Source organism: Eupeodes corollae, chromosome 2 (genome assembly GCF_945859685.1).
Source record: "Eupeodes corollae chromosome 2, idEupCoro1.1, whole genome shotgun sequence".
Classification (NCBI taxonomy): domain Eukaryota; kingdom Metazoa; phylum Arthropoda; class Insecta; order Diptera; family Syrphidae; genus Eupeodes; species Eupeodes corollae.
Window position 1 is genome coordinate 5,149,663 of NC_079148.1, and position 72,089 is coordinate 5,221,751.

The 72,089-nt window shown below is 34.5% G+C and overlaps 2 protein-coding genes across 2 annotated transcripts; one reads left to right on the plus strand and one right to left on the minus strand.

Annotated features, from left to right (window-relative positions):
• The first annotated feature begins 43,059 nt into the window (after positions 1-43,059).
• LOC129947462 (uncharacterized) lies at positions 43,060-44,115 on the plus strand. Its single transcript, XM_056058024.1, has 3 exons — positions 43,060-43,144; positions 43,206-43,341; positions 43,400-44,115. Exons 1-3 carry the CDS (start codon positions 43,134-43,136, stop codon positions 44,093-44,095), a joined length of 843 nt encoding a protein of 280 aa, XP_055913999.1. The 5' UTR covers positions 43,060-43,133; the 3' UTR covers positions 44,096-44,115.
• Positions 44,116-45,067: 952 nt separating this feature from the next.
• Positions 45,068-46,576, minus strand: LOC129947843 (uncharacterized). The gene is made up of 3 exons (XM_056058574.1): positions 46,492-46,576; positions 46,225-46,435; positions 45,068-46,159 (listed from the first exon to the last, which is right to left on the minus strand). The coding sequence occupies exons 1-3, from the start codon at positions 46,510-46,512 to the stop codon at positions 45,240-45,242; spliced, it is 1,152 nt and encodes a 383-aa protein (XP_055914549.1). The 5' UTR covers positions 46,513-46,576; the 3' UTR covers positions 45,068-45,239.
• Positions 46,577-72,089: the final 25,513 nt, after the last annotated feature.

Below are 72,089 nucleotides of genomic sequence, written 5' to 3' on the forward strand. Positions count from 1 at the left end.
TCTCAATATCTTCGACCGCACGCTTCGCCTCTTCTGCTCATAGAGCTCATGAGCAGCTCTCGTCCTTTTATGCAGCGCCGCTTTGCGTGCCTGTTGTTTGGCTACATTTGCCTGCCGACATTCCTCATCAAACCAGGAGTTCCTTGTTGGTGGCTGTTTGAAGCCCAGCACATTAGAGGCAGATTGCATCTTGGCAATGTTGCCACTGGTTTTCGATACATTGTGTTGGCGGCAGAGAAATTCGAGAGAGGTTACTTGTAACTCGGTCAGAAAAGGATTTGGCGATCTCTGGCGATTGTAGCTGTTCGACGTTAAACCTTCTACCAGCACCTCAATGTTTTGCCTTAGGTCTGGAAATCCGAGTCGATGTTAGCTCCTCGGAAAGTTCGTACCTCCATGATGCTGGAACCGTGTCTGGCGTCGATCGCAATATGGTCAATCTGGTTGACGGTAGATTGATCTGGAGAAGTCCAAGTTCCTTTGTGGATGTTGAGGTGTGGAAAACGCGTACTGGCTACCATGCCGTTTCGCCCCACAGCAAAATCTATGAGCCTGAATCCGTTGTCGAAAGTGTTGTTGTGCAGGCTGTTCTTCCCAATTATTCCACCAAAGATTTCCTCCCTTCCTAGCTTGACATTAAAATATTAACTTAAATTTTACTATAGATCTTACACAGCCAAAAATCTTAAGATCATCACCAAATAAGAGATTTGAATAATAAATATAATTTGGCTCATCATTAATAACAAAATAAAAATGAGTGATAAAAGGTTGCTGCCTTGTGGTACACCTGAAAAGTTCTTAATTTCATTTGATAAAACATCACGAATTTTAACATATTGACTACGTCTAACAAAATAATTTTTAATCCAATCAAGGAGAGCCTAAAATCCTTCAAAAAATATCCCAAATTTTTTTTTCACTGAATATCCCGCCAAAAACCGCTAAGACTTTAATTACTTTCAGACGTTTTGTAAATGATAATTTCGCAATAAAGAAATACACCAGAATGAAGCTTTTAGTACATGTCGAATCATAGCTAATTTTTAAACTTAATTTATAACAACAAATATTACTTCTAATGATTATAACTATAAGATGCTTTTAAAACAATTTTTACAATTCTGCAATCCGAATTTTAAAGACATTAAATCATATCATAGACTTTATTATATTCTAAATTTGATCCTTTTCATATTCATTTAAATTTAGAAAAGTAAAGCCTCATGCTTTCTGTTTTGTTGAGTCTCGTTTTACTTAAGCCCTCATTACAAAATATAAAGTTTAATTGGTACTAGACTAGGTTATCTCAAAAAGCGAATTTTTATGTTTTTTAAGCTTCACTTTGACATTACACCCTTTAAATTATATCGTTCTACAGAAATAAAGTGAAAATCCTTGAATTTCTCGAAATTCACAGGGAAAGGTAAATCATTAGCATTCTATCTTAATAAAGGAATTACATTAAAAATACGACAAATAACTGCATGAATAATTCATCAAAAATATGAAAAGAGGAGAAAAAATGGAATGAATTGAGTTCTATACAGAAAAAAGTCATCTTATTCAAGGTTAAAACTGGTTTCATTCGAAAACATCAGCACTCTAAATAAAACAAACAACAAATAAAATATGAAAAATGCAAGGCACAAAGATACCTTTATAAGGGTTTCTATATAATTCTTCCAAAAATACTTTTCCATACCTTATAATATAACTTTCCCCTAAATTAGACTCATAAAAATATAGCCCTAAATCAGACTGAATGACGGGGGTTGGGGGCTGATGGTTAAATCAGCTTTATTCATCGTATACGATCTCAACAGCAACACAGCACAACATCTGCCCTATTATGTATTATTCAAAAGAATCTCAAATAAATTCGTCTGAAATCACAGATAAAAAGAAATCAGGTTTATGTAAATTTATTCCTTAAAATCCATCACACTTTGTATGTATATGAGTACAAGTATGTGCCTATACTGCCTATGCCTTGAGCCTATACCTCTGCCCCTTTTATATGGTTATCATCAACAACTAAGCCCAATTGTATCGTATCACCCTGCTCATTTATTTATGTCACTTCAGTTCTTACCACTCAATAAATTTTCCAAAAATAAGAAGAAAAGAATAACCAGCACATACCCAAATTCAGGCACACAAAAAATATCCTTCAATTTTACAAGGATCCCACAGCACCGCACCGCATTCAGCCTTTGCTGTGCAGCTAGGATAATGCAAAATTAAAGCAAGTGTATCTCTTTCTCAAAAATGAAAAAATAAAAATTTAAAAAAGAAGTTGGTATGTCTCTACCCCTACCCAAACCCGGTTCTCCCTCGAACTCAAATGATGGGTGGTGGTATACAATGCTCATGCAGCCCATTCCGAATAAAAGGAATACCATATGCAGAGAAATGAGAGGCCGACAACGAGCGGCAACGCACAAAAAGGCAGACAGGCTTAAAGAGAAATTTATATCCTTAAAACACCCCTTGACTGATTTATTACACGTACATTTACAAAGCCATTATCATTGCTATTCATGAGCTTTGGGAGGGCATCTCTTAGGGCCAGAAACATAGCGACAGAGAAAGCAGCCCCAAATGCAAAGCAGCGAGAAGCGCCCAAGTAATCCTTTCACACATCACATGAGATGATACATTTCCATCCCCCCACCCCCACACCCGTCCAATCGGCCGCCATCACATTGGGGTCTTGCTCTCTTGCTGAATATTCGTTTTGGGGATGAACTTGAAAATTCCAACCTGCCAACTGGAATCCGTGATGGAATCAAATGAATATTTTATCAGCGAATGTACTTTCCAAAGACCCAACTGAGTACCGACTACCGAAACCATACCATTGCCTTTTTTGCGGGAGGAAATGCCTCGTACAATGACACCGGATCTAGCAATAAGACCGAGCAAAGTGCTATGTGATGCCCACCGCCCGGTCCAGGCCCACACTATACCGCAATGCAACGACCAGATGCTGGGCACGAAAATATCGTCCGAAACCCATAACTCATTTCGCCACATTTCATAGAATGAACTTTTCATTTCGATGAAGGTGGTGCTGGAGCTGATGCTGGTGCTGGTTCTACTTCTGCTGCTGGTGCTAAGAGATGGTGATGGTGCCGGTGATGGTGATGGTTTGGATGGAGCTGATGGTTCTGATGCTGCTGTGGCTATTTCTGGGTGCAATAGAAGCACTCGAGGACATTCATAATGCAAAGGCTTTATTACACCGTGGTGGCGGCGGTAGTGGCGGTGATGGTGTCATTGAGTATGTATGGCTGTCGCGTCTCCCCGAGGCAATCACCTCCCGGGTACATTTGCATTTAATACACTTTGAAAAATAAAAAAGAAATTAAATTGATATTTGTTATTTTTTAAACACCGAATGAACCGAATAAGTAATCGGTGTTTTAAAAATTAATAACTTAATGCACCTTTATAGAAGGTTGTTCATTTTTTGCTAATGCCCAATTTTGAACTTGAAGAAATACTTTGAGATGGCGTAGATAATAATTTCCCCACGAAATTTCTGATCACAAATTTCGGAAAATCATACATTTTTTAAAAAACTTTATCTTATTTACATGTTTCCTTACTTTGGGAAAGGTGCGTTGGAGCGTTCACACCTTACGTACATTTAAAAGGGGCAGTTTAACCCCCCTTACAATTTTAAAGCCAAAATTTACAAATCATTTTTCACTCTGTATTTTATATCTCCAACACGTCTGCTTCTTCTGATGTTGCTACTTCTGTTCATATTTTATTTCTGTGGTTAACCTATGAGACGACAGACCGTGCCAAGATGCTGTAAAATTACTTGCAACAGATGCGAAAGGTCATATAAAGGGAGAAGCAAGTTGAGCTATAGAAGCAAAGTACCTTACATATACGACGACGAACAATTTTCATATTATAGAACAGGAATCTCTCTTTTACACCCAATAAATCCCAGACAAGGCGATAGAACTGGAAGTACATAAATCTCTGTTAAGTGTAGAACTATACACCATGTTGTCTGGACTCTGGACACTCATGCTCACTCACAGTTTTTCGAGTTTAACACCTATAGCAAATTTTGGTTAGTTAGCTACAAGGAACAAAAAATAGTGTCAAAAAAGGTTTTCATCCATCAGGAAAGCGGCAATGAAGGTGGTTAGGTTAGCGACAAAAAAATGTTTCCATTTTTATTTCGGTTGAAACAGCATTTTAAAAATGAACAGATGAAATGGTGAAAGCATCAGCAAAATTATAAAAGGTGGATAAGGACTAGGATGGCAGACAATCACCATTTAAATTTGGCTAAATTTTTCATTGCTTAAAAGGCTTAAAAGTATCGGATAGTTGGAATGTTCAAAGCCTTGTACTAGGGCTCCGTAAGGGAATTTGGCAAGGGTGTTTATTCACTCCCTTATTATCCTGCTGGTTTTTGTCTGCTTCCATACAAGACCCACGAATTTCTTCTAATGGAGCGAGATCTAGAATTTGAAGCTAACAAAATCGGACTAAGGATTAGAATTAAAAAATGAAGATCCTCAGCATTTCTGGAAATCCAGCTCAAGGTGACGTTCCATTGCAAGACAATAGGTTTAAGCGGTAGACGACTTTGTGTACTCAGGAAGTTCAGTTAAGGTTGCACTACAGTCCTGTGTGAACTAGGGCATCACCCAGAAAACTTCTCTATCTAGGTCCCTAGCTAGATGTCGCCAGTTGCATACTAGAAGTTGGGTGAGTTTATTTTAAACTTGTGTGTACCACCTGATTCAAGGACTTCCTCTACTACTTTGTCCTGTGGGCGAAGGTTTAAAGACTTTACGGGCGGAAGCATTGTTTATCATGCGCTCTGTGTGACGCAGCCACCTCAGTGGTTGGATTTTTATCCGTTTGGCTAAGTCTACTTTGCTGTACAGCCCAAAGAGCTAGTCGTTCCATTTTCCTCACCATTCACCTTCTTTATATACGGGACCGTTGATCACGGGAAGAACTTTACGCTTGAAACGATCCAAGGTGCTTTGGTCGCTCAAAAGACGGCTTTGCTATTCAAATGCTTTGTTAGGTCAAAGAAATAGGGGCTAGCAAGAGTAATTCTCCGTTTGATCTCAGCTGGTGTTGTTGTCTGTGTTTAAGGCGGGCTTAGGTAGACAAAGTCCTTAAAAAAAGTCGATATTGACATTTTTACCGAGAACTCGGTTTTGTAATCCCTTGTTTAATGACAGCATGTCCATTTTTTCCCTCTTTAGCCGTTAAACTTTTTTTTGACGCCTCTTACTTGAAGTACTCAAAAGCTCCATCGACATCACGCTGAGTTCTTCCTATTGTGTCAATGTCATCAGCATATGGTATTGGTTGGTGAGACTTTTGAAAAATAGTGCCTTTAGTGTTTACGTGCTCAGGAAGTGTGGTCTCAAAAGACCGGCGTGGTTCTGGTGAAGGTTTTATACGTAAAGCAAAAGCTATTTTCGAAATGCTCTGCAAAATGTAGAAGAGCAGAACTGGTTAAATTCCTGACCACATCGCTACTTGCAAGTGAATAATGTGAGTGAATTGGTCATACCTTGCTATGCGGTAAAAACACTATCTCAAGACACGCAAGGAATCTCAGAAGCTTAGAAAAAGTTGTCAAGAGCTGAAACTTTTTTTAAAGACACAAGGTAAAAGAGGGAAGTAATTATGTTCAATAAATCAACAGTTTTTAGGAGCGTGTTGGCTTAACTGAGTAGTCGTCATCGTCCTACATTAGTGACCCTCGACGTGAAAATTTCTGAAATTTCTGGAACCAACAACCAATCACCCCCTGTGAATGCTTAAGCTGATGGTCCCACAGACAATTCAATATAAGCATTGAAAGCGCAATTTCAAGAACACCAGCAACAAGTACTTTCAAAGCAGGCACTAGCACAAGCACAAGCGAAAGGTACGGAGGTTGAATTTAGCCGTGCTCAAGTGCGACCACCAACTTTTTGGCGGGAGAATGTATATCTATGGTTCGCTCAACTTGAAACACAGTTTAAATTGGTCAATTTGCGATCTGATGCTCGAAAGTTTAACCCCGTCATTGCTCATCTTGATCGGACCACAGCCACAGAAGTACAAGACGTCATCATCGATCCACCACAAGCTAATGCATATGTTCGATTAAAAGAATAACTCATTTCCCGTTTGGCCCCATCTAGAGACACACAGATTAAGCAAATGCTAGATCGAGAACAGCTAGGTGACAAAAACCGTCTCGGTTTTTTCAACGATTGAAAGATTTACCTGGCGGTAAAATGACTGACGATGCTTTAAAGGCAATTTGGATTGATACATTGCCAGTCCAAACACAGTCTACGCTTGCTGCACATCCTCCTGGTACAGCTGAAAATCCAACAAATCTCGATAACCTTGGTCTCATCGTAAACAGAATCAACGACGTCATTCCACTGCAACAAGTTGCCAGCACATCTAGCCAACCAAATCCTTCATTTTTAAATCTCTCACACAAAGTGGAAGAAGCTACCTAAGCAAGTTGAAGCCATTTACATGAACCGAGGAGACCTAAATCGCAAGCTGACAAGATCGAGGTCACGTTCTCGTGCTAGGCAATACAGAAATCCAAGACCAACTTCGAACGAGAAGAAAAACAGCAACTATTTCCATCGTAACTGGGGATCTAAAGCAAGAAATTGAAGACCACCATCTAATTTCAACCAGCAAGCGGGAAACGAAAACGGATGTCATTGTTGACGGTTTTCGCACTTTGCACTCTCACTGGAAGTTGCACCTGACGGACATATGCTTAAATGACGTCAAAATCACATCACAACTGTCATTGTTTTAGGATGAGGAACTTCCTCATTAAATCTGTCCTCAAACTCCCACTTCAAAGAAAATAAAACAAAACAAAACAAATCATAAAATGAAACCATTTCCAATTCGAAACTACAATTTAGGTTAGGTACTGAGTATTCTGGAGAGTACATCCGTTTTTACATCAAAAACCAAAACATCTAAAAATAACATAAAATACATATATTTCCATTACATCCATTATTATTTTTGTTTTATAATATTTTTGTTGTTTTCAATTATTCTTGTGTAGTATTGCGTGTGTTTTTTTAAACAAGTCCTAAATATCAGTTCGCACCGCAGGACATACACGATATACAACGTCCTGTTATTTTAGGACATTTCCACTCTCGCCTCTTCGGGCTTCAGTTCTTCTGTTCGTTTGTTTCTATACATAAATTGTAAAGAAAGGAACAAAACATTCATATTTCAAATGCGTTGTGTTATTATTTTCATTTCTCATTTTGCTCAACAGCATCTAAATAAACATGAAAGAAAAAGAGAACAAAAATAGAAACTAAGCAAAAAGCCAAAAAAAAACAGGATACGGAACACACAGGACATCACCCTGTTTTATAGAGTATAAGAGAGTAAAGTAGTGTAGTGTCATTTTGACAATTGTTCTTTTACCAAAAAACCACTGACTGCGAATGGTGTTTGAATTTTGTATTCACGCAATTTGCGTTGTACTAAGTGAAGTGATGTCGGAAGAAGCGGCAACGGTGGTCGTTGGTGTTAGAAGCGCCCCATGTGGCGACAATTACATAGCTGAGCAAACAATGTCATGTTTTGGGACGGGAGTTGCTTTTTTGTTGCTGTCGCTTCTCCAAGCTTTGAAGCCATGGAAGTGAACGGCGCTTTTCTGGGAATCCCCAAGTCTGCGGCAACCGATGTCAGACACTAGGACAATATATATTTGCAACATTATTTGGGGTGCAAATTGTTTTACTAATCACATGAAATGAGGGTTCCATCACACCACACCATCACACCGACCAAAAACCGACCAATATGCCCGTTCCTGCCACCGACCGACCGAACGACGACGGACCAACCGACTGAAGTTGGTCGAATCCTCCCCGTGATGTTGTCTTTGTTAAAACTAATGAGGCCCATTGTTATGTTCGACGCCCGCCCGGGGACTTGTCTTGAAATAATTTGGAATATGTAATTGATTTGGGACTAATGGACGCGGGAATGTAATTTTTTATAGTGGCTACAGGAATAAGGACGATCGATCTAAAGCCGATGGTGGAGGATAGTGATGGCAATGGTAAATGGTAATGGCGGTGGTGCGGCAGCGTGGTGTGGTATGGTGTAATGTCAGCCACAAATGGAAATTTATTTTATTTAAATTTAATGCTAGAACATGTTTATGGTTGAAAATGTTATAGGAAAAAACAATAAGGGTTGCGGGATGTAATTGGAATTGTGTGACAATGACGATGCATAGTTGGAGGGTGTGTGCACTGATTAGAAACTCATTTTTCGTAATTATTTTCGAGGAAAAACCTTTTAAGAAAGTTCATTCCAATTTAATCACGTTGAGGGTATGGGCACATTTTTTGTTTACTTTTGTACATTTTCTAAGGAAAAATAAATTCTGAGTTGTCATTTGGCATTAAAAACAACTTAGGAAGTTGCAAGTTACTGCAATTACTCCGATTTTTCAAATTAAAAAATGCAGTTTGGACTGAATTGAACTTAAAGGCAAGGAAAGGCACAGGGGCGGATTCAAGGGTGGATCCAGACTTTTAATCAGGGGGAGGCGGTGACACACTTGGAAGAGTTATCACTCACCGCTTAAAAATGTTCTTAATGTTTTGTAGAGGAAGCTAACAAAACTACAATAATATAATTAACCTTACATTTACCGGATTTGTAGGATCAACTTTTGTAGACTTCTCTACCATTGCAGTGTCATATTTTCAAAATCTCGAGATCGAAATTTTGTTAGGATACAATAATTGCCATACAGTTCCGAAAGGGTATTTAAATAGGGAAAAGTTGCTTTTAAAAGGTCATTTCTTTTACTTTCTGTCAAAATGTCTACTTTATTTTCAAAACGGGTGTTGTCTTGTAGCAACGATGCGTGCGCTGTATCAATTTTATAAAGCATATTGTCGTCCTTCAAAGTTGACTAGTTTAGTTTTAGATTTTTAAGTTTTATTGGCTTCATAAATACATACAAATTTACATTTCAGTGTTTTGAAATAACTAAGTCTTTTATGCTTTGTCCGAAGGCTGTCTACCAGAGTGTCATTTTAATTTAATTTGTACAAAATTGTGTTAAAATAAAAAGCTTAAAACATTAAATTATTATAATTATAATTATTTTTTTTTAAATACATCTATCATTTCGTTACATCTGTAACGAAAAGCTTTCGTAATATACCCAACAAGAGGGTCCCAACCGCTCTCTCCATTCAAAATTTTGATTACTTTGTACAGACCAAGAGACTATACTGCAAAGAAACGCCTTCGAAATTCCTTGAGTTTTGGACAGATTCCCACAAAGTGGAGAACATCTTCGCGCACTTTCAAACTGCATATATCGCACAATAATGGTAGTTCTGGAATATAATTCAAACCAATGACTTCACTTCTTATTTTAAATAACATACTGATTTGTTGTGTTGTGTTTTGTGGCAAGAAATATGTGTTTGTAGTTAAAAAATGATTCAGCTTGCTGTAGCAGGTACTGTATTGCGACGACTCTGCTGCCTTAGTGAATTTATCATAAATCATATTTCTAACTTTCCTTAACAAATCTTTGAATTTAAACTTCATGGCTTCAATACTATCGGTGGTTGATATTGTAAAATCTACTCAGTGACGCAAGTTCCCCCAGAATGTATCAGCTGCATGAGAACCAGTCTTGGAATCCTTTCTTCTCCCATCGCCATTACTCTTGTCACATAATCGAAATGTATTTTTAGCGTATCCAAAAATAGCGGTGCTATACCTGTTTCTAAGCATAACATGTAATTTGATGAACTACCAGGCAACTTAAAAGTATTCCGTATAAAAAAACGAAGACATTTTTCGACAGCATAAAATGAAATATATCCCCAAACTTGGGCTCCGTAGAACAGAATTGATAATGGAGCTGTACGAAAGATTTGATACTTTGCTCCATGTGATATCTTTTTCCTTTCCATACAACTTCTCCACACAGAATACATAGCTCGTTTAGCTTCAGATAGTTTGTATTGAAGATGCTTACTTAAGTTTAGATTAGAAGCATTTAAGACTCCTAGATACTTGTACTCTTTCACAATCTCAATTTGTTCCTCCTCAAACGTCCACTTTTCAATCCCAGAAAACCTGTCACTCCACCTTCTCATTATCATAATTTTCGACTTGGCCAGATTAACCGATAAATTCCATGTTTTGCAGTAGCGTTCGAGTCGGTTTATCATTAGCTGCATACCTTTTATAGTCTCCGATAGGTCGATAATGTCGTTTATGTACAAAACAAAAAATAGAGTACTAAGAACACAACATTGGTTAATGCCCATTGACGTTTCAAATTCGTCTAAGAGGAATTTACCATTCCATACCCTTGCAACATTTTCTTTGTTGATTGATTTTTGTAGAGATTCCGTATCCGTAGAGTTTGTAGAAAAGTGCTTTTCTGGGAATTGAGTCGAAAGCTGCCCGGAAGTCTACCAAAAAGGCATACAGCTTTTTCTCTTTAGCTTTTTTTTATATAGATGTCGACAATATTTACCAAAGAGAAAATTAGGTCTATCGTTCAATAGTTTTTCCTGAAACCCGCTTGAAATTCATGCAAAATCTGCTTGTTTTCGACTTATTCGCTTAACTGGTTAAACAATATTGCTCCAAATAACTTTGCCATTGCGTTGAGAAGTGAAATGCCTCTGTAATTAGTCGGATCTTCAGGGTCTCCTTTTTTGTGTAGTGGAAAATAATTGCTCTTCGATAACTTCCCGGAACATCATCTGTCTCAAAAATTCTGTTGTACTCCACGATTAGAAAGTTTAAAAATTCTTGTTTAGATGTTTGTCATGTTTTTTTCCACTTACAAGCCTAACTGCTTTCCAAAACTTCGCTGAAGATTTTGTCTCAATATTTATCCGATCTATTTCACTTTTTTTTCTTACCGATCATTTTTTAATATTTAATTGCCTGTGCGTATTGCAATTTGAAGTAACAGTTGTTTGTCGTTCTCACTAGTTTCAAAAAAGCAAAAGCCGCATTTCTAGCTCTCAAACATTCACTTCTGTTCTTAAACTTTTCTTCTTGATGTTGTTTGTGGTATTGCTTTTTTGATTATATTAATTAGGGTTTCTACGTCTGGACTCCTTAAACTGCTGTCGGTTAACTGGTAATGAAACTTTTTTTCCAAATTTTGCTGAAATATCGGTCGGAAGTCGTCTCTCCATATAAATTTTGTTAGAAGCTCAGGCACAGGCACTACAGCTTTACTTGAAGATGATCTTATATTGAATGTTACCTCTAATGGCATATGCCCTGAAAACCCTTTAACTGCTTATCCTAAATCGTTAAAACACGACTACCGATTTCCAGAAATAAAACAATAATCTATTACTGAGCATGCTGAACCACGAATAAAAGTAAATTCTCCTCTACGATCACCTTCACAGCTGCCATTTAATACACCACCAGTCAAAAGCATCTATTAATTCAAGAATTTTGTCTCCCTTTGAATCACATACCTCATCCTTTGACTTTCGATGGTAAGCAATTTTTTCATGTGTCGATTCCACTATTGAAATTATTTTGTGAAAAGCCTATTCTTTCATTGAAGTCTCCTATCAGCACCAAATTTGTTGGTTCTAATGCATTTAAGAGGTCTTACAGTTTTTCGAAGTCGCGTTGCCAATGACTACAGTTCAGATAAATTGGAATGATTTGGTCAATTTTTACTTCTAATTTGATTTCTATTATTCGAACTTCGTTTATTCTTCTCAACTTCATTACAGCGTCTTTGAAATGCTTCCTATACCCGAAGAGCTCTCCACTACTTCCTCTCCCAAATATGCTGGTCTTAAAAGGTGGTATAAATAAAGGGTGATTTTTTTGAGGTTAGGATTTTCATGCATTAGTATTTGACAGATCACGCGGGATTTCAGACATGGTGTCAAAGAGAAAGATGCTCAGTATGCTTTGACATTTCATCATGAATAGACTTACTAACGAGCAACGCTTGCAAATCATTGAATTTTATTACCAAAATCAGTGTTCGGTTTGAAATGTGTTTCGCGCTTTACGTCCGATTTATGGTCTACATAATCGACCAAGTGAGCAAACAATTAATGCGATTGTGACCAAGTTTCGCACTCAGTTTACTTTATTGGACATTAAACCAACCACACGAATGCGTACAGTGAAATGTCGATTCGTCGCCGTTAGCAGCAATTGGGTTTGTGTTATTCGACCACATGAAAGATTTTACGCAAAGATCTTGGTGAAAAACCGTATAAAATACAGCTTGTGCAAGAACTGAAGCCGAACGATCTGCCACAACGTCGAATTTTCAGTGAATGGGCCCTAGAAAAGTTGGCAGAAAATCCGCTTTTTTATCGACAAATTTTGTTCAGCGATGAGGCTCATTTCTGGTTGAATGGCTACGTAAATAAGCAAAATTGCCGCATTTGGAGTGAAGAGCAATCAGAAGCCGTTCAAGAACTGCCCATGCATCCCGAAAAATGCACTGTTTGGTGTGGTTTGTACGCTGGTGGAATCATTGGACCGTATTTTTTCAAAGATGCTGTTGTACGCAACGTTACGGTGAATGGCGATCGCTATCGTTCAATGCTAACAAACTTTTTGTTGCCAAAAATGGAAGAACTGAACTTGGTTGACATGTGGTTTCAACAAGATGGCGCTACATGCCACACAGCTCGCGATTCTATGGCCATTTTGAGAGAAAACTTCGGAGAACAATTCATCTCAAGGAATGGACCGGTAAGTTGGCCACCAAGATCATGCGATTTGACACCTTTAGACTATTTTTTGTTTGGCTTCGTCAAGTCTTAAGTCTACACAAATAAGCCAGCAACTATTCCAGCTTTGGAAGACAACATTTCCGAAGAAATTCGGGCTATTCCGGCCGAAATGCTCGAAAAAGTTACCCAAAATTGGACTTTCCGAATGGACCACCTAAGACTCAGCTGCGGTCAACATTTAAATGAAATTATCTTCAAAAAGTAAATGTCATGGACCAATCTAACGTTTCAAATAAAGAATCGATGAGATTTTACAAATTTTATGCGTTTTTTTTTTTTTAAAGTTCTCAAGCTCTTAAAAAATCACCGTTTTCTAATTCGTAATTTATGAAAATATTCTTATAACTAGTTTCATCACAATCTACAATATGTGTTTCAAATAAAATAAAAATATCAAATTCTTTAATATAATTGAAAAAAATCTGCAAATATATTTTTTTTTTAAGCCCGGCGACTATTTAACATTTGTTAGACAAATTTTATTCCACCGGGTAAGTGAACAATCAGACAACTCCAACAAGTCACCCAAAATATCGCCGCCCTTCGCCAAAGTCGTGCAACAGAATCCGAGGCATTCAATTCCTCTTCGCTTACAAAAACTTATTCAATTTTTTTTTAAAAACAAAGTGAACTCACTCGTATTCAATAAGCCAAAGGGGGCAAAGGGGTAGTTTAAGAATGAACAAAAGTAAAAAAGAAAATAGCATTTTAAAAAAATCAAAATCCAGCCAAAAAAATCCATCTCAAAAGCTTTATATTAATAAATAACCAAAAGGTTTTACGTTAAATTAAAAGTTAAACATATTAAATTGAAAAGTTCAATTTTTTTCTTTTTTCTTGTTGTAATACCTTGATCCTTTCTTCGTTTATATCGAAATTTTATGTTTTGCTCTTAATAAAATAACATTCAATTCTAATTTATGTTTTAACTTTAAAAGAACCACAACACGCTCCGTTAATTCAAAAGTTTTCTAAATCAATAACCTTAAATCTTCTGTAAATCCCTCGATAATTCTATTTCCCATTCCTATCCTGGATCCCTTACAGGATCCTATATACAAGCTTGTATTATACCTCAAATATACTAAGGTATGTATGTAGATACGATACTTTCAATCAACTCTCTAAGCTTCATCCCACCGCCACCGCTTACAGGAGGAGAAAAAAAAATTAAATAAAAGTTATTCCCCAAGAAATTATGTCATGTCTTTTTTTTTTACGGGAACGACACACAAAATTGAGTATAGGTACGCACCTTCTTACGTAGGTATACTCTCAAGAAGCCTCCCCCAGTTTAACCCCCCAACGAAATTACTTCCAATAAAATAAACCCAATCAAATTGAATATCCTTTTTACCCTTAAAATATATGACTTTGGATGTGCGTTGCGTACGTACTTCATCGCTCTTATACTAAACTCAGCCCACGTTAAGTTCCATATAGCTCACCTGCAGATTATGATGACAAAGTTATGCCAATGAAAATAACCAAACGACAAAGACATCACATCCTTAAAAGTACGAGCCGAGTCGAGCAAACCTATAAATTCCCTGACACTTGACTTAAGATCCTTCATAAACTTCTTCCAGCCATTGAAAGACGCACAATAATTGGAATGATGGAAGCATATATTTAGAGGTTCTTAAGAAAAGGCATGGTTACACATTCTAAAATATACGAAACAAGACGCTTCCTTATACATATATTCGAGTACGATACGCGTCTACCTAATAGAAAATAAATTTCCAAAATTCGTAACATAAATTTTGAATGTATCCTTATGGCCTTGTGATCAGATTAAACAACAAAATACTATAATTTGTGGCGTAGTACTTTTTATTCGGTGATATGTGGGGATGTTTGAGTTCATTGCATAACTGTCAGAAGGTTATTACTTTGAGGTCTCAAATTGAAGATGAAGAATTGTTAAGGCGGATAAATAGGCAGTAACCTATATAATTTTATATGCCTCACCTTTGAAATCAGCATAAGACTCCGCGCCATAAACAATAAGAGAGCATACATTTTCTAAAGCTATATTTACAGTGGAAAGGATGTCTAGGATAAAGTGTCTAATTTTATGGCTCTAAAATAAAATAAAATAAAATAAATAGGATAAACAAATTAATGAACAGACATTTTTATTTATTTTACTTTCCCATAAGAAAATATTTCTTGAAAATGTATATAATTGTTAAAAAAATCATAGAACCACTTGAAGTCATCGTCAAAGTTTAGATTAAGAAGTTTAACCGTAGTACTCGCGTTTCTATAGGAATGCCCATCACTTTACCCTTCAGCCCAACTTCGTGCATAGGTACTATTAAGTAAAGAGATTTGTTCTTTGACCGTACTACACGAATGGGAAACGCATTTTCACTTTCTGTTTTTCAGTGTCATTGCAATGTTTAAGAATTCAAAACCAATGTACTATACTAAAGGTATTGCAATATTTTTAACAAGAGAAATGTTGAAGTGTCCGCAATAAGTACTAACTTTTTCAAAACATTAAACACAAGTCTGCTTTTGAACCTCCAAAAGATCCAAGCAAAATATGTTATTCTTAAAAATACGAAGAGAAAGGATATTCAATATTAGTATGTCCAAATACATTTCGACTGAAAAGGCAAATTTAAACCCATGCTTATGTATTTTTGGGAGAGCAAAACAATATTTTCAAGAAGCTTACAAAACAATTGTAGAACATACTTACTTACTTAAGGTGGCGCGTAGAACATACTTACTAACTTAAGGTGGCGCTACAGTCCTGTGTGACCTAGGGCTTCTCCATTTAGCTCGATCAATAGATAGATGTCTCCAGTTTCACGCTTCAAGTTGGGTGAGGTCACTTTTCACTTGTGCGCGCCACCTGATCTGCGGTCTTACTCTACTGCACTGTCCTGTGGGTGTGGATTCGAAGACTTTCCGGGGCGGAGCATTGGTTTCCATGCGCTCTACGGGACCCACCCATCTTAGTTGTTGGACTGATACCTTTCTGGCTAAGTCTGCGTCACTGTACAGCCATCGTTCCATCTTCTCCTCCCCTCCCCTTCAATGCATATCACACGAAGAACTTTTCTCTCGAAACGACCCAAGGTGCTTTAATCCACTTTTGTCATAGTCCCTGCTTCTGCACCGTATAGCAGGACGGGGATGATAAGGGTCTTATATAGCGACACTTTGGTCCTTCGAGAGAGGACTTTACCACTCAATTGCTTTTTAGCCCAAAGAAACAGCGGTTAGCAAGAGTTATTCTTCGTTTGTTCTCAGCGCTGGTGTTGTTTTCTACGTTTACAGCGGAGCCTAGGTAGACGAAGTCCTTGGCTACCTCAAAGTTTCGTCTGTCCACGGTGACGTTTTGAACAAGACGTCGGTGTTTTAGGTCTTTTCTTGACGACAGCATGTACTTTGTTTTTCCCTCATTAACCGTTAAACCCATATTTGCCGCCTCTGCCTCAATACTCACAAAAGCCCCATTCACATCATGCTGACTTCTTCCGATTATGTCAATGTCATCAGCACATGCTAGTAATTTAACAGACTTTTGAAAGATAGTGTATCTAGTATTGACGTGTGAGCTCTGCACTTTTTACTTGCGACATATAGGAACTATATGGCAAGTTTTGCATTCGTGCAAAATTTCAAACTCGAGATTTTAATCAAACATGATATTACGATGGTAGACAAGTCGAAAAAAGTGGGTCCCGCGACCCACGCGCCTACAGCCTAAACCATTGGGTCGATTGAGTTCAAACTTTGAAGTTAAGGTTTTGAGCAGATTTGCGTTAGGCGTTTTTTTCATTTTTTTTAAGATCAAAACTAACAGTGGCCACCATACAATATTTTTGGTCCAAAAACGAAAATTCGAATTTTCTCAAAAACAAACCGATAGATTTTCTTTAAATTTTCTCTAAAATTTTATTTTTTAACTTGGCTTCTTTTAATAAGAAAAACAAATTTTTGTATTGCTCAGGAAAGGTACCGCTCATAGAACCATTATTTTGTTTTTTAATTTTCTCAGCAAGTTATAAACCGATTTCAATAATTTTTTTTCTGAATAAGCTCTTATATTGCTTTAACAATATTTGATTATCAAAAGTGCAATTTTTTATTGTTTGAATTTTTAAAAAAATATTGAATTTTATTTTTTCAAAATTCGATATCTCGAAAACGTTTCAACGAAATTCAAACGTATAGCGTATATTAACAATCTCTAAACAACTGCGTACCAAAAATATTTTTAGAACAAAATTGAAAAATTTTATATATAAAAAATTAATTAAAAAAAAAACCGCTCTAACGATTTTCATAAAAAAAATTTGAAAAATGAAATGTTTTTTTATTTATAAAATGGCATTTAAATTTTTGAAGGCAAACTTATTTTACAGGTAATATTTTGAATCTTAAAATAGTTTTTTTTTACTATTTTAACTTTGCATGAGCCCTAAACAAAATTGTAATTGAAAGAATAGAATCACTTTTTCAACGTATGTATACGTACGTCGTACAACCTCTACAACTTACGTGTCACTTCATAACTAAAATCCAAAACGCATAAGCGCCTGACTGTAAACAACACATGAATAGCAATATCTTGTACTTGTTCGTATGCTTGTTTTTAAGGAAAAAAATAAACTGAACGTAATAACTCCATGTTTACGCTGAAAACTTGTAGGAAAGAAGGAATGTGATTGGATTGTAGTAATTACCTTCTACCCACTAATAACATTCCTTCATTATTATTAGAAACATTGCTGAGCACGCGAATGAACTAATCTTTATTCGTTTTAGACACCTGCCTAACTACACAACCAATAGGCGATTGCTTTACAATTTAAACACACATGTTCTTCCTCTTTCTTATCTTCAGATAATTTACTTTCCATCCTGGTCCTTCTTATGTAAATTAAAATAAAGCTATCCAAAGGAAAAAGCTTTAACCGAACTAGTTGAATACACAAACAATAATTGTTTTCGTTAAGTTCAGCTTAGAAGTATTTTTCATTTCCGGGATAAGTTATCCTAGGATGAGTTGTGTCTTGCGATGAATCACAGGTTTTTTGACTAATCAAATGGCATTTATATCTTTGAAGACAAACTTATTTTACAGGTATATTTAAATCTTATATAGGTACTTTTTTAAACAAACTCTTTGCATACAGGAGCAAGTTCGTGCGACCCAGTCGTGCATTTTATTTTTTTAAGCGCGATGTTAAAAAAATCACAAAACAGCGCATCACCTTGTCTAAAATTTTTTTTGACATCGAAAGGTTCTGTTAAGTTGTTTCCAACCTTTGTGGAGCAGCGTGAATTCTCCTTGGTCATCCTGTACAAACGGACGAGTTTGGCAGGGATGCCAAAACAAGACACGGCTCTATACAGCTCGTCCCTGTAGATGCTGTCATATGCGGCCTTGAAATTGATGAAAAGATGGTGATTGTCGATTTGGTGTTCTTGGGTATTTTCCAGGATCTGCCGTAATGTGAATATTTGATCGACTGTGGACTTTTCTGGTCTAAAACCACACTGATAAGGACCTATCAGGTGAGAAGATTTTATAGGCAATTTTAAGTAAACTGATTCCTCTATAGTTGGTGCCGTTTAGAGAGTCTGCTTTTTTCAAGATCGGGCAAACAATACTGAGGTTCCATTCATCGGGCATTCTTTCTGCCGACCATATCTTACAGATAAGTTGGTGCATGCTCCTAACCAACTTATCTCCAGCTGCTTTAAAGAGCTCGGCATTCAAGCCATCCGCTCCAGCGCTTTTATTAGACTTCAGCTTAGATATGGAAATCTATACTTTGTCTTAGTCGGGAGGACGGGATTGTTGGCTTTCGTCGTCTATGTCGAATGAATTATCCTAGCGAAATTCGGTTCATCGTCGACGTTATACAGTCTGCAGAAGTATTCCTTCTATATCTTCAGCATTGACTGCGGTTCCACTTTGATGTTTTCACTTTGCAGCCTTGGGTTCTAGGCCTATGCATGTACCTGTGAATTTCGTTTTACCTGCTCATTGAACTTTCAAAAATCATTCCTACGTTTAAACCTCTCAACATCTTCGACCGCACGTTTCTCATGCCCTCTCTTTTTCTTCTGAAAAGTCGGTGTTCCTCTTGCGTGTTCTGCTCGTAGAGCTCATGAGCAGTCCTTTGTTTTTAGAACATAGACTTCTAAAAATATCTTTCCTTTTCTGTGTTGATATTTAAAAACAAACAAAAAACCTTAAACTCAAAATTAATATCGGTTTCGCAAATTTCCGGAGGGATAACAAAATTTACTTGTTCCAAAAGTTTGAATTAAATTTAATTTTGCGAAAATTGAACACCCTGCTTTTCAAATGTTCAGTTTCGAATCGTTTTGTGCTGTAAAATTTGTAAAACATTTTTGTAAAGAAAAAATTGGTTTTGGTATTCATATATAGAAAAACTGTGCTACATTGTTCAGAACCAATCATAAAAATATTGATTACTTTCATCACGTTGATGAACGAATATGTGAACAAATATTTCACCGATATTCCCAACTTTAATAAATTTGAAGATTTTTTAATTTGAATCATGAATGCTTTTAATACTTATTATAAATTTGTTCATTAAAATTTAGAGTTCCCTCAATAATATGATGAATAATTGTCAAAATTTCCCCTTTAAGTATTTGGCAGGCTCATTTAAGAATGCAATCTTTTGGGAATGCATTCCTTTACGACTTCAATATAAATTTCACCTGAAGAGTTTGACTCACAATTCTCCAATCATTTCATATTAAAATGACTGCAATTATTTATTTCTCCAATCACTAGCCTCTGATGATCGCAACTATTTGAATGAAGTCATTTGAGATTTCGTGCATTCTTTGATTTCGTCTGAAGTCTTTATGTTCTTTTGAAGTCCATGCATTTTCTTGAAGTCGTAATTTTGAGGAAATTGTTAACTAAATGTTTAAAGTGATGCAAATGTTCTCAAGAAATAGTGGTTTCTATTAAATGATTACTGAAAATATTTTCATTTTTTTTTAGTTTGAAATGGGGAATGATTGAAGTCACGATTGCGAAGTAAATAGAATCTTTCAATTCAAAAGATTGCATTCTTTTTCAACCTTTCTCCATTCTCGAGCTAGAAACATGTAAGCCAAACGTATAGGGGCACCCAGATTACACTTCAAATCAACAACGATTTATTTTTCTTTAATTAAATCAATTCACTTACACCACTGTTTCTCACCGCTTTACCGTATGTTAAATAGGTATATGAAAATTTGTGTCATTATTCATTCTGTTGTTTTTATTAAGCCGCATTGTTTTGCGTGTTTATTAAATGAAATGCCCTTAAGTAGAAGGCGTTTGTATGATGAAATGATTTTTATTTCACACCCGCCGCAGTGAAAGGATGTAAACCATCACCATATGATGCCTAAGACACTTGATAGAAACCAATAAAAATGAGGAACAAAAAGAAAATAAAAAAAAAACGACAAGTCCTTATGGGGATTTTCCACATACCTTCACTCATCATATGAGTGAACTTGTACTTTGTGAAATAATAACATTGTGAAAATGGTTGATGTGGGGGGTTCACATCACTCCACGCAAAAGACACTTAACAGCTCAAAGTCAAAAAGACTTGCAAAGTGGATAAATAAAACGAGCTTGCTTTTGCCTCCCTCTGGTGGCATAACATTTAACTTAAGCCCTTGTTTTCCAATTGAAAAGAAAAAACAGAAGAAAGAAAGGAAAAGGAAATAATAAAACACCCACGAAGAAACAAAAGCTGATGTGGAAGCAGAGAAGAAGGAAAAAGCAAAGAGTTCATCTCTGATGTGCTATGCGTGGCGTGCGTAAATCACGCAAATCGAAAGGCAGGTGGTGCTGGTTCTGGTGCTGTTATAGGATATGACAAGCATCACATTCACATCAGGAAGGATACATCAGGAGCCAATTTTATATTTTTCACCCCCCATCACCACATTTCAACCTCCATGGCACTTAAGTCATCAAATGTCGCTCTCTTGATGCTTATTCGAGTCCTTGAAGGATTCGTGATGCGTTTGTTTTTCACAATATGTTGTGTGTACCATCATCGTATATTATACACAATAGAAATAAACACACTTGAAGTGAACTTTCTCGAATGATATCCTTTTGGTTCGATGATATAAACGGTAACAGCTGTTATTGTTGCTTTTCAAGCTCTTGAAGATATACCCGCCACGCGGGTTGGGTTGGGTTGAGCTGAGCTATGTGGTGAGGTTGAATAAAGGTTGTGAGTATGTCAAACGACACGACACAATAACAACCAACAACGACGAACGACTACAACGCATGGTTTTCATGGAGACGAGAGGTGGTGATGAGAATAGGAAAATAAGGAAGAAAAAACAAAAGAATTTTATGTCCTTTTCGTGATAGCATGATGGGATTTAGGGTGAAAGAGGGTTAAATAGTGATAAGTAGGCACCAATTAAGGAACTGGTGGATCAAAAGGATTTGATTTTATTTTATTTTGTTTTTGTTTTGAAATGGCCCTTTCTTTCTCTTAATCTTTTATCTAAACGAACTGGTGAAAATAATAGCTCGATGAGGATCTCAAGTAGCTGCCAAGAACGTATAAGGAAGCTCTTTAAAAAAAAAAAAACAAAAACATATTTGTGTGTGGTTAGAAATCGTATAATCGTAGGTATAGCCAGTGGCAGTGGTTGAATATGGTAAGTTGTGCGTGGGACCTTTTCCCATCAGACTGTCACAAGTAAAAATAAAAGTGATTCTCAAAACTAATGAACATCTTCCCAAAAACTAGGTTTACTATATTTTATCAATTTTAAGTTTGTTTTTAAGTTATTCGCTTGGTTTTGGCTTAAAATTGAAGTTCTCTAACACTTTTTAACAGCTTTAAAAGGTTTTTCAATAAGAAGTTTAATTTTGAATTATATGGAGCTGGGCACTTTGAAGCTGTCATTATTTGATATTTGACAAGTAAAACCTACGCTATTACTAGAAATGGACTGAATTGTCACAGTTTTCAAAAGCAAAGCGCAATGCGCATAATCAATTTGGTCTCAAGGCTTTTAAAATTCAGTTAAAAGGAAGAGCTCAAGTCGTTTTATTAACAAAACTTCGTATTTCAGCTTAGACCCTGCGTATGTTGTTTGGTTTCAGCTCCTGAGTGTATTGAATTTTCGAGTGCAGTCCCAAACCACGACCCAAAATTCGCCATGTTGTGGTTTGCAATAGGGGACAAGCCAAGTTCTTGTGAGCGACGTGGAATTGACTGCCTCAGACTTTGCTGTACACTTTCACGAACAGCAGCGGTGTTTTCGCCAAATTATTTGTGTCGTAGATGGTAATGTCTGATTGTTTACCGAGCCGGTGGACTCAAGTTTTTTCACCAAACTCTGAATATATTACTTGGAACGACGACCGTGTACCCCATAAAAAGGGAGCAATACCCATTTTGATAATAAAGTTTTATCTTTTGCACTTGTTGTTTGACGCTTTAACTCACTATGAGGACTTGTTTTAAATTATTGATTGAAAAAGAATTAATTTTGACAGAAAGTAAAGGAAACAATATAGTTTCCAAGCTGTTAAAATTAACCCATCCCTATTGGAAAACGCTTAAAAATTGAAAATTTCTGTTCAATAGGCATGGTTTGGCAACAAATAATGAATCGTTTAATGCCAGAGCGACGCTTACGAATTCTTTAAGTTTTGGTGCTCCAAAATAAAATAAGTTCAAGAAGTTAATAAAAAACCGTTAGGGGCATCATCAGCCCCTTAATTGAATTGCGAGAGTTATCGAATTCTGGCCTTACGAATTATTTTATTTCAAAATCAATCCTTAAGGAAGTATACCCAATGAACTGCGCCAATTAGAGAGACACCAGCCTCCTAAACATATAGCATCCGCACTAACGTATTATGTGAAAGTCTAAGCCCGTTCGTCAATAACCTGATAGGTCGACGTCAGTGTGTCTTCAGGCGAGTAAAGCTCACCATTGACCAATTATTCATTTTATGACGACCTTGAAAAACCGCAAATCAATATCCACCAATGTCTTGTTTTGCCATTCCTGTCAAAATTTTACCTTACTGAATGATGATTAAGAATGCACATTGCTCTATCAAGTTCGGATAAGACCTCACATATGCCTTAGATGTTAAGAAAGTATTAAACAAAGGGATGCATTATCATGTGACTTCTTCAACATCGTCTTGGAAAGAATACTGCAGAATTCCATACTATATGGAAACAGTGCCGGCGACTCGTCAGGACATTAAACGTTTGTGGGCGACCAAGGGACATCAGTGGTGGATTATGCTATCAATCGAGAAGATTGGGAGCCGTTCGTGAAGAGATTTTGAGATTAGTGCATTATCATATTCAGACCACCTTCCTGTTGTTGTGACAATACAACTTCAACCTAAGAATGATGAGGAAATAATCTTTATGCGGCTCCTGCCCAAACTTAAATGAAAAGAGGCTAAGGCTTAGGAGTATCGACGATATCTAGACTCCAACTCCAATCACTTCAAATCGAGGACTTTTCCCTCCTAGAACGGATTGTGAAAGCCTCATACCCACAGAAAGGACTCAAGCAAAAGATAGTTAATAAAAAAAAAGAACCCTAGTTTGACGAAGAATGTCTAAAAGCTCGTAAAACATCATTTGCGTATTTGAGGATTATTTAAGTGTTTTTATATAGAGGTCAATAAGAAGTTTAAAGAGCTTTGTAAGACTAAAAAAGTTATATGCTGAAAAGTAAGCAGACCGATTAGCATCTTGTAGAAACTCCGCTGATTTTTGGGAACTGGCTAGGGAAATGTCTTCAAATGTAATGCTTTCCCATTTCAAGGATCTTGTAATTCGCAGCACCTGGATTCGTAGTCGACTCTCTGGGCTATGCATTTACATTTAGCGAGTTAAAAGAAACTCGCTAAACTCGCAGCTAACTACAGAGGCAATAGATAATGTTTTATATTTAGGAGCTTGGCAGAGAATTTCTTGAAAAAAATTATCGATTTTAAAGCAGCTTTTGATACAATCGATAGAGATGCACTATTCTAAAAGCTGTATAGTCTTGGGATATCATTGAAGGTTGGTAGCGTTCTTGAGCACCTACATAGAGGAACACGGGCGGCTGTAAGGACAGATAAATAACTCTCAGACTGGTTTGAAACCTCATCGCGAGTGAGAGAAAGTTGTATGTTAAGCCTTACCTTGTTTAAATTATTCATTGATGATCTTTTAGACTACCTGCCGGTTGGAGTGGACTTCGCATGTATGCGGATTAAGACACTTCTGTTCGCAGGTGATATAGTCATCATGAAATTGTGCAGCTCATGATTAACCGGGTAAACCAGTATTGCCAGCTATGAAATTTAATAGTAAATAAAGATAAATCGAAGGTTATGGTTATTAAAAGTGGTGGTGGACGTAATGCATCAAATGAATAATATTGATTGTGTGCGAAAATACAAAAACCTTGGCATTATTAATAAATAAATTTGGTGGCGCAACAGTCCATTTGAGAACTAGGGCATAGTGATTTACAACTCTCAACCATTCCTGTGTGCGAGTACTGTTGTCTGGCATGGAAGGGACCTACAATTTTAAGCCAAATCTGAACGGAAAATTTGAGAAAGCACTTTTCATGACAAGAATTACATTGGCATTGGCAGGGATCGAATCCAACACCTCTCGCATGACGGGCCATTGCACTCATGCTAGTACCTTGGCATTACTGTTACAAATAATTTAAATGTGGACAAACACTTAAGGGAGAAATTGGTTAAGGCGAAAACTGCTATTAATATGACCTGGAAACAATGCTTTATGAATAAGTGTATGGCACATAGTAGCCATTTGAAAGTATTTGAAGCATTAGCTGAAAGCATATTTTTATACGGATCGCAGTTATGGGGATGTAAAAAGTACAAATCGGTTGAAAAACTCTTAGTGCATTTTATAAAAAGAATATTTGCCGAAAAATACGCCAAACTACGTAATAATGTTGGAAACGGGTCTCTCTCCTTTGTTTATAAAAACATTGAAGTTGCAAGCGTACTTCTGGCTTAACGTTTTTAAAATGAATAAATCACGGGTCGTGAAAAAAGTGGCCAAAAAGCCATAAAAGATCAAACCAGTTTATATAGAGAGTGGCAAAGACTTGCTGGGAAACGTCAAAATAATTTTAGTTTACCTATCGAGGATTTGAAAACCTATAAAAACAACTTGTATAAAGTCATTTTAAAGGTTGGTGAGAAGTGTAGAGCTCAATATATTGCTGATGTGTCTTATTCCTTGTACAGAATAACTTACAGCAGATTAAATCATAACCTTGCAGAGAAAAACTTTTTTAAGGATTCCAATAATGTCCGTGTGGTTTTTTTGATGGTCAGACTACATAGTGAACTAATAGATTCAAATTTCATTCCACTTAGGCCTTATTTACGCCTAGAGTGAAATATGTGAAACATATTATCACTGTCCACTTCTTGGGAAAATGCCTTATTCTCAAAAATTCTCAGTATTCAGAAAAGACTTTTTATCGGAAGATCAAGTGATAAGTTTATTGAATGAAATGAATGTTGTCAATCTTTACGAATTTTGCAAAACTGCGCTTAGATAAAAAAGTGCTACGAGTATAATGAACGAACATTTCTGATTGTGTTTCTATTCACTAACTATCCATAAATCGTCAACCTTATAGGCACAATCTTCAAAAGGTCTGTTTGGTTTGGATTCGACAAAGAATTGCGATAGTTTTAAGATCAAAGTCTGATATCGGTGGTAAGTTTTCGAGTATTGTGTTGGAAACAGTGAAGATGGGTTTAGTGTTTAATGAGGGCAAGGCCAAGTAGCAGTTGAGTGTTAAAATCCTGTCTTGAGCAACTGAAGTCACCCTATATTAGACACACATCATCCCAGTTGTCATTTATGGCGATGAGGCTTAGACCTTGTCAAAGAAAATGAGAGAGTCTTTGAGTGCTTCATAGAGACTATAGAGACGCATATTGCTCGAGGCTTAAAGTAAATTTGTAAAAATTAATCAGCTTACATATAAAGCATTCATTCCAACAGGACTCTGCAACTTTAAAAATAGCGACCTTATAGCCATCAATTTATTGAAAAATCAATTCGTGACAAATTCATATCCAGAAATGGCCATGTTAACATCGGAAGCCAATATTCAAGGAACCATTGACGCCAATAGTTGCTGTCGAGGACATATTATACTGGAAATAATAGTACAAAATTAAATCTGTTCTATTTTATTTTTAAAGGTTTTCAAGCTCTTAAAAAGATTCTCGATACTTATACTCGTAATCGTAATCAATATCCACAAGAATTTCCAAAAATGGATTCAATGAAATTCGTTCGTACAAGAACAAAATCAAATTAAACCTTTAGTATTTCGTCTGAATTTTGAGTGATTACTCAAGTTGAAGTCATGGCAGAAAAATATGCCACTGCCAAGTATAAATATTTCTCAAGATGCATTTATGCTCGACCGAAAACCATTTAACTTTTTTTGATTTTGAAATCATAGACCAACCCCTTTCTTCCCAAAAAAAAAAAACAACGAAGTAATATAACTTCAAAAATATTTTAAAAAGGGTTCGTGAAGGTGAAGCTGTAGCCCCTTCCGTCAAAAATCAAGATTCTATGAGCCTTGACTCAAATCTATACGAGTATCATTTCTCCCCCGGCCCGGTTTATTTTCTTATTTTCAATTGAAAATTTTTGATTGAAATCGGACATTCACTTGGTGTGTGTGTGTTTCTGTTGTACCCATGTACACATATATACCTATTCCCGTTAGATTCAAGTATTCGTTTATACATATGTAGATGTAGATAATATAGCAGCACTTCAGTATTTTAGAGTACTTTATATATTTTTCAATTCATTGACTCGGTTGATTGTCTTTTAAGACCAAAAAAAGGGTGCGAATTTCAACGTTCATTTGAAATTTTGCAATAAGGAGTCGGACCAAAGCGTTATAGTATAGTATGGAAGGCAGAGCGGCCAAGCGAGACAAGTCGGGGTTCGGGATTCGGGTTTCCAGGAGGAATGTTCTTTAAAACATGAAATTTCATTTTGGTATTGTTTTGTGTTCTCGTTGGGAGATTGGACGGACATATTCAGCACTTTTAATCCCATCTGATTCTTGATTCATGTGCGGTACTTGCTGCCTCTGATATGGTGCTGCAGCTATTGAAGCTGATGCTGTTGCCGTTCGACGTTGTTGTTGTTGCATTCCCATTTTCTAAGCTCTCCCCTAGGAAAAGCGTTGCAATTTTACGGATTTCATCTTGAGTTCTGATATTTTTTATTTTATTTTTTGACAAGGACATACATATATAGGTTTGGGGCTTTGATGATGATGATGCTGCTGAAACAAGGATAAATAATTACGAAACTTACGCTCCTTTAGCATGTGTTAGTACGTTGTTTGTGTGTGTGTGTGGGTTTCAGGATTCTTCTGCTTCTATGAATGACTCAAAATTATTATACTTCTTTTGAAAAGAATTGGGATTCGAGGAGCAAATCCTTCTTTTTTTGCAGAAACGAAACGAAAAATAAACCAAGAATTCCGTTTTTTCGCTACCGAATACAAATGTTTTTAGGGTGCGCTAGCGGAGGTGATGCTTTAAACGCCGGTTATGGAAGATGAAATTTTGTTGATTTTCTTTTAGCTCGCCTTGTGTTTTGAAATGATTCCCGTCGCCGCCGTCACGTACCAACAACGTTTTTGAGAAGAAAAAAAGATATGCATATATAAAAAAAAAATCATCCTCAAGGAGACGTCGAACCCGAAAATTATCCTTCCTGAGTGCTTAGTAATTCCCATCGCAAAATGAATGCATCAGTCGTCGACAAAGAGACTGAGGTATGACAGAGTTTAGAGTAAACGAATAAGGACCTGGGATTCCTGGGGTGCAAAACGCTGTGTGACTCACAGAAAAAAGAAAAAAGAAAGGACGAAAAACAACGACTAGGAATTAGAAAAACACTTAATGAGGAAAGTTATGTAATGAGTTTGACTTTTTTCATTCGCAAAAGCAGCTTGATGCATATAAGCGGAGAAAGATGATGTTAAAATAGCAGCGACAACAACGACAACAACGACGACGACGTATGTGGAAGGTGAAGTACACCAGGTAAGGTATAAGGTACCTAAATGGATTTCATCTTTGACATCGGTTAAAGGAATTTCTACTCCTTGTTTTTTTTTTCTTCTAAGAGTTAAATTTATGTTATGTGTGGATCTGGAGGACTTTCAATTTGGGAGATTTGTTTTATATGCTGCATTTACGTAGATTGAGAAGAAAAAGATGAATACGAATTGGGTCAAAAGGATTTAATGCATATGAGGCAAGGATAAAGTCTTAGGGTTTGGTGTGGAAGAAATGTCTCAAAGAAATGATTTGATAAATTGAAATGCAAAAAAATCTGGTTTGTGAGAGAATAATGGAAAATATTCAATTTTTGTGTATTTAAGTGAAACATTTTAAATGCTCAAATAGATTTTTAAATTGACAATCTCTCTTATTTGAAGCAAGGCCAATTAGATAAAGTAAGGAATAAGACGATGTATAAGTTGATGGAATTCACAAGATTATAAATAGATGTAGCGAAAATACTCTTACATGACTGGAAGTTTAAGTTTCAAACTAGCAGTTCTTAAAAAACTTAGAAACAGAAGTGTTGGGAACTTTGAAATGACCACGGAACTATTAAACAATGATTTTGAGCACTAGTTACCACTTTTTTTGGTGTTTTCAAAATCATGCCAACTTTAAATAATAACACAAAACAGAAATATTGGTTGAAGGCATTTTTTATTATTTTAATTACTGAAAAGTTCTATAGTCTATTTGTAAGTCCAATTTTTGATCACCTATTCTCAAAAATGACAACAATTTTTAAGTCTTGCCAAACGTAGTAGAATGACTGTTGAATCATAGACAAGAAACGACAAATATTTGTATGCACTTCAAAAAAAAATACCCTTGATAAAAGTATTTCAGATTAAATAATTTCTTGGATGTATTTTTAACAATTTTTTTGAAGTAATTTTTACTATTACTAATGTACTGGAAAAACTGAGAATATTTCGGAAACAATCATCAATATCCTTCAAGTATTGACTTTTCATAATGAAACCAACTATCACGATTTGTTTAAGGAAGATTTTTAGTGGAGTTTTGAAATTTGGTTAGGCAAGGCATACCAATATTATTCATGTTACTGATAAAATGATAAGTGATGTACTGCTTCATCAAGATTGGAAAAATTCAGTATTCTCATCAATTTCAACTCAAATATCTGGGCTACACAGAAGACGTAGGCTTAGCTTCTTAAAGAATCATGGATCTCCTTTTAATGACAACATTGGTGCAGAGATATGTCGAAATTGTGGGGTAGAGATAAACATGGAAAGACTAAAGGATCAGTCTTCTAACTTTCTCATCAAACCAAGTAAATGTTTTTGGACAACCGTTAGAGATGGTAAAAGATTTTTAATATCTTGAGAGTATTGTCTCTATTGGTGATAGAAACTGAAGTAGTACCGAATCAGGAAAACTCAATATCACACGATGGCCTTGAAGCGGAATGTCATGTTCCGATTATTGAAGCCAGCAAGTACAAAATGTTTGACTAACACAGAATTAGCAATTAGGTTGTTAAAACGGTTTTCATTTTTTATCAATTTTAACTTTAAGCACTCAAAGACTTATTCAGGCAGATCCACCATTAGTCTCAGAAGTGTTATAAATAGCATCATAACCTATCAATTCTTGTGCAAGTACTCTTCAGAAAGAATGCTTATTTTTCGAGCGCTTTGCTTATATTATCACATTCGACAAATCAAAGCTTTCAAAAGCTAGGTTTCTAACTATTTTCCTGCAGATTTCTGAGAATTGTGGTCTTTAAACTGTTTTAAAATAAATAAATTACATGGCGTAAGAGTCTTTAGAGAACTAGGGAGTAATTTAACGGATGGAGGGTACCTACAGTTTGTATGCCGAATCCGAAGGGCTGATTTGTGAAAGCGCTTTTCATGACAAGAATTACTCTTCGAGTATTTGTGAAAAAAACTTAAGGCAAGGAATAAACCCTAGACCTCAAACATGCCAAGTTTAAGAAATCCAACGATTTGAATGACGAACTCGAATTTTGTAAGCTTCGTAAAAAATTCATTGTTCTCAGTAAATTCTCGCACAGAAATTATGTCATGAACGCTGAAGTGAACTTAAAATGCGACCCAAAGCGATTCTGGTCTTTTGTCTTTTATTAATTCTAAACGGAAGTTAATTGGGATCCCCAACTCTATTAATTTCAAAGGTGAAGGATCTACTGAGGTTAGTAAGAGACTTGAACATTTTGCTCAGTTTTTTGAATCCGTATACTCTAACGCTCATTGATATGCTTTCATTCCTTCTTATGATCAGCCCAAAGTGGATATTGGGTCCATACAGCTTAATTCTGCTGATATTTTAGAATAATTTCAAAGTCTCAAACCCAACGCAGCGATTGTCTTAAAACAATGCTCTAATTCTCTTTGCTTACCTCTGCTAATTATTTGTAATCGTTATTTGTCTTCCGGAACATTTCTTGACGAATGGAAATCATCTTTCTCGACTCCAATTTTTACATCGGGCTATAAATACAACGTTTAAAACTATAGAGAAATTTGGAAGTTATCTGCTATTTCTAAACTTTTAGAAAGTTTAATTAAAATAAAACTGGATTTTCTTGTGAAGGAACATGTTAGTATTGCCCAACATGGATTTATTTCTGAAAGATTGGCCGTTACTAATTAAGCATGTTATACTTCTTTCGTGGTTGAATCTATTGAAACCCAAAGCCAAGTTGATGCTATTTATACTGACTTCAACAAATCCTTCGATTCTGTATGCCACAATATATTGCTTTGTAAGCTTGAAGTATTCGGCATACACTCAAGTCTACTTCAGTGGATCGGCTCATTTCTAATTTGTAGAGTGCAAGAAGTAAAAATAGAGGAATATACTTCAAGGCCTATTAGATGTACATCAGGTGTTCCTCAAGGTAGTCATCTAGGTCCTTTGCTGTTTATAATATTTGTTGATGATATTGTCAACAATATTAATTTTAGATAGTGTTTAATATATGCTGATGACTTCAAACTATTTTTGAAAGTAAGAAGCTACTATACGACTGCATTAAACTTCAAATGGATTTAGATAACTTATCCTGTTGGTGTAAGTCAAGCAGCCTTAACCCTAACGTTAAGAAATGCTTTGTTATTTCTATTTCCAAGAAACATTTTATTTAAGAGATGCCTTATTCTTCAAAGAACTTTTAAAGTTATAGATCTAGGGGTTATATTCGATCACAAATCCCCTAAACCTTTGTTTCGCTCATCTTTGGTAAGATCTATTTTGGAATATGATGATGTCATCTGGAATCCTCACCAACAACTATTCTCCGATAGAATTCAAAAGATCCAAAATCTTTTTTCAAGGTACGTTTCTTATAAAATGGACATCTTGATCTTTCCATCTCCAGATCAAATTCAAAAATGATTTATTGTACTTATTATTAAGAATGTAATTTCATTATTGTTTATTGCTAACTTTATTTACCTTAATAATTCTAAAGTAATCTGTGGCGCTTGTTACTCGTAGGTGAAATGAGTAAATAAATAAATAAATGATAGCCTTATTCACTAATCATCACGCAGCTTTAAAATGTTAGGATATAGAATACAGATTACTTGATTAGGTTTTCAAAAATGTGATTATAACAAAAGTAGTTTAAACAATTATTAAATATCTTCCAACTTTTTCTATCGGAAAACCTTACTAAAAGATTTTCTACTTTCGATGAAAAGGGTCGTAACAGGGGAAGCTTTAAATATTGCTCTTTCCTTTTATTGCTCTATCTATAACTTTACTTTTGCCCCTTCAAGTTCTAGATTGTAATATTTTTTGTATACCTTCATACAAACCTAATCAAAACTCTTTGACATAAATTATAAAGGTTTCAGCGGGACTTTTATTGCCTACCTCCCCCACATACATATTATGATGATAGCACCTACATCCTAAACATTTTTATATCAACGAAACCCTTCCTCAAGTCGTCGTCGTCGTTGGTCGGCGTTGTTGTCGTTGGTAGGTTGTTTTATATATAAAACGATAGACTCATCAACTTCGTTAATTAGTCCAATAAAAAAGTCGAATCGACCAAAACACATTTCAACTGATTACTATCAGCTTTTTATATTCGTTTGTGCCATAGGAATAGCCGTAGCCTTAGACATAGCCCCCTTATAAAATTGTTATATTTCAGGAAATGTCTCTTTTTGTGTTGCCAACCATCATCATCATCATGTGAAGTAAAGTAAAGTGAATTCCGAACATAGGTGTTTGGCGGACCCATGAGGAAGTTTCAGTATATCTATACCTAACCTATAGTAAAAATGTCAGTTTGGAGTGACTTTTATGGCCCGAAACATAAAACATTTTTTTGGTAAACAAACTATTTAGGGAGCCACTTATCCTCATTACGATTACGGGCTATGCCAACAAACGAGTGAAAAATGAACGCATCCCATCGGCCATCGCAGCGCGCAGTCGAAGAACTGACATAGACCAAAGGTGTTTTTTATGCCCAGAGTCCCAATGTCTATGTTTAATTCTAAAGTTGTATAAAAAGGTATTAAAACTATAAACAACACCAAAAAAACTAGCAATTCCGCCGAGCCTCCGAGCTGCCAAGCGGCCGTCCGCTGTCCTGCTTTTGTTTTGCTTTGAAAAGTCATAAAAATCCTTGTCGTTAGCGAATGATGTAGCGAAGAGCCAAAGCCAACACTACCAAGAGACCTTTTCAAATCAGCGACTGATACCGATGATTATGGAAAGGCGGCCGGCAGCGGCTATAAGGTTTTCAATATGTGGGTGCGATAGCTATTGTCAGTCGAGAATCGAGAATTATATAGTTTGAATCTATTTTTTCGTTAATTTTGTTATTTTATTATTTTTTTACGAGCAGTCTCGTTAAACAATCAACGGTTATTGTAGTGGCGTCTTGTTGAGCGTATATTGTGAAAATGTTACAATACAATTAGGGATCAATGGAATATTATGTAGAGTTTTGGTACAACAAAACTTACACCATCTGGTGTTGGAAACACCAGCAGCAGCAAAAGAAGCCAGCGTCCTGCGAACGAGGGTTGTTTGTCGTCGTCATCGTCGCTTTTACAAACGTTCCGAAGACATAACAATTACGAACACATTGCTTGTTTTGGCAATTAAATTAAATTTCATTATTGTTCTACAGGGGATTTTTTATTATTTCCTTTTTAATGGGAATATGTAGGACCTTTTGGGTATTGTTTGTTTAAAATATTCAAATATAGAGGGACAATTAATGAAATAAAAAAAAAGAAGACAAATACAAATTAGGAAAAGGATATAAACATGCAACAGTAGGATATCATTTTTATGTTTAAAATTGAGGAAAAGCTCAAGGATCCTTTTTTTGGAAGGAAATGGAAAGCCGAAATAACAATTGAAAGTGGTTTGTATAATTTTATTTGGCAGCAATATTGTTAACCCCAAAAGAGTAGTTTTGTAAACAAATGATTAAGTCATTTTTTATAGCATTTCAAGTGTTAAAATTTGTTGGTGTTTTTGTTTGCTGATGTTCCGAAAGCTTAGCTTGTTTACGATTTTAAGTGTTTCATAACCTAGGCTATGAAAAACTTTAACGCTATTTGCATCTGTTATATTAACAGAGAGACGGTTTGAAAAAAGGTGTCCGTTCGCATTGGTTTAAAGTTCCTGAATAATGGAACGACTGGGAAAGACAGGACATGGCAGAGATTTCAAATTCACGACGATTATATCATCACTAATCAATCCTCTACGTTCACTACTTTCCAAGAAAGTAAGTTGCAGAAGCACCAGTTCAGAGATTGGAGTTATATACTCAAACTTTGGACGTTTATAAGACTTCCAGATAACAGACAGATGATTGGAAGCACACAATTTCTCGCGGCATTTTTGATGACATTGCGTATGCGATCCTTCCACAAGAGATTGTTGCAGATGCACATACCAAAAGTTTCAGGGTTTTCGGTCTCCTTGATGCAAGTGCCACTCATGAAAAGTGGCAAAAGTTTAAATTATTTCTTAACTACAATATAAAGCTTTGAATTTTGGACGCATTAAATTGATTCCTCATTTAACAATGATGTCTTGAGTTCAGAATTTAATGAGCTTATTATAGTAGGTATGATAAGCTCATTGCCATAGAAGATCTTAAAACGAATATGAAAAGGTTAGGGTACTTTCGAATTTGAAACAGGAAATCATTAATAAACAAAGGCTGGATGCCACACACACTGATAACTACCCATCTCATCTGTCGAATTGTCTTGCTCAAAAAGTTTATAGGTTTTCGTGTTTTGTTAAACAAGGTGTCAGTTGAATTATTAAAAAAATTAATTACCAACAACATTTTGCATATAATGAAATAGTTTCCAAAACCAATTTTAACCAATTTTAGTAGAATTTCTTACAAGTTCTATTTAATATATAAACAAACAAAAATTGGATGAATAAAATTAATAAGAAGTCAATGTCTTCAATTATTCACAAGATATCGAGAACCGAACACCAATTTTTACACCTTTGTGTAATATTACTTGCAGGTTTTATTTTTTTTACAAAAAACCGACTGTTGGATTTTATTAAAAAATTCACTGAACGTCGAACACAATATTTTCTGTAAGAAAGTTAAATTTGGAGCCAATATTCTTAAATTTTGAAAAGATATTTAAGTCAAAAGCAAATTTTTACCAAGATTTAGTGTTGTTTTTTTTTAAGGTCTTTATATTTTGTAAAACTGTCAATTCAATTTTTTTTTAATTTTACCGAATGTTAAAAAAATTATTGTTTCTTATTAAATAAAATTATTTTGAAGCCATAATCTTAAGGTTTTGAAAAGATATTTGAATCAAAATCAATAATTACCTTCCTTAAGATATGTTTTCTTATGTTTTTATTTTTATAAAAAAAACTGTCAATGTGATGTTTATCAGATGTCAAAAACGTTATTTATCGTTGCAAGAAACTATTTTGGAGATAAAACCATTTTTTGTTCGTAAAATTTTAAAGGTGAGAAAGTTTTTGTTTCAGTTTTTTTTTATTTATAAAAAAAATAGGCTGGGATGTGACCCACACTCATAACTTCACATCCCGTCTATCGATTTGTCTTGCTTGAAATTTTGTCTATATGTTTCAATTTTTACCAAATTTGCATACTATTTCTTGTAGATTTTATTTTATTGAATATCGAAAATAATGTTTTCTGTGAAACAAAAAAAAAGTTTGAAGACAATATTTGTAATTTTTGAAAAGCTATTTGAGTAAAAAGTAAATTTTTACCAAGTTTTAGTATTGATTTTTTTTTGTTGAAAACAATATATTTTAAAAGAAAAAGGTAGTATTAAGACAATATCTCAAAGATATTTTAGTCAAAAATCAATTTTTACCAACTTTTGTTAAATTTCTTTTTAAGTTTTTAATTTTTGGTAAAAAAAACCGTTAATACGATTTTTTTCAAAATTTTCACCAATGTTGACAACAATATTTATTTAAAAGACAAAGGTAGTTTAAAGCTAATATCTCAAAGTTTTGAAAAGATATTTGAGTCGAAAATCAATTTTTACCAACTTTTGTTTAATTTTCTATTAAGTTTTTATTTTTTGTAAAAAAACTGTTAATAATTAATTTTAATTAATTTTTCTTAAAAGTGAATGTTGAAAACAATATTTCTTATATGATAAAATTAATTGGAAGCCAAAATCTCAAATTTTTGAAAAGATATTTTTGAGTTGAAATTCAAATTTATGCCAAATTTGAGTTATGTTTTTTTTAGGTTTCTATTTTTTATAAAAAAACGGTCAATTTGATTTTTCTCAAAATTTAACCAGTTGTTGAAAACGTTATTTTTCGTTGCACAAAATCGTTTTGGAGAAAAAATCATTTTTCATTCGTAAAATTTTCAAGGTGACAACATTTCAGTTTCAGTTTTTTTGAATTATAAACAAAACCTTGGATGGATTTTTTCCAAAACCATATTTGGTATCACGTTACAGTATATAGTATAAAATTTAATTCAAGTCTCTAGCATCATTGATTCGTCAGATATTTAGAGTAAACAAAATGTTCACCTTATTTTTAAATTACTATATTAAAAAACACCCACTCAATTTTCTTGATAGCCCTTTTTGCATCTTTGTGCACAATTATTTGTATAACAACAATTATTTGAATTCAATATCTCTTCTGGTTTCTAAGATTTGGACGTCGCAAACGTACGAACACACGCACGCAAAGACATCTTTCTATTTAAAAATATTTTATTTTGACTCTAGGGACATTGAAACGTTACCCGATTACAGTAACCTTCTATGGGAAGTTAAGAATGAAAAAGAGTGTCGGAGACAGAACACAGCCTTGGGGCACACCCTCTTGTTTTTCAGAATATCCATTTAATTCGACTTGAATTGAACGTCTTCAACGGAAATTTCTAATGCAACGAAGGAGAAAGTTGTCAAAACCAAAGGAACGCATTTTCGATAAGAGATGTTAGATCAAATGTTTTTGAAATATCAAGTGCTAAAACCTTACTTTCTACAAAACGATGTTAAGATTTGTTTTACTGATCAATGAAATAAACCCTGAAATCACAGGGGGACTTATTGCTATGAAAACCATACTGCCAGCCATATAGGAAGCCTTCGGTCTTGGAGATATTTCTGGAGTTGATAGTTAATTGTTAAATTAAATGACCGTGGTGTATGGTTAGTTGGTTAGTGCATAGGTCTTAGGTTCCATCCCTGACTGTGCCAATATAAGTTTTTTCATGGATACTGCCTTTTACGAGAAATTGACAAATCCTCCAATAATAATTCTTGTCTAGAAAAGTTCTTCCCAAATTAGCCGTTCATATTCGGCTCAAAACTGTAGTTTCGCCTTCATTTCTGACAACATTACTCAGGAGCTGTTTAGAGTTGTAAGTCACTAGGCCCTAGTTCTCAACGGTCTGTTGCAACAAATATTTATCTTTTAAACTTAATTTTTTGACACAATGGAAGAAAATTTGTATGTCATTTCATTTCATATCAAAACTCATGCCTTCTAAAAATATTATTTAATTTATATAACAAAGTTCAAAGACCCTCATAAAATGTTCCTCTACCATCAACAATGATTTCTTATGTATGGAATCTTATAGTGAATACAAAGCATACATTATTCTAATAAATCATGATGAAACTTTATTCAAGTTCTCAGCAGTCAAGGCGAACCTACATCAACCGCAAAAGAAAATCAAATAAATTTCCATACCATTTTCATGTGTGTGCACATCTCATCTCCCAAAGCAATATTTACCCTTGTCTCACTCATTTCAATCCCCAAAAGTAATTGCATGGCCAACAAAGATTTATATTTAAAATGAACTGAGAAAATGTGAATATGAAGTCAAAAAGGACGAACTGGACGAGAACTATACGACGACGAAAACGACTATGACGTTTTACGATGGAAAGGACATCATGTCCTCTGTCGTATCCTGTTGTCAAATCATCCAATAGACAGCTACGTCAATTTTAATTGGGCATCATATACTCGAATACGATCTCTCCAAAAAACGAGATGTTATATTATTCCCCTTGACATTATACAACAAGGGATCAAGGACCTTATTGCCACCCCTATATTTGGGGTCACAGAGATGTCAAGTGGCAGACGCCCACCACCGCACCATCCAAAAAAGGATACATCGAATAAACGAATCCTATTCCCCCCAATTTGACATTGCCACAGCAAATAAATAAATAAAAAAAAAACATAACCAAGTAAAGAAACAAGAAACGAAAACACTCTCAATAATAATTTACATGTCCTTCCAACGACAGCCAAAAATGGACGACAATGAACGAGGACGAACGAGAACAAACGACGGACGTCGAACAACAAACGACAATGACGACAAACGATGGAAAATCTAATCCTTTGTGTGTATCGGACTGACATCAATGTCACAAATTAACCAGACAAAAGCAAAAGGACAATCCATTTTGCCGTAATGTGTGGTAAAGGATTTTTATTGTGTGATAAATTTTACTTTTCCATCTCTTCTCTTTGTAAACAAACAAGGATATGTGTGCGCCCGGGGCCCAGCCCCCATGGTTCCATTGGAGTTTCAACGGTGGCGGCGGTACACAATATCGTATGGAGAGAGATGGTTTTTATTGTTGTTGTTTCTTTTTTTTCAAATAAGGCGAAAATTGGGGACAGGGACATACTCTCGTATACGCACATGAAAATTCAGTAAGGATTAGAAGTCGTTTTGTGTTAATATACCGTCCTTGATGGGTAAATCTGAGTTTGTGTTTTATTCTTTTTAAGCAAATTGGACACACAAAGTATTATCGTAATTTTTGTTCTATTACCAGATCCAATTATCCTTTATAGCTGACATAGCCAGGACTAAAATTCAATGCGGACTCAAAGTACAACATAATTTGTTTCGCTGTCGTTGCTATAAAAGCTCATTTGAGTTTATTCGAATGCACTCAGAGAAAAAGAAATAGAAGAAAAATGCTACATTACCGACACCTTATAAGATGTTGAACAATAATTGAAATATTGACATGTGTAGGTCCTCATTTAAAATTCATAAAATTTCGTTATGTTTCGAATTAATTGGATCCTTAGAAAATATGTAAATTTGCATACAATTGTGGTGAGTTTAAAAAATATTGGTTCGTTGGAAAATGTGTCAATTTTCTCACAAAAATTTGGCACCTTTGGGAAAACGGACTCATGAAAGATATTTTTAAAAAATGGCACACTTGTGATAAAATTTAAAAAAGCCATGTCCCGAATATAATTTCAATTTTATTTAATTAAATTGATATTTTTTGTTCAGTGTAGGTATCCTTTGATAGATACTGATGCTAATACAAAAGCTATGCCAATTAAAAGGCATCTAATCATTAGGTTGGGACACTTCTCCAGACGCGTTCATCGACTGTAACGCCTTTGTCGACACTCCGTCGCTGTATACGATGTAATGTTGTCCCTGCTGCAAAGACAAAGGACCTCATTCTGATAACGAATTCTTTATAGTATAGTTCGCCTTTGCCTTTTGCCATTGCCATCACTGTGCTGGGCAATAACACACTGTCTGATGATGTTGTCCGAAAATGGCTAATTACACGCTTCGCATCGACATTAAATACAACAACTTCTTAACACAACACAGGCATCAGCATCAGAATCGGAAACACTAACATGCATTTAGAATATAATTTCGTCCTTTTTGTCCTTTTCCTACGCTACAAGTCAAGTTTATATGAACGAGTATATAACAACTTTCTCTGCCTGATGGCCGGGCTTGGCCTGGCTGGTGCCTTACAGAAGCGAGAACTGGCATAACAATTAGCTGCATCATTAGTCCCAATTCAAAAACAAAAGTCACAAGAAGAAAAGTCAAAGAGATGGAACGAGCAATAATAAGGAGCAAACGAAGGAACAGCCAGGACAGCCCCTCTTGTATTTTATTTCGAAAAGGAGGCGAGAAACTGGACGACAAATTCAATAGGAGAAACTTTCTTCTTATGGTCTTCATTTTCAGAGCACTCAGATTATTATATCCTTTATTGTGGAGCACAGATTTTTCGGAACTAACTGCCACAATGATACCATTAAAAGATTGGTATATAGGGTGGGCCAAAAATAAAATAAAACATAACCAAAATAGAAAAGAAAATATAATAAACAAACAAAAACGAAAAAAATAAACGAATAAACGAATAAAGCCAAAAATCCAACAAAACTAAGAAACATTTCTTCTTCTTTCAACAGAACGTGACTAATTAATGTTTTCATTTTGTCGTCTTCGTCCTTTAGTCCTGGTGTTTCTTGAGTCTGGGGCTTGTGCCTTAATGTCCGGCCAAAGCCAAGTATAAGACAAGAGATAACAATCACCATCGCATATCGAAGATGAAGAACAGAGCAGATGCAACTTTTTTTGACATATTTTTTGGAAAACATTAAAGTAGCAAAGTTTGTGTTTTAATACAACAAAGAAGGATATTTCAAATGAGAACATTTAGAGCAGCAATTTGGAAAAGTTTTCCTAACCAAAAAAATAAAGAAGGGTTGGTCTCACTTAAAGGGTATAGAAATGGATGATGGGAGATGGTATTAAGCTAATGTGATGGTGGACTTTTAAGGACATAGAAATGAGTGGCATAGAGGTCATTATCACATCAAGCTGAAGAAAGTAGGATTAAAAAGTTTGTGAGATAAGGGAATTCCCTGGAGACGTCGTAACGTACATGAATTGAATGACAAAATTTTGAAATTAAATATTTTGAATTGGATTTTTTAGGAGCTTGTGACAAACTCACATTAGAGTTTAAAAAACTTAGAACAATTCGATTCAGAGAGAGAAAAAAAGCATTCGTCAAAAATAATCTTTATTGATATTGTTGACCATTAGTAGTTTAAAGGAGGCAAAAATATACCACCCACCACTTTGATAACTTCAAATTGGTGGCCTTAAAAAATGCCCGAGACTTTAAAAAATATACAGCAAAACTTTGAATTTTAAGCCTCGTTTTTACTACAAACTTACCTTTCAAAGTTCTCTAAATGATAATGTTGGCTTACTGCAAACGCTTACCAAGTATCACGTAAAATAAATAAAGGGTGATTTTTTTGAGGTTAGGATTTTCATGCGTTAGTATTTGACAGATCACGCTAGATTTCAGACATGGTGTCAAAGAGAAAGATGCTCAGTATGCTTTGACATTTCATCATGAATAGACTTACTAACGAGCAACGCTTGCAAATCATTGAATTTTATTACCAAAATCAGTGTTCGGTTCGAAATGTGTTTCGCGCTTTACGTCCGATTTATGGTCTACATAATAGACCAAGTGAGCAAACAATTAATGCGATTGTGACCAAGTTTCGCACTCAGTTTACTTTATTGGACATTAAGCCAACCACACGAATGCGTACAGTGCGTACAGAAGAGAATATTGCGTCTGTTTCTGAGAGTGTTGCTGAAGACCGTGAAATGTCGATTCGTCGCCGTTCGCAGCAATTGGGTTTGTGTTATTCGACCACATGGAAGATTTTACGCAAAGATCTTGGTGTAAAACCGTATAAAATACAGCTCGTGCAAGAACTGAAGCCGAACGATCTGCCACAACGTCGAATTTTCAGTGAATGGGCCCTAGAAAAGTTGGCTGAAAAAGCCGCTTTTTTATCGAAAAATTTTGTTCAGCGATGAGGCTCATTTCTGGTTGAATGGCTACGTAAATAAGCAAAATTGCCGCATTTGGAGTGAAGAGCAATCAGAAGCCGTTCAAGAACTGCCCATGCATCCCGAAAAATGCACTGTTTGGTGTGGTTTGTACGCTGGTGGAATCATTGGACCGTATTTTTTCAAAGATGCTGTTGGACGCAACGTTACGGTGAATGGCGATCGCTATCGTTCAATGCTAACAAACTTTGTGTTGCCAAAAATGGAAGAACTGAACTTGGTTGACATGTGGTTTCAACAAGATGGCGCTACATGCCACACAGCTCGCGATTCTATGGCCATTTTGAGGGAAAACTTCGGAGAACAATTCATCTCAAGGAATGGACCGGTAAGTTGGCCACCAAGATCATGCGATTTGACGCCTTTAGACTATTTTTTGTGGGGCTACGTCAAGTCTAAAGTATACACAAATAAGCCAGCAACTATTCCAGCTTTGGAAGACAACATTTCCGAAGAAATTCGGGCTATTCCGGCCGAAATGCTCGAAAAAGTTACCCAAAATTGGACTTTCCGAATGGACCACCTAAGACGCAGCCGCGGTCAACATTTAAGCAAGCAAAATTATCACACTTGCATTCGGTATAGTTTAGGATGAGGTTCTCTTATTGAAAACGTTTTCCTTCGGTGGATTAGAAATCTACTTTCGGACCATTTAATATGAATTTGAATGCTGGTGTGCCGCAAGGCTCTGTTCTATCTCCAACATTTTTTCTCGTTTTATAAACCTCCTTATTCAGACAGCTTCATTGATGATAGTACCCTAAGCTTCTCATTTTGAACTTCTCATAGGAAGTTATTGTAATGGGTCCGATTTGTCAAATTGAAAATTTTGACATTTCTCGACGTTTCAAGGTCCCTAGAGTCGAAATAAAAGATTTTTAGAAAGATGTCTGTGCGTGCGTGTGTACGTACCGTCGTACGTTCGCGACGTTTTTTTCGTCGTCGATAGCTCAAGAACCAGAAGAGATATGGACTTCAAATAAATTTTGTTATACAGATAATAAGGAAGAAAGAACTCTCAAGAAAATTGCGTGGGTTGTTTTTTAGCATAGCAGTTTGAAAAAGGTGCAAATTTTAGTTAACCGCCTAAATATCTTACGAACCAAAAACGCTAGAGACTTGAATTAAATTTTATATAATATATTGTTACATGATAGGCGTTTTTTATTGGGAAATTTATAGATAGCGCAGCAAAATTTAACGTAGTAAACAACAACAAATTAATGCTGCCAATAAATTGGCTAGTAAAAATAGTGGATATAATAGTGCAGATAATGTGAATGGAATGTTTGGAATAGAACACTGACAAGGAAAACATTTACTACGTGAAGGTTGGCAGCTTTGATTATTCAGGAGTGCGTTCATAGATATTTTATTTATGTAATGCTTTGTTTTCACTCGAGCGAAAATGTGGTGGTTTGAAAAATTAAGCTTCGATTATTTAATCAACGTTAATAAATATCTAATGCGCGGCTTCAACAAATTGCGTGAAGAAAAAGTAGGTTATCAAAACACACACATTACGTAAAAGCATCTCTATTCGGTTCTAAAATGAGGCGCTCACCGCCAAAACGGCCTAACCCACATTCGGAAAAGTGAAGAACAGATCGAACCGAAATTCGAAAATCTATTCTCTTTTTTTATTCAACTCGCACTTCAATCTAATCCAATTCAATCTCCATATAAATTCTTGTTTCAACCGTAACTGAACTTGGCATACAAAAAACAATACTTTTTCAACACATCCCTAAGCGTATTCAAACATTCAAATAAAAAAATTATTCGGTTTGTTTTTGTCTGTTGTTGGTTTGGTTTGGTCTACCGCTGTGCTTTTTCTAATTGGAAAGTAAAAATTGGGAAAAAAGAAACTCTGAGCATCCAAATGGGAAAAAGGTAAACAAAAATTAAATACCAACAAGCGGATTTGATTAAAAATAAATATTTTTAACTGTAGAACCAAGCGCTGGACAAAGGAGGAGACCAAAGTGTTCTTGCATTTTTATGCAGGACGCAAAGAAGAGTTCACTAAAAACAGAAAAAAAAGATTTGCGTATGCGAACATTCTAGAGGACATGATTTCGGCAGGTTTTGTAAGTATTTTGAAATTTCTTGTAAGTAAACAAATAAAAAATATAAAATATATTACAGGACTCGGGTTTTACACCTCGCAACCTTGAAGTAAAGATGCAGACGTTGCTGAGGGCTTACAATGACGCTAAGGACAACTCGTCGAAAACTGGCGCATCTCCGTGCACCGTACCTTTTTGGGAAGAAATGGAGAATTTATTCGGAGATAAGCCCATTCATTCAAAAGCCGAAACTATCAACTTTGGGTCTGAACATTTTACAAATGCACCAGTTTTAATTCCAACCTCACCGGATATGCCCTCAACGACAAGCAGGTTCCCAGAAACACATGCTGAGGCATCTCCTACATTGGAATATTTTGCGGCCGATACAGATTCAAATACAGCTTCTGCTTCAAATGCTGCTGCCTTAGAAACAGAAACCAATAACGTAATTGGTGGATCAGCAGCTTCTGCTGGAGTTGCTGCAGCTTTTGTTGGATTTTCTGCCACAGCATCTTTTCCTGGAGCTGCCCCAGTAGCTTCTGTTGGAGTTGCTGCACTGCCATCAACAAGACCTGCCAAAATTAAAACTAGGAGAACTGCAATGTCGAGATCTGACTATTATAAGGAAAAGTTGAAGCAGAGGCAGCGCGAAATGAAAGCAGCCGAAGAACGCTTTCAGCAGCGTCAACGTGACAAAGCGCAGCTTGAATTGCAAAAAGCAGAGTCAAGGAAAACAAAATTCGAATTGATCGAAAAATTTTTAAACAAATAAACTATTGTGTTTTGCTTTAATTTCTAGTTGATTTTATTTTGGAAGTGAAGTTTAAGTGTTTTGTTCTGTTCTGATTGCTTTTGATTTGAGCTCCAGCTTCTAGGTACATAATGGTATTAACGGTATTACGATAGTCACTTCTCTAAAACGACAGTAAAACGACTCGGCTCAAAATCAAATCAAATGGGGTGGCGCAACAGTCCGTTGTGAACCAGGGCCTAGTGACTTACAACTCTCAACCATTCCTGTGTGCGAGTACTGTTGTCAGGAATGGAAGGGACCTACAATTTAAGGCCGAATCCGAACGGCTAGTTTTGAGAAAGCACTTTTTCATGACAAGAATTACTCTTGAAGGAATTGTCAATTCCTCGCAAGAGGCAGTACCCGCGAAAATTATTTTTTATTTTTAAATTATGGTGGCACAGGCAGGGATTGAACCCAAGACCTCTTTGCATGACAGTCCAACGCACTAACCATCATGCTACGGGTACAAAACGACTCGGCTAAAGAAGCGAAAATTGGTGTTTCAGGAAAGCGAATTGCTTATGTTCGTAAGAGGAGTGTAGAGCAGAGGGAATGCTTAAGTAATTGTTTTGTTTTATTTCAACCTAAATTGTGATTTTACAACTAACTTATTTTAGTTAAATGACTATCGTAATATGGGTGATTTTCTGAATTGTGTGATGAAGATCATGAAGCCGGAGATCAAACAATATAGAGCTTTGGGCATTTTCATAGACATTTTTATTGAAGCTGTTGCAAGACTAAACTGGAGTTTACCTGCTAAAGTTTTAATAAGATAAGCTCCAGTTTTGTTTTACCTATCAAAAGCTTAAACAATCTATGAATATACCTTCATTAGTTTAATAAATCAATGCACAATGCTAATATTACGATGATGGAAAGATTCAATCCGTCCGTCGGTTTGTTTATCTATGCGTTTTTTGTCTATGCGTTCTGATGTACATATATCGAGCTAGATCATAAGCGGTTGGATCGATTTGCTTCAAATTTGTATAGAGTATGTAGCTAGGTACTTTTTGAGATTCCCTAGAGGAGAATTTCGATTTTTTGTTTTAGCTCATCTAGATAAGGTAATTTAATGAAAAAGAAAACAAATGCCATAGTTAAAACGCAATTTTAATTAAAGAATATTTTGTTGACACCGATATGAGAATAATGCTTCACGACGGTTTCGAGATGCACTGTTTTCAAGATTCGAGTTTTGTTCTAAATGTCTTTCCTCGGGTGTTGCTTCTTGGTCCAGTACAATGGTATCAGCGTTGATAATACACAAATTATGTAAAATGCAAGCGCTTACAACAATTCTTTTGACTGAATTAAGATTTCGTTGTTCAGTGAACTTATTAATTCTTCTGAACCGTCCTTTTAGCAAACCAAAAGCATTTTCAATCACCATCCTGGTTGATGAGTGAATGAAATTAAACGCTTTTTGCTGGTCACTTAATTGGCCATAGTCCTTAAATGGAGGCACTATCCAGTGTGAAGAAGCATACGCCGAGTCACCTAATAGAAAAGTGTTCGATGGAAATAGCTGAGTATAATTGGTTTGCACTCGATTGTATAATGTTGATCTTTTGAGCACTCTACTATCATGTAACGAACCAGGTTCTCCACAACATATGTCGATGAATTTCTTGTCTGCATCAACAACAGCCTGCAACACAATAGTAAAGTTTTGTTTACGGTCGTAATAGCACTTTTTATTGCTTTTGGGAGCAGAAATTACGATGTGGGTGCAATCTATCGCTCCAATTACACTCGGTATTCTTTTCTTGGCCTCAAATTTTCGGCAGTTTTGCTCAACGGCATCACCTTGAGGCCACTTTATAAACTCTCTACCTTTGGAAACTAGCCAGCTGCTAACACGTCCAACTATAGACCACGCTGTAGATGTTGCAACTCCAAACAGGTTTCCCAACTGCCTGAATGTCAAAGTGTTACTGACGTACCATACATAAAAATAAATTTCTTCTCTGGCTTCAATTTTCATTTTACCCCCATGATTAGAAGTTGCGAAGAAATCAGTTTGTGAATAGCTTTCTGAAAAGTGGTTAAAAAGACTGTTATAATAGGAAACAGATAAATGTATGGATGCGATTGCCTACCTATTAATTGCTCTGCAGTTGAGCGATCTAATCTAAAGTGAGATTTAAAATCAGTTTCACTGTATTTTTCAATGGTTTCCATAAAATTGGCAACCTTTTCATGCGTATCCTCATCAGAAGAGGAGTCATTGGAGCTTATTCTGTCCTCCAATTCTGATGCAGATGTACTTTCTTCACTTGAAGATGAATCTAATAAGTACTCTAATACAGCCTGTAATTGAATATATGAATTGGAATAAGAATTTTAAAGTTAATTTTAACTTTTACCTGTCTTATTTCGTTATCCATTTTTTATTTCACAACAAATTTTTTGACTGACAGCTGATTTTGACGTATATGCTGACACGGATACCAACTTTGAAATTTAAACTGCGAGTGTATATAAAAGTGTTTATAATGTTTTATTCGGACTACTATAACTGCGCTAGCTATAGGTTCCCAATAAAAACGCCTGATATTAAATAAGCACATTTTTTGAAAAAAAAAAACATTTAACGTTTTTTATAAATCAAATAAACTGAAAAAAAAATGTGTCACCTCCAAAATTTTAGGACTGTAATATGATTTGATCTCTTAAACAATTTTGAGCAACGAAGAATAATAATAAATTTAATTGACAGTTTTTTTTATGAAAAATAAAAATCTAAAAAAACATTACTCAAAGCTGATAAAAATTGAGTATCGATTCAAATATCTGTTCAAAAACTTGAAATGTAGGTTTCAAGCTTATATTATCTTAAGAGAAATATTGTCTTCAACATGTTGAAAAATGTTGAGAAAAATCGAATTTAGTTTTTTACAAAAAATAAAAACCTAAAAAAATTTAACAAACGTTGTTAAAAAATTATTTTCGACTCAAATATCCTTTCAACAATTTTAAATATTGGCTTCAAACTTTTTTATTTTATAAGAAATATATCGAAATTTTTTTTACAAAAAATAAAACTCTAAAAAAAACAATACTAAAACTTAGTAAAAATTTACTTTACTCAAATAGCTTTTAAAAATTAAAAATATTGTCATCAAACGCTTTTCATTTTACAGAAAATATTGTTTGCGATATTCAGTAATTTTTATATAAAAATCCAACAATCTGTTTTTTCATAAAAAAATAAAATCTACAAAAAATGGTACGCAAATTTGGTAAAAATTGATACGAGTACATATAGACAAACTTTTAAGCAAGACAAATCGACAGACGGGATGGGAAGTTATCAGTGTGGGTCGCATCCCAGCCTCTTTTTTGAAATCGATATCTATTCTAGTTCTTGAGCTTATACGACAAAAAAACGTCGCGAACGTACGGACGTACGGACGAACGGACGAACGGACGAACGGACGAACGGACAAACGGACGCACGGACGCACGGACGTACGGACGCACGGACGTACGAAAGTACGTGCACACGCACTCACAGACATCTTTCTAAAAATCTTTTGTTTTGACTCTAGGAACCTTGAGACGTCGAGAAATGTCAAAATTTTCAATTTGACAAATCTACCATATTACAATAACTTCCTATGGGAAGTAAAAAAGAAAAAATTGTACTTATTTTTTGTGCATTTGACACAATATCGCGAGAAGAAGAAGGGTTGTATACTAAGTGCCCTATTCTTCATGATGTATCTTAATGATGAAACCGATTCTGTTAAAGGTGGTATAAACTTCAACGGGGTAACAATTTCAGCTTTAATGAAAGCGGACGACATCGTATTTCTGTCTGATTCTGTGGACTTCAGCGAATGATTAACAGACTCAACATATATTGTAAAACTTGGAATTTAACAGTCAACCTGAAGAAATCCAAAATTATGGTGTTCAGAGAAGGTGGTGGACGATATGCTTGCTTGGAAAGTAAAAGTTCAATGGAGAAGATGTGAAGATAGTACGCAAATACAAATATCTTGGTATGACGATATCGGCGAACTTAAACGTAAATATACATCTTGATGAAAAACTATTTTGTATACCCTAGAAGTGCATTTTAATTATGTTATCAAAGTTTAAGAGATGGAAGAAACTAGAATACCAAACATAGTAATGAGAAATATTATTCGAACGGGTGGAAGTATTTGCAATATGTGGATAGAAATTGCATCAGAGTGTCGAGTAGAGTTAGATACCGAGACAAAAGAACAACCTTCCTATCTAAGAGAGAAATGCAACTTGTTGTTAGATTAATTCAGTTGTATCTTATATGAAAGATACACTGAAGATGCTGGAGCTTCACTATATAGGAATTAAACCATTATCTTAGTGAAAACACAAACTTTCTTGATTGCTACTCTGTTGAAAAACTTTGTAATGTTTTCAAAATAAGAGGTGAAATAATAAGTTTAAATTTTATACCCCATCGAACGTACCACCAATTATTTGCAAACTTTTCAACATGAACACCAGGGAGGACGTTTTCCATTTTCTTGCAGTTTGTCCAATTTTAGAAGAACTTCGTATTATGGTATTTCGTAAAAACACCCTTGAAGAAGGAGAGACAATAAGCATCTTAAACGGTGAAAAACTATGGGATGTTTTATACAACTATACAGTAGCTGCAATCCAAAACAGAAACGAATTTTAGAGGGAGGTTTTTAATTTTTAATATTTTTTAAATTCTTTTTTTTTTAATTTGTTTATATTTGTTTGTAAAATAACTTACGATATTTATTTATTTATTGCCAACCTGGTAGAAGGCTTTGAGGCACACCAAATAGACTAAGATAACTAAGGCATCGTAAATTATTTATTTGAAATAAAAAGTCATTAGAACTAACTAAACTGCTGTGCGAATGTGAAACATTTGTTTTTTTTATATATAAGACTTCTATCTATTTGTTTTTGCTCGTGGTTTAAAAATCTTAAAAACTTGTTAATTTGAAAGACAAATTATTTTTTCTGAACTCTTGAGGCCAACTTCGATCATAATTCTTAGTACAGAGATGCGTTCTTTAGCCGTACTGTGCGAATGTTGAACATTTGTATTTTTTTATAAGACTTCTGTCTTTTTTGTTTGAAATAGGTTAAAAAATGTTAATAACTTATTAATTTAAAAGAAAAATTATTAAGTTTTATCATTTAAAGGTAAAAACATGTCATTCAAAAAATATGAACCCTTAAAAACCCATTTTCCTCTTTATGCGAACCAAAAAACAAAAAATCCTTATCCCAAAATTCAACTGTCCAGCTTCTGAAATATAAATCCTTTTTTCAAACAAAACAGTAGCATCTACCATACCGACTTTTCCTTTTTCTAACTCTAAATATAGAATCAACATCCTTCGATTGACACATTCTAGTTAAAATCGCAGAGCCATGACGACTTACGGTTCGTTGCTTTCATCCAATTCGATGAACTCACTTTCACCAATCAACAAGGATGAAAATTTACGAAGCATACTTGTACCAATTTCTATTGCCATTGCTCCTTTGTGTCTTCTTCCTTGCATATACCTCTGTAGTACCTATATACCTTCAATTTGTTGCCTTTTCCATAAAAGTTTTTCCTTAAATCCTACAACTATATACTTATGTAACGTAGCTGTTTTTTTTATGAAACTGGTGTCGTTAAAATGTCTGAGTAAGCAAAAATCAAAAAGGATTCCTTAACTCAATTCGTCGACCAAACCCTCTCTAGTTTTCTTTTCTTTTCCTGATAAGTATATTTTCTTTTCCTTTTGACTGCGTTTTAAGTCATACACACCATACTCCTTGAAATCACCCACAGATTTATTGTCAACAAAATTTAACCACACGCACTCACACATCATCCCAATTCAACCTCCTTTCTGCAAAAAGTAAAAAAAATCAACAAAATTCTTCCACTCATTTGACACCAAATAGGATCAAAGGACGAACGAGCAACGAGCAAAAAAAAAGACTTTGGTCTAATTTTCAAGGCTAATAAGATTTTTCGTTTTCGTCCTTTGCGATGCTGACCATCATCATCATCACCATCACATCGACTCCTTTATAAATGTAACTACTGAAGCGGGAAAAAGGTTAAAGAACGTCTTTCGTCAATTACCACTTTCAGGATATGATAACAATTCGTTTTGTAAAGGTATAAAGACAGACACTCCCTGCGAATATAGTGCCACGTACCTATACCTATACCTATACCGATATGAGAGGAAATAAATTGCCTTTTGCTGATCCTTTTGATGTTTCTTTTTATAAAATATTTTTGATACCAACAACAACAGCATTAAGACCGAAGTGTTAAGCCAAAAATGAAAAAAAAAACTAAAAAGAGGACAAACAAAAATAATTTCTAAGGATCAAAGTGTCGAAAAAAAGGATAATTTTCTAATTTAATTAGGGCTTTTTTCAATTTAACCTTTCTCACAACCCCAACTTTGGTACCTAAGTATGTTAACCTTCCCCCTTCCACCTTCTAAACAAAGAACAATTTCTATTGTTAACCTTTTGAAGACTTGTTTCTGTGTATTTTTTGTCATTACTTGATTGAGGTAGGAAAAAAAATTCCAACGAAAGGGAATTAAAAGCACTTGAGCCCGTTAAATAGGATACCCACCTTCCCACTGCATCATCAACAGGACCTTTTAGCGATAAATTCACGTACATCCACGCCTTTGTAAGAGTGTTAACCTAACATTCAGCGAAATTGCCTCATCGTCAATAAACATGTGTATTACCAGGACTCTGATCCATCCTCGACCCTCCATCCCATTCAATATGCCGCACCCAATCTCCATTTATGCATATATAAGAGCGAGAGTCTCGTTTATTATTATATCCTTGAAAGCTAATGGCCAGTCGTAATGTGCATAAAATCACAACAGTTTCTTCTTCGTTGTTATCTCAGAGGGAGCAGTTTGTTTGGTAGCCCTATAGCCCCTCTATGCCTCTCTTATACATAGCAAACTCAACTCCGTAACCCTAAGTGTATCCTTTAGACACGAAAAAGTACCTAGCAAGTGGCAAGGATATGTGTGTTCAAGGCGAAAATATTGTAACTGCTGTTGTTAATGATAATTGCTCTTCTGGCAGCCTTTTGCGCTTACTTACTGCTCTCTGCTCTCCTCCTGTTGCTATTTTGTTGCTGATATTTATATCTACCTTAAAAGAGAAACAAGCCAAGCCAAGCTATATAAGGCATACTATAAGATTCTATTGGCGCTGCGTTCCGTTTAATGTCCTGCGAAAACGTTTTGCACCGACGTTAAATAAAATGGAACTTTGCGAAAGTTCAAATGTTCTACATATACTTATCGCACCATGTACCACCCATCGCACCGCTTAGCTACCCACAACATAAAAGCCTATTGCAGCTGCTCGCTTCGACTTTATTGTGCGCTCATTACCTTCGTCCGAAAATGGAATTCAAATAAACAGCATCCAAAACACAAACACACCCATTCACGTACCTACTTTATAAGGACTCGTAGAACGTACAACGTACACGAACAGAACATATTGGCAGGCATATTCACGGACCAGAAGCAGAAGCAACCAAGGCTTGAGCCAAAGTACCGTAAAAAGACATAGTTTTCTTTTGGTGCCGAGGTAAGCATTAATTTAACTTGCCTCATAAAAATCCGACAAGAGGGCTCCAAGGAGCAAGGAAACAAAAACAAGAAGAAAAATCAGGTCAAATAGATGACTATAACTACAGAGAGTGGGGATGACGATGACGACGACGTAGGAGAAAAGGACACCCTCAACTCATGGGTTAGTATATATAAAGGATATGTTTGTTTCACTTCATGCACAATGCACATATGCAAGGAATATCCTTTCTGATAAATGTTGAAATGGATGGTGTTCGAGGGCCTTCTAGGGAAGGGAGATAGTGACGACGAAGAGACTCCTTAAAGGATTTTGCGAAAGATAATTATACCGCACACAGTATAAGCAAATCACAGTATGATTGGATTTATGAATCTGCAGAAGCTCTCAACTCTCCATTTTGTTGCTGCAACCTACAACAACAAACAAAACGATAAACTATGCAAGTCCGTGAACTTGTCTATTTCGAACTTTCGAATAAATGGCATATGCCGTATAGAATATAGTTTCTTTATACTAAATATATTTATGGTTTGAAATTGTTAAGTTTATGGAGTTGAAGCTCTACAATGAAGAGTAATTTAAATGGAAAACTATTTTTGCAAGCAAAATGAATGTTGTAAATAAAATGTCCTTTTCTTGTTTGAAGACTTAAAATATACGACTTAAAAGATGCTAATAAACAAAACGTCCCTGATGCTTTACAGTGGGGCCATATGAGATTAAGTGAAGAACATTTTTAAAGAATTAATTTGAGATTCTTCATTTTTATTTAGGAAAATCTAAATATTTTAAGTATTCAAGAAAAGTTACAAAAAATATAAATGAAAAATTTAATAAATCTGATTTATATTTCGAAAAAGAAAAATGATAAATAAATTAACTTTCTTATGCGAAAAATTGAAAGAAGGTAATTTTGAAACATCAGATCAAAAGTCAACATGGGTTAGTTAAAGATGTAAAATTGCATAAATAACTTGTAACCAACTCAGGGGCCAAAATGTCAAGAAAAAAGTATGGGTCTAAATTCAAAATTGCCTTTATTTTTCTTGTCTAAAACATCAAATTAAAAAAAATAAGTTTTGTTCAAAATTACAGCGATAAAGGAAATGTACAGAATCATCAAATACGAAAAGTTAAGATAAAAAATTTGTTTAGCAAAATTTCAAAAACAGAAAATTGAAATACTAAGATCTTCAAGATTAAAGAGGAGATATCGGTGAGTATTGAAATTGTAATTTATTTGGTTTTAATATTTTGAATATAAAATTAATAAGGGAAAACCGATTTGGTTAAGCATTCCATATTCTCGAAGTGCGGTTAAAAAAGAATCTCTATACTTGATTGTACGTTCAAAATTGAGCAGAAGGTTAAACTGATGAGCATTCCTAAAAGTGAGAGTATTATGGCTGATTTGTTTGAGGGGGACAGAATTGAACAGAACACATCCAGATCAGAAGGGGTTAAAAATGTATTCCACCGTCGAGTCAGAGCAATCCTAAGCACCTAGCAGCATCTTTGGAAATATCAAATATGTGATCATTCCATATGAGGTGATCTGTAATAAACATACCGAGTACTGGAAGTTGATTGGTTTCCTGGATGCAAGTGCCACTCATGGATATTGGTATCAGGGCATCAGGGGTCACGCTTTAACGACAGGAGAAAGCCTCGAATTTTTGAAGCATTAAATTCTACACGGTTCATAACTCACCCTTGCCATTGCAGTCCTACATACGTAGGAGAAGGACGTGAAGCTAGAAACGAACATGAAAAGCTAAGCAGTCCAAAACTGTACTAGATTTTCCTTTAATTTTTTTTCCAATAAAAACAAAACTGTATCTAACAGGTTTTTAATAAAAAAAAAACTGTATCTAACAGGTTTCAAATATTTTGAAATATGTTTCCGAAAAAAAAAATTTTAATTTGATCTTTAAAAACTGGGATGATGGAGTATTACAGTTTGTATGCCTTTTCCGAACGGCTCCTTTTAGAAAACACTTTTCATGACAAGAATTTGTACATTCCTTACATTTCCAGTGAATAAAACTTTAAGTGGCACAGGCAAGAGTTGAACTTAAGGCCTCTAACGCTAGGAGTGTCTGTAATATGCGCTAACCATTACGCCACGGATCCTACTGGATATCTTCTGCAAGGCCTTCATTATTCTGTTCAGGACTTTTCTGTTAAAATGACCAACCATCGACATAAAAAGTCTTAGTTGAAATATGTTAAAATGCTCGGTTGGGTCCCACGTTTTCCTTTCTCATAGATATTTAAATATTCAAAATTTAACCCGCAAACTAGTTTGTCTTAAAAATTTAAATTTCATTAGTCATTTGCTCTCGAAAATCGTTCGAGATTTTTTTTAAATTAATTTGTATGTATTATTTTTTTCAAAATTCATTTTGGCAATATTTTTCGTATAAAGGTATTAAATGTCTATAAAAATACCTTTGAACTTTGATTTGGTTAAAAAATGTTGACCCGTTTTTGAGCTATCGAATTTTGAAAAAATAAAATGTTTTTGAAAAATTTAAAAAACTATCATTTTTGATAATAAACTAAGACAGTATACAAAAATTTTCCGAAAAATATAGTTTTGATTTCTGACCAAAAAAATAATTGATAAGTATTTGAAATCAATCGATGTATAATTTTTGAAAAGATATCTCCCTAAAATCTGCATGAAAAGGGGCGTTCAATCGCCCCAAACCTATATGTAACCTTTTTTTGTAGTTTCAGTTCCTTCCATTGTAATTTATTAACTTCCCATAGAAAGTTATTGGAATGGGTCCAATTTGTTGAATTGAAAATTTTGACATTTCTTGACGTTTCAAGGTCCCTAGAGTGGAGATGAAAGATTTTTAGACAGATTTCTGTGCGTGCGTGTGTATGTACGTTCGTACGTCTGTACGTTCGCAATGTCTTATCGTCGTCCATTGCTCAAAAACCAGAAGAGATATTGACTTCAAATTTATTTTCTTATACAGATAATAAGGCAGAAAGGGCTCTCAAGAAAATTGCGTGCGAGTTACTTTTTACCATATAAAAGATAAAAAGATGAAATAAGGCTGGGATCCGACCCACACTGATAACTTCCTGTCTGTCTGTCGATTTGTCTTGTTTAGAAGTTTGTCTATATGTACTCGTATCAATTTTTACCAAATTTGCGTACTATTTTTTGTAGATTTTATTTTTTATGAAAAAAACGGATATTTTTATATAAAATATACTGAATATCGAAAACAATATTTTCTGTGAAATAAAATTAGTCTGAAGCCAATATTTCAATTTTTGAAAAGATATTTTTACCAACTTTTGTTGATTTTTTTAGGTTTTTAATTTTTTGTACAAAAACAGTCCATTCGATTTTTTCAAAATCTCACTAAATGTTAGTAACAATATTTTTTGAAAGATGACAGTAGCTTAAAGCCAATATCTACAATTTTTGAAAAGATATTTGAGTCGAAAATCAACTCAACTTTTGTTAATTTTTTTTTTAGGTTTTTAATTTTTTGTACAAAAGCAGTCAATTCTATTTTCTTTTAAATTTTACTGAATATTAATAACAATATTTTTTGAAAGATAAAAGTATTTTTAAGCCAATATCTTAAAGTTTTTAAAAGATATTTGAGTAGAAAATCAATTTTTACCAACTTTTATTAATTTTTGTTTAGGTTTTCATTTTTTGTAAAAAACTGTCAATTCGATTTTTCTTAAAATTTGTCCTAATGTTAAAAACAATATTTCTTATAAGATAAAATTAATTGGAAGCCAAAATCTCAAATTTTTGAAAAGAAATTTGAATCGATATTCAATTTTAACCAACTTTGAGTAATGTTTTTTTTAGATTTTTATAAAAAAACCGTCAATTCGATTTTTCTCAAAATTTTATCAAATGTCAAAAACATTATTCTTCTTTGCACACAACTGTTTTGGAGATGAAATCATATTTAAGTCGTTAAATTTTGGAGGAGACAATTTTTTTTTCATTGTTTTTGATTTATAAAAAAACTGTTATTTGGATTTTTTTTCAAAAAATATGCTTCTTTGATATCGCGTTACAATATATTATATAAAATTTAATCCAAGTCTCTTGAAAACGTCGCGAACGTACGGACGTACGAACGTACGTACACACGCACGCACAGACATCTTTCTAAAAATCTTTTATTGCTACTCTAGGGACTTTGAAACGTCGAGAAATGTAAAAAATTTCAATTTTACATATCGGACCCATTACAATAACTTCCTATAGAAAGTTTATAAACCATTAGGTCGCACGTACTTGTTTCTTATAAAAAGTTTTCCAATTAGGGTAGGCAGATGTTGAAATGGAATAAAACAAGCTGTAGTTGGCTCTTCCGCATAGATCCGGCTGAATTTGAGCGATAATCCATTTAAGGGCATCCGTCGATTGTGGTTTATTTGCATAGACCAACCTAAGGCTTTAAAAAACCCAACAGAAAAAAGTCTAGCTGAGTGAAATCGCATGACCTTGGTGACCAATTCATATGAAATGAGTTATCATTGTTATATAGCGCTCGCTGTTGACAATGACCGCCTCGCTAAAGTCGTTTTTAAAAAGTACGCTGCCGCGCTCGCCCGCCCAGCCCAAAATCCACACTAACTAGTAACTTTTTGACGATGCATTATCAACGTGCGTTGGTGTAGTCTCATATACGACAATTTTGCTTGCTAACAAAGCCATTACTCCAAAAAAGCGCTTCGTCAGTAAGCATGATTTTTCAGCAAAAATTTGGGTCCTTTGTTAAACGATTCGAAGCCCAGTCAGCGAACAAACGGCCAGCGTTATCTATGGTCATGAACTTTGAGCTTCTAGGTCAGTTGGCTCTTATTCGGCTGTAGGCCCAAGTCAAGACGCAAAATTCGTCAAGTTGAAGTCTGCGAAAGACAAAATTCTCGAACACGGCCTTGGGTCCTTTTGCACACTTTCACAGACCGCGGATATGTTCACCGTTTGCGTTAACTCATTTTGATAACAAAGAACTAAATCGTGTAACTTGGCATGGTAATTTGGCACAAATAACTGAATAATAAACAAATTATTAGACCAAAGTCACTAAAACAAAATGGCTTCCACGGGGCAACAAAATCTACCCGCACCAATTGAAAACCCTTTAAATATGTCAACATCGAAAAATATAGCCGCAAAACTAGACTGCCTTAAAAATTTAAGTGCCATTTAATCATATTTCAAAGGTGATAAAGTCTGGCATCTTGCTCTCCTATCGAAATGCGTGCTTTCTGTATCGACGAATCTCTTCTTCGTTAGATTAGAAATATTCTTTTGAACGGTTCAATACAAGTTGTTTTGGACGGATTCAAGTCTGACACTCATAAAATAAATGCTGGTGTGCCCCTGGCCTCCGTTTTGTGTCCGAACCTCTTTCTCATTTCTATAAATGATCTCCTCTCTGCTACTTCTAATCTAAGAATTTTGCCTTCAAAACCCAATTTTATCATTGTCAAGTAATAAATAAAATAAGGTTTTTTTTAAACAACCTTTTTTACATAATTATAGCCCAGTTGCATGCCGAATTTTAATAATTATAAGAATTGAAACGAATCTTCGATCCCAAACTGGTGGAATACAAATTTTCGGTGCTCAGATCTCGTATGCGACTACAAAAACACCTTTTAAAACAAAAGCGCTTCCTCCCCGAATGAATCTGGGTTTTCCCCGAATAGAACCATTTTCAATATCCTCCGATAGCTTAATATAATCGTCAAACAAGCAGTCCTTGAAATAAAATTCACCATGTACACTTAGAACCAAAAAGAAAAAGAACAGCAAAACATGAAATTTAATGAAAATTTACAATGTCCCTATTAATTTGGCAGCCCACTTTAGTATGCATATAAAAAAATGTTTGAGAGTTTTTATGATTGAAACATTTGACATGTTTAAAGCAATTTCACTCGAGAAATTTCCCATTCTTTAAAGTTGTCAACCTTAAAAAAATTGAATTTCGACCTCTCCCGTTAATTGTAGGCCCCTCTGTTTGTAAATCAGACAAAAAGGAAAACCAAGTCGAATAAATGAGCATTGAATGAATTGAAATTCATTTAATGTCCTCAGACTCCATCACAACAAGATATATAAACAGATGTGTTGTGTATATGTGTTGCTGAACCAATTATTCTCCCAGACCTCATCCAATGTCTTCAATTCAGATCTGTATAACTTCTGTATATCTTTCTATAACCTAGACGTAGGTAAACACATAAGTTTGTTGCTAAATCTTAAGAAGGTTATTTAAGGAGCATATACAAACACAATAACATATACATATGTGTAAGATACATAAAGCTCGAGTTATTGTTATATACTCTCTTTTGCTACTCACATAAAGAAATTGCTTACCCTTGCAACAATAATAACATTGCCAGTTTCAAAGCATCATAAATTCTTTGACAAAAGGACATACTGGCAATTTTTCATCTCGGTAACTCACTATTTGACAGATATATTGCTGATGTGTGTATAAATAAAGATAGATATAGATATGTATTGTACGTGGCTTTATACATATGTATACACAAAAACTCACATTATAGAAGACTCTGTCCCCGATTATCAGCAATTTATTTCATCCATAATAATTGATGCTCGAACCTGTGTGTACTCAACTTCTGCATTATATCCTTCATTACACACATATTCATTTGTATACACAAAAGGTCCTTGCTAGAGGGGCCACAGAGCACAGAGAGTGGCGTTGTGGCACTAAAGAGGAGCAACTTGCCTTCTTACCATATGATGCTTGCTTTCCAGACTAAGTTTGAGCAAAGGAGGACACAAATACGAACAAAAAAATTGATAATAATATATCCGGGATAAGTTTAGTTCTAAAGTCATGGAGATAATCCTGCTGTAACTTCTTGTGAATGGTATATCAGGGTCTATGGTTCTGGTTCTGGTCCTGGTCCATCTGCATGTGATGACGGAACACGGAGGCACAGACATCAGGGGCTAGAATTTGATTAGGGAAACTTACAAAAAAATCCCAATTGGGAAGGAAAAACTTTTATGAGAATGAACTGGTCTGATGATGGTCCAAGTTCTACGAGTATGACGATATGGTCATATAGTCATCCTTGCCGTTGTCCTCGCATTAGTTGTCCATTCGATCGTTTGGCCAACTTCATACTTGACCAGGACCAGACCATCTATGTGTATGGGATGCAGAAGAGCATCTGAGTGAAGTTGACTATGTTGCTGCATCCATCTATCCGCTCATCCGGGAATCGGAACTAATGAGAGTTGTGTTGAAAACTTCCGACTTTTTGATTACACTAATTCAATTTGTTCCTGGGGGCCATGTTGAGTTGGGCTGATGAGCTGATGGGCTGAGCCGGGAGTATACCCACTCGTGCAAGGATGTGGATTATTGTACGTGGTGTGTATCTCTGTGTGGGCGAGTTTGATAGTTGATGTGCAATGTCTTGACTGTCTATAGAGATAAGTTCAAAAAGCAGATAGCAACTATATGAAACTTATTATCGGGAACGAGAATCCTTTTTTAGGACACTTTACGAATTTGAAATTTACGAGAAATTTCTATAAAATTTTTCTTCTTCTATCTTTTTTTTCTCCATTTTTAGTTTTTCTTTTTATTATTTAAAAGGAAGAAAACACATATCTTTCATCATCGTTCCTTTTCCCATCCCTTGCGGATGGGTTTGTTAGGATTTGCAAAAGGAATTTGGGATTAGTATGAAAAATGTTTTTTATTTTATTTTCTTAATATTTCTTTTTGTATTTTTGTATTTTAAGTCCTGGGTGTTTCTTATTTTTATTTATTTTTTTTATTTTTGGTAAGGTTAAGTGAATGTTTGAAACGAATACGAGATATGCATAAGTAATGAGACTCAGTTTCTTTTGAGTTTTATAAATTTTGTTTACAACAGACGACAATGGCGACCGACGACGATGAAGATGAAGTCAATGGTATTGGTATGTTGTGTACAGAATGTTAAATTTTAGATCGTGGGCGATCGGGTCGAGATTTTCGGAAATGGGGATATTTTTTATTCAAATATTGGGAACATTCTCACACCAGTATTGAAAACCATATACACAATAAACGTATGTTTCGGAAAATGTATACAAATGTGTCCAGAAAATGTTATTGGAATAAAATATCCCATAAAGCTCTTAAATACCTTATTATGTGGAGGTGTATTTTTTGCCTACAAATTAGTTATTTTTCTTTCTCAAGGATGAATGTTCAAATATTCAAAAGGAATACTGAAGCGACATTGAGGCAAATTTATAATGTTTTTCTTTATGTCTTATATTTTAATAGTTTGAAAACAATTTATCAGAAAGAAACTCATTCTAAAATAGATTTACATAGAGTTAGTTCAGAAAACAAAACAATACAATTAAAAATAATACGTATACGCCCTAGTGCTCATATAGAAAAAATTGTATTTGCACTTATTTAGGACGAAATTCAATTTATTAGCTACTGTAAGCGATGAAAAGTTTAAGTGTGAAGCCTTTCAAAATACAGCTGATGCAAGAGTTGAAGTCGAACCACAATGCAGAATTTTTAGTGAATAGATTTTCGGACAGCTAGAAGCAGTACAAAAACCAATTCATCCAGTAAAAGCTACTGTTTAGTGGGTAAAATGATCTAACGGAATCATTGGACCGTATTTTTTCAAAGATGATGCGGAGCGCAACGTTACGACTTGCATGATACGTGTTTTCAATACGACGTGACAATGGGCCTGGGAAGTGACTTCGGTGATGAGTTGATTTCACTTTTGGGGCCGACCTATTTGATGCCTATATTGTACCGAGATATGTTAAGGTTCATGTCAACAGTGACGAGTTTGCTTCGATTGGCGCACTGGAAACGAACAGTAAAGCGTCTATTCTTGAGTTAACTGCTTAAATGTTTCAAAGAGTATGCCACAGTTGATGGGCCGTTTTAGGTTCAGACACCACCAAAATTTGCATGAATCTTTATACAATTAATTGTATCCGCCGTTCTAAAATAATAAAAATAAATTGAGCGGCGCAACAGTCGGTTCAGAACTAGAGCCTAATGACTTACAACTCTCAACCATCACTGGGTACGTGTACTGTTGTCAGGGATGAAGGGGACCCAAGGGCCGATCCAGACTTTTCATCAAGGGTCACACACTTAGATGAGTTTTTACTCACCGCTTGAAAATGTTCAATTGCTCAAATGAAAACTTTAGTTATCAATTCATTTTAAAACACTGTTTTCCAGCAAGGTATGGTCTAACTTTTTAATTTGTATCCCTACACATGAAATAATTCTTAGATTCTAAAAGTTTTCTAAATATGCCATATTTAAGAGCTAAAACACAATAGTTTAGGGGCTTTTTGCGGTATTTTACGCAGAAATGTAAGAAATTGTGAAACGTAGCTTATTTTTCCAACAATAAAATAAACTTTTCTTGTATCCATTTCTATTTATGCCTAGAACGCTAAGAAATTCAATAATCCAGAAAATGAGAGAGGATTTCATATGAAGAAATGTGGGACTTTTTTTGACGAAGTTTTTTAGACCGCAATTTTTGGGAGTCTATTATTAATATCGCTGCTTACTCGTATTTTGTTCTTAAAGGAGTTAACAAAACTTAAACATTTTAGAGAGAAAAATTGTTGGTTCTTCAATTTAAGGAAAAAATTGCATTTAAGTACATAATTTCATTAAAAAATTAAATTAAAAGAAATTATGGTAAACAAATAAGTAGGGAAGAAACGTTTGTGTAGCACTCACTAATTACACGTGTAAGAATTTCTTTTCACTTTAAATCTCAAGAGATTTAAAACTTTTATTTTAATAGTTATTAACAGTTTAAAATGTTTTTTTAAATAGCAATTAAACAGAAGTGTCACTTTTGCTGTTTTGTGAATTTTTATAATTTAAATTCGTGTTTGAATCACAATTCTAGAGCATACAAAGCAAATTCACTTCAAAAGTAGATTTATTTAATTTTGAAAGATATTTTGTATTCAAGAGAAAATCAATTTTGAAAGAATTAAAATTGAAGACTGGTTGGCTTGAACTTGCTATTTTTTTTCAAAAGTCTGTTTAAAAACAAATATTTCCTATCTTTTAACATTTAAAAATGTACCCGCAAAAAAAGTTTTCTCAAAAATTTAAATACCATTTTATTTCTCAAAAAATTAGAATATGCTATTTTTCGTAAATCATTTAAATACTAAATTTTGTTTAAGACATATTTTTGGTAAGCACTAAATAAAAAGCTTATAAATAAATGTATATTTCACATTTAAATTTCAAAAAATCATCATCGATTTAATCATTTGCTTATTAAAACGAGCAAGCAGGAAGAGAATATTATTAAAATCGGTCCATTAGTTCTTGAGAAAATTAAAAAACAAAATAAATGCTTTTGAGGGGTAACCTTCTTGAGCAATACCAAAATATTTTTTTCTTGTAGAAAGAAGCCAATTTAATACACAAAATTTAGAGAAAGTTTTAGAAAAATCACATGTTTTAAACAAAAAAATTGTATGGGGACTGCATTGTTTTTCGTATTAATAAAAAGAAAAAACATCTAACGCTAATTAAAATCAACACAATTGTAGACGGACGGATTCGGCGTACCCACTTTTTTTCGACTTCTCTACCGTCGTAATGTCATATTTGATTAAAAGCTCTACTTCGAAATTGTTTACTAATGCTAAATGGCAAATTTTTAGTTCCTACATGTCGCAAGTAAAAATCGCTTCAATTTACACTATTTATGTGTGTCAAAAAAAATGTAATAATAAAATTAAAGGCTAGTTTAAGGAATTTAAAGACAACTTAATGTAAAATTGAAGATCTCTTATTTAAGGTTTCTTCTTAAGAAATTGAATATTTGTTCTTTTTCTTAGAACAAATTTTTATGGAAATAATTTGAGGCATAACTTATATAAGTTTTTTTTCAAATTCTAAATTGAGTGAAAATAAACATTTTAGTTGTTTTTCACAGCAAACTACTTTTAAGTGTTAAATTACTAATAAATCTATAGATGAAATCATTACATTACATTACACAATAGTCAGCAAATACATGTACAGAGTAGAGAACACAACTCCTTGAGCAACTAGACTATGTAAGGTGATAACAACACAAGACAGAAGAACAGAAGAGAAAGAACACATGACAACAGCACACGGTAGGTTTCAAAACGGTCCCCCACCTCCCCACTTGTCTACTTACAACGCCCACTGATGCTTGATTTCGTTGATCGATGGGAACCGAAGCTTAATCAGTGACTAGGCCGTTGGCTATAGATGAAATCTTTACTTATACAACTTAACTTTATGGTTCATATGACCCCCCTCTGGATCAACAGTTAGTCAAAAGTTGTAGAATTTGCGCAGCAAAATTTTGGAATAGGCTGAATTTCTGATTTATATTATGTTCTTGGTTCAGTCCTCAGTTAAAAGTTGTACTTTTAGCAACAAAGCTTAAGGAAGTAAAATACAAATGCTGTTTCAAATTATAATGGGGGTCATATCTGTCAACGCAATACCAAAAGTTTAAAATTAATGGGAAAAATAAAACAAATTATTTCCCAGAAAAGGGGGGGTCATGACCCCTACGTTCTCCCCTCTGGCTCCACTATTGAGAGACCTATAATTTTAAGCCGAATACGTGCCTTTAATTTATGAAAGCACTTTTCATGACAAGTATTCCCCTTGGAGAATTTATTAATTCCTCGCAAAAGGCAGTACCCGTGGAAAAAAAACTCTACTCCCAAAACATCTGGCATGAAATTCCATTGTACTTACCATCATACCACTGGTAGATGCGGCCGTATTACCGATGCGAATAAAGATTTTATGCATTTTTCTGAATTTCATGTATTTTTTTTAAATTGCCAGAAGATCCCAAAAAATCACTCGTCAGTTGAAAAAAATCTTCTGTCTATTATTTTGTTAAGGTCTCCAATCTAGCTTGTTGACTATAATTTATCTAAGCTATAGTGCTTATATCTTCAACGCTACTCTCTATATATGCAGACAGGATCAAAAACCACCCATAGAATTTTCTCTCGAAAACGTTTTCATTCTGAGCTGTTCTATAAAGGACCACTCTAGTTGCTTCTTCCGAGTATAAATACTTAGTGATTCGCAAAGTTTACTGTCTGTTGATTTCAGGCCTTTGGTCGTTCCCTAGATTGGTAGCGACGGACGCTCTCCTAAGTAAAGAATGCTTTTGTAAAGTATAGAACTTTGAAGTGGAATTAAGCAAACACGATGTTTTTAAGTTGATTTCTGGTATTTTTCCGCCATGGATAGCTTGAATATAGTCTTGTTTGGACGTCCAATTTCCGAAGAATTTTTTTTAAATATTTGTGGCTGCAAATATTGACAATAACATAGAAAATGTTATCCTCCAAGTGACCAATAATTTCGAGCTAAACGACATTACCTAGCTACTTCATATATCTACACGAAAATATCTAACCGACGTTAAATTGCAGAATATTGAAGGCTCTTTTACGGACCCCATTACGGAAACTATGTGGTGAAACAACGTTTTCTTCCTTGTGGCATAAGCTGCATGACATATTGCGCTTCTTCTGCCTTGTTAGAACCACAGATACTCCAAAACATTGTTTTTCAATTGAATGAAAAAGTCAGTAATTATGGCTTTAAATAAGTCACTACTGGCTGTTACGTTCTGGCAAACATAGTTTTTAAACAAGTATGAACCAAATATTCTATCGACCCATAAAACACACCAAAAACTCAGTTTTCGTGGATGTAAAGGGATCTCATTATACACTTGAAGATTATCAACACTCCACGAATGCAATTCTAATTATTATTGACATATCGATACGTACTATTTTCTTTACCATAAAATGGACGTAGTGGCTCGAGACGTATGTCTAACGGAACGTATAACTTTCGAAATAAATTTGAAAAAATTGTAAGCTTTGTTTAGGCATTAGTCTATTCATTTTGAAATGCAAAACCAAACTAAAAAAAATTATTTGACAGCTGACAAAATGGCTTCGATTTTGAATGTCAACTTAAAGTTCTGTATGCAAGTAATTTTGACCATTTTCAGTTCCGTGGTCTAATTTCTGTGCTCCTTCAATTCCAAACATATTTTAAATGAAAAAGCTATCTCTGCTATAGAAAATTGATTAGAAAAATTAATTAGCAGTGGACTTGATTAGGTACAAACTTCTGGTTTGAACAACAAGAAGCTAGATTATAAAGACTTAGAGGACATTCATTTAAATAAGAACAAAGCCATATCAACTTCTACCACCTGATTCTAAACTGTCCGGCTCATCCAGACAATTTTTTTTTAACTTATCTAATGGTACGACATATTTTCAGTCCAGTTTCCCCATTTAGTCAGCTGGTGTAAGGATTCGTCAAATTGAAAAACTTACACATTTAGTTTTATTTTTCTGTTTTTTAAAGCCCCATTTTACTCAAACCTAATTCTTACCTGTTTCTATCTCCAATATGGCATAAGTTGAATTCGAACAATTTTTAAAAACACGTAACTATAAAGATAGACAGAGTCAGAAGAAGATGAAAAAAATCGCTTTGAACGAGTTCGCTTGCTTTTCCAAAATGCTTTGTATTACTCGAGTTTTTCCGTCTTTAATCCCTTAATCAAAATATCCTACAAATTCCTTGTACCCAAACACATACATAGATATATACAACAGAAACAAACAGAGCTCCTCTGAATCTTTCTCGATTACCCAAGTCCAAGCCCAAGCCCAATGTCCAGTTTTTAGATGCATTTTATAAGAACTATGTAGTATGTATACAGTAAGGGCAAAGGAAAAGCAGCAAGGGCAAAAAACGCGTTCCACTTTATGTGCACTTTTTCACTTGTGTTGCTGTTTTTTTTTTAATTTTTTGGAGCATCCTTGCTCTGGCCCAGAAGATTACGCTTTATGTTTCCGGTTAGTTGTATCCTGGAATCCTTTTCGTTTTCCACGCTCTCAGCTGTGCTTTTGTTTTTCTCTTTTTATGCTTTCCTCCTTCAATTGCTTTAGGTAGTTTTTTCCTTTTTTTAGTTTTTATCTCTCACACTGTGTGAAGTCCTTAAAGCTTCCGCGTGAATTTAGTTTTGGTCCGATAAAGCTGGTCTCTCTTGCAAGGAATTGAACAAAAAAAGGACACACAAAAAACTGTAGAAAAAAAAATGACAGAAAACTAACAAAACCCCAAAGTTTACAAATGTGCAACGGTATTTTTAGTTGATCTTTTTTTTGTTGGCCAGTATTGTATTTGTTTATTTGCAACGCGAACTGGCAACAATCCGACCGCCATTAATGTTTAGGAGGACGACTCTAGTTCACAGAGCTCGTTCTCGGTACTTGGCGGCATCGGTAGCGGCGAGCGAGAACGTTATACGGGATTTTCTGAGCTTTATCGCGCGTAGATAATTTCCATGTTTTCGTTTCATCTATGGCGAGCTCGATGGCTTAAAGCGCGGCGGGGGAGTAGTGGTGTATGTGTGTGTTGAACAACAACAGGACATGTTCCGGTGTTTTACAATTTGCCGTGTATAGAGTATCCAAGCGCACACCAACACAATACACACAAGCATACAAATAACACAGTGAAGCGGTTGAAAAAGGATTTGCTTCCAATTTTCCATTTAAACGGAGGAGGTGAACGGTGCACGGTGCACGGTGTACGGTGCAGCGGTGCAACAAGGACGGTATTCGAAAAAACTGCATCAACCAAATCTTTCTAAGGGTGTGTGGGTCCCAGCTGAAGGGGGGGTTGGTAGTTGGCAAAAAAATGAAAAACGAAAAAAAGGACGATTGAGGATGCCGTCCAATAGAGAGATCCATGTTTCGCGGTTGACTCTGTGCCAGGCTTAGGTTGTTGGTTCTGGATGCAGCAGCAGTGGCAGCATCAGTTCCTATACAACAATACAACTGCTGGGGCTGGCAACGTTCGTTGGTCGGCCTAGCGGAGGCCAATTGTTATTTTTCCATTTCGGATTGCGGAATCGAGGAAAAACATCCCGAATGTCTATATCCTTTGTATGGGTTGTATAGAAGTTATGTGTGTGCTTATGTATGAAAGCAGCACAAGAGTTTTTAAATTAAAGAAAAATACAATTTCTGGCAAACGGTGTTCGGTCGTGGCGGTGGTGGCATTGGCGGTGGCTGAGGCCGAGTTGGAGGAGCGTGTATATGGAAGCAGCTTTGTGGGGTGTCCTGGAGGGCACTGCTCGCTTTATGGTCAGGAGCGCACCCAATGAATTTGGTATAATGAAAGTTGAAAAGTATATGTATCTGCTACGTGAGTGTGCATTTTGTTATGTTCCCGAGTTATTTTTTTCCTTGCAAGTTGTTTTTGTTTTTTACTTTGTAATTATCCTTTTGATGAGGTAACGAAACGGGAAATGAGGATTTGAAAATTGGAATTGTTTCTATTGTTTTTTTTTTACTTTTATTTTTATTTTTAGAGTTGCTGCTGCTGTTGGGGTAAAAATGTACTTGGGCATAATTATTTCACTGAACTCAACACAGATGAGAGGCAGGATACAAATATACACACGTATACCTGACTACCTATTGAATAAAGAAAAAAGAAATGATGATGCAAAATAAAACCATAGGATGAAAAAGCTCTACGAGCCGTTTTTGAGTATAATTTGAATTTTAATACCAGTGGCGATTTTGATTCGCACTAATATCATTCTCCTCGAGAAGGATCAGAGGATTTTTTAATTTTCAGGTGGATGATTACGTTCATAATCACTGAGTTTTCTTTTTTGTTCATCTGTGTTTCATTTAAATTTTTCATTTCTTTCACCAGATAAAACTAATAATGCTTTAGAGTGGATTTTTTTATTTTTTGAATTATTTATATAAAAATATACTTTTGTTTGTCTGCTCATGAAAAAGAAAAGGAACAGAAGCTATGTTGATACACCTCTGGACTAAATATAAAATTTTACAAAATTTTATGGTTGAATTTTAACCTTTGAAATTAAATATTGTTTTTGGAATTTTTCTTGGAAATCATTACTTCCAGTATCTAGTTAAATGAACTTAATGAAAGTTCATCTTAAATTCATTTTCACCTACAGTCGGAAAACAATAATAAATTTTTGACGGAACAAGTTTAATAAAATATTATACTTAAAAGGAATGCCAATAAAAGGTTTCATTTTAAATAGCATGTTTTATGGACAGCTGACACATAACAAGCTGTTATCCTTTAAAGTTTGAAAAGTAAAAACTACACGCTATTGATAAAATGAAACGATACAATTAAAAACACATTAAAATTGTTAAAATTCCCGCCAAAAGTGAGTAAAATTTTCTAGTCATAACTTGCGACTAAAAAACTTTTAGGCTGATGCTCGAGAAAAATCCTTTCGAACGATAATATTGAAACTAATATAATTTTACTTGTTCTGAAAATTTAGTGATGTAAAGGATCGAGATGGTGTGCTTGAGTGGTTTCACGGCAACTACAGTCTCTATTCCTCTCAGACCTTTACAGTTATGTAACAACAAGGAGAATTATTTTAGTACAAAATTTCAGACTTAAAATTCTAATTAATGTAATCAATTAAGGTGGTAGAGAAGTTAAGATAAAATGCACGACTGGGTCGCACGAACTTGATACTGTATGCAAAGAGTCTGTTTAAAAAAGTACCTACATATATAAGATTTCAAAATATACCTGTAAAATAAATTTGTCTTTAAAGATATAAATGCCATTAGATTTTTCAAAAAACATGCGACTATCCCGAATCAAAACTCATCCTAGTACAACTCATCAGGGAAATGAAAAATACTTGTAAGCATACTTAACGAAAACAATTGATTTTGTATTCAGCAAGTCAGTTCAAAGGTTTTTCCTTTGGATAGCTTTGTTTTAGTTTAATGTTAGAAGTAAATTATCTGAAGATTGAAAAGAGGAAGAACATGTTTCTTTAAATTGTAAAGCGATCGCCTATTGGTTGTGCAGGTGTCTAAAACGAATAAAGATTAGTTCATTCGCGTGCTCAGCAATGTTTCTGATGATAATGAAGGAATATCATTAGTAGATAGAAGGTAATTACTACAATCCAATCACATTCCTCCTTTCCTACAAGTTTTCAGCGTAACAATGGAGTTATTTTTGTCGTTAAATTTTAAAAGAAACAAGCATACGAACAAGTACAATATATTGCTATTCATGTGTTTTTTACAGTCAGGCTCTTATGCGTTTTGGATTTTAGTTATGAAGTGACACGTAAGTTGAAGAGGTTGTACGTAACACGTATACAGGTATAATGTCTATACGTTGAAAAAATGATTTTACTCTTACAATTACAATTTTGTTTAGGGCTTTTTCTATTTTGTTCGAAAAATATTTTTGGTATGCAGTTGTTTAGTGATTGTAAATATACGCTCTACATTTAAATTTCGTAAAAAAAATATTGACTCGTTTTTGAGAAATAGAATTTTGAAAAAAAATTCAATATTTTTTTCAAAATCCAAACAATAAAAAAATGCACTTTTGATAATCAAACATTGTTAAGTCAATATAAGAGCTTATTCAAAAAAAATTATTGAAATCTGTTCATAAGTTGCTGAGAAAATTAAAAAACAAAATTTCGGTTCTATGAGCGGTACCTTTCCTGAGTTATACAAACAAATATTTTTCTTATTAAAAGAAGCTTAGTTAAAAAATCAAACTTTGGAAAAAATTAAAAAAAAATCTATCGGTTTGTTTTTGAGAAAGTTCGAAATATCATTTTTTGACCAACAAAATTGTATGGGCACCACTGTTAGTTTTGATCTTAAAAAAAAATGAAAAAAACGCCTAACGCGAATCTGCTCAAAACCATAACTTCTAAATTTGAACTCAATTGAATCAAACAAAACAGACAGGACGGAACAGCGGAACCGACTTTTTCGACTTCTCTACCATCGTAATATCATGTTTGATTAAAATCTCGAGTTCGAAATCTTGCACGATTGCAAAACTTGCCATATACAATATACATAGTTCCTATAAGTCGGAAGTAAAAGGTGGGCGATTCCGTCCGTCTGTCTGTCTTTCCCCACCCTTAAACCTAAGCCATTGAGCGGATTGGGCTCAAACTTTTGAATATACATACAGCGAAGAAAAATAAATAGTAAACATAAAATTTTATTTAGTCAAAATCGAAAATTTAATTTTTTTCAAAATCTGCCTCACAGAATTCTAAAAAATTTGTAATATAATTTTTTTTCTTAATTTGATTTTTTCCATATAAAAAATATATTTTTATCATAACACCTTGATTAACTTACCATAGGAAGTTATTTTAATCGGTTTGATTTGCGAATTGAAATTGTTTGTTATTTCTCAACGTTTCAAGAGTTCCTAGCTCAAAGCTTAAGAACCAGTAAAAATATCTTTATACAGAAAATAATGCAAAAAGATGCAGAAAGTATTCTGAATAAAATTGAGTGAGAGGTTTTTAATTAATCAATTTAAAAAGGTGAACATTGTGGGTTACCCTAAATATCTCACGAATCAATAACGCTAGTGACTTGAACGTGAGTTTTGAAAAAAAACCAATTAACTATTTTTTTTATGTAACAACAAAATTTTCACTTTGAATATTTTACGAACAAAAAATGATCTAATATCGAAAACAATTTTGTGCAAAGAAGAATAGAAAAGAAAAGAAGAAAACATTTGGTAAAATTTTGAAAAAAATTGAATAGACAATTTTAAAAACAAACAAAAAAAGTTGGTAAACATTGATTTTCGACTTCAATATTTTGGCAAACAGTTTAGGTAATGGCTTCAAACTATTTTTATTTATAATAAATATTGTTTTTGACTTTTTTTTTATTTTGAAATAAAACTAATTGATAGTTTTTTTTACACAAAATAAGAACCTAAACTAAACATGGCTAAACGTTGGTAAAAATAATGGCTTGAGTAATTTTCTACTCAAATTTCTTTATAAAAATTTAAATAATAAACATTCTTTTCAACATTCGGTTAAATTTTAAGAAAAATCGAGAAGACAATGTTCTTATAAAAAATAAAAACCTTAACAAATCATTACTAAATGTTGGTAAGAATTTACGTTCGACTTAAAAATCTTTCCAAAAATCATAAATATTGACTTTGAGTTATTTTTATCTCACAGAAAATATTGTTTTAAAATCTAAAAGTTCGTTTTTTTTTTAAACGTAGGTGCACAGCATTGTTAAAAATTGATGTTCGGTACTCGATATTTCTTGAATAATAGAAGACATCGCCTTCAAATTTATTTCATTCATCCGATTTGTATTTGTTTACATAAGAAATAGAAATTTTTAATACAAAAATTGCTTTCGACTAAAAATCTCGTTAACAAAAAAAAATTTTGAGATCAAACTATTTTTCCTTAGAATTATTTAACTAACAACTTTTTAAACAGAACTTGATAACGTACAATCCTTCTAAGCAAGACAAGTCGACAGACGAGATGGGAAGTTATCTGTGTGGGTCGCATCCCAACCTCTTTTTTTGTTTTCAAATTTTCCGAAGAACCCATCAACTTATTTAACTAATGTATTTCTTAACAAGATTCTTGTATTGGACTTTGTGAAATAAAAAAATCCTAAGGATATTTTAGTCACATATCATATCTTTTGCTAGAAGCAAACAGAAGCTTCTAGCTAAAGCTTGGTTTCATGTTAACAAAAAAAAAAACACAGGAAAAAGCTAAAGCTAGAAAATTTCACTTTCTCTTGAAATTTTTCCATTCAGTCATTCACAAAAGTATTCGGAAATAAACGCAATATCAATAAATCGTGAATTTTCTTCTATGTTAAAATTAAAAACTTCATATATTTATTTTTTTACACAAATAGAAATAAAATTATAAAGAAAAAAAATTACAACAAAACAAATTTAATGATGGTAAAAAGAAGTTACATAAAACAAATCAAACAATTATTCGGAATATTTCTGGTGTATTTAAAAGAATCCAAAGCCTGGTATTGTGCGCAGTGTTCTTTGGGTCAATATCTTGTGGAATTCGGAAACGGCCCGAAAGACCAAATTTTTCGGCACTTATCCCCAAATTATGTTTTAAAATTTGGAGATCATTATTGATTTCTGTTGCAGAGGTAAGCGGTTTTTCTTTCACTTATCGTATTAATTTTTCTGGTTTACAACAACGATGTAAATTTTGCAAAGAATTTCTTTGTAAAATGCTATGAATTTACACAAACAGCAATATCTTTTAATATTTTACCGTCATCACGTACGGTTGATTCTTTAGACTATCTGCCCATTTTTCCAATAACGTCTCGATACAG

Coding starts and splice junctions, on each gene's coding strand:
- LOC129947462 (XM_056058024.1), top strand. Junction 43,342..43,399: donor ACATGATTTCGGCAGGTTTT/GTAAGTATTTTG, acceptor AATATATTACAG/GACTCGGGTTTTACACCTCG.
- LOC129947843 (XM_056058574.1), bottom strand. CDS start 46,512: ATGGATAACGAAATAAGACAG. Junction 46,436..46,491: donor TGGATAACGAAATAAGACAG/GTAAAAGTTAAA, acceptor ATTCAATTACAG/GCTGTATTAGAGTACTTATT. Junction 46,160..46,224: donor AACTGCAGAGCAATTAATAG/GTAGGCAATCGC, acceptor ACCACTTTTCAG/AAAGCTATTCACAAACTGAT.